Here is a 72,089-nt window from a genome sequence, read left to right on the forward strand (position 1 = left end):
TCACTTTCTCATCTGGAAGATCAACTCCCACTCGATTCAAGCGATTGTTGTACTCAGACAATCTGAGCACAAGTTCAACAATTGAGCTTTTCTCCCTTAGTTTGCAGGCTAAGAAAATCATCGGAGGTCTTATACCTCTTGACGTGGGCACGAGCCTGAAATCCCAATTTCAGCCCTCGAAACATCTCATATGTTTCGCGACGTTTCAAAAACCGTCTTCGGTGCCTCAACTCTAAACCGTTTAACTGAACTATCACGTAGTTATCAAAATGTGTATGTCAGATGTTCGCAACATCCACAGACGACATTCGGGGTTCAGCACACTGAGCGGTGCATTAAGGACATAAGACTTCTATGAAGCAATGAGGACAATCCTCAGTTTACGGACCTAGTCCGCATAATTGCTACTAACAACTTTCAACTAAATTTACTCTAGGAACATAACTAAACAGTAGAACTGAAGCGCGAGCTACGACATAATTTGCGAAGACCTTTTGACTATGTTCAGGATAATTAAGTTCATCTTATGAACTCCCACTCAGATAGACATCCCTCTAGTCATCTAAGTGATTACATGATCCGAGTCAACTAGGCCGTGTCCGATCATCACGTGAGACGGACTAGTCAACATTGGTGAACATCTTCATGTTGATCGTATCTACCATACGACTCATGCTCGACCTTTCGGTCTTCTGTGTTCCGAGGCCATGTCTGTACACATGCTAGGCTCGTCAAGTCAACCTAAGTGTTTCGCGTGTGTAAATCTGTCTTACACCCGTTGTATGTGAACGTTTAGAATCAAACACCCGATCATCACGTGGTGCTTTGAAACAACGAACTGTCGCAACAGTGCACAGTTAGGGGGAACACTTTCTTGAAATTTTAGTGAGGGATCATCTTATTTACTACCGTCGTTCTAAGCAAATAAGATGTATTAACATGATAAACATCACATGCAATCAAATAATAGTGACATGATATGGCCAATATCATATAGCTCCTTTGATCTCCATCTTGGGGCTCCATGATCATCTTGTCACCGGCATGACACCATGATCTCCATCATCATGATCTCTATCATCGTGTCTTCATGAAGTTGTCTCATCAACTATTACTTCTACTACTATAGCTAACGGTTAGCAATAAAGTAAAGTAATTACATGACGTTTATGTTGACACACAGGTCATAAATAAATTAAGACGACTCCTATGGCTCCTGCCGGTTGTCATACTCATCGACATGCAAGTCGTGATTCCTATTACAAGAACATGATCAATCTCATACATCACATATATCATTCATCACATCCTTTTGGCCATATCACATCACATAGCATACCTTGCAAAAACAAGTTAGACGTCCTCTAATTGTTATTTGCATGTTTTACGTGGCTGCTATGGGTTTCTAGCACGAACATTTCTTACCTACGCAAAAACCACAACGTGATATGCCAATTGCTATTTACCCTTCATAAGGACCCTTTTCATCGAATCTGATCCGACTAAAGTGGGAGAGACAGACACCCGCCAGCCACCTAATGCAACTAGTGCATGTCAGTCGGTGGAACCGGTCTCACGTAAGCATATGTGTAAGGTTGGTCCGGGCCGCTTCATCCCACGATGCCGCCGAATCAAGATAAGACTAGTAACGGCAAGCATATTGAACAAAATCAACGCCCACAACTACTTTGTGTTCTACTCGTGCATAGAAACTACGCATAGACCTAGCTCATGATGCCACTGTTGGGGAACGTAGCATAAATTCAAAATTTTCCTACGTGTCACCAAGATCTATCTATGGAGTCATCTAGCAACGAGGGAGGAGTGGATCTACATACCCTTGTAGATCGCGCGCGGAAGCGTTCAAGAGAACGGGGTTGATGGAGTCGTACTCGTCGTGATCCAAATCACCGATGATCCTAGCGCCGAACGGACGGCACCTCCGCGTTCAACACACGTACGGAGCAGCGACGTCTCCTCCTTCTTGATCCAGCAAGGGGGGAGGAGAGGTTGATGGAGATCCAACAACACGACGGCGTGGTGGTGGAAGTAGCGGGATTCCAACAGGGCTTCGCCAAGCGCTGCGGGAGGAGGGAGATGTGTCATGGGAGGGAGAGGGAGGCGCCAGGGCTTAGGTATGGTTGCCCTCCCTTCCCCCCACTATATATAGGGCCAAGGGAGAGGGGGAGGGCGCAGCCTTTCCCCTTCCTCCAAGGAAGGGTGCGGCCAAGGGGGGAGGAGTCCATCCTCCCCAAGGCACCTCGGAGATGCCTTCCCCCTTTAGGACTCTTCCCTCCTCTTGTCCCTTTGGCGCATGGGCCTCTAGGGGCTGGTGCCCTTGGCCCATGTAGGCCAAGGCGCACCCCCTACAGCCCATGTGGCCCCCCGGGGCAGGTGGCCCCACCCGGTGGACCCCCGGGACCCTTCCGGTGGTCCCGGTACAATACCGGTGACCCCGAAACTTGTCCCGATGGCCGAAATAGCACTTCCTATATATAATTCTTTACCTCCGGACCATTCCGGAACTCCTCGTGACATCCGGGATCTCATCCGGGACTCCGAACAACTTTCGGGTTACCGCATACTAATATCTCTATAACCCTAGCGTCACCGAACCTTAAGTGTGTAGACCCTACGGGTTCGGGAGACATGCAGACATGACTGAGATGACTCTTCGGTCAATAACCAACAGCGGGATCTGGATACCCATGTTGGCTCCCACATGTTCCACGATGATCTCATCGGATGAACCACGATGTCAAGGACTTAATCAATCCCGTATACAATTCCCTTGTCTATCGGTATGATACTTGCCCGAGATTCGATCGTCGGTATCCCGATACCTTGTTCAATCTCGTTACCGGCAAGTCTCTTTACTCGTTCCGTAACACATCATCCCGTGATCAACTCCTTGATCACATTGTGCACATTATGATGATGTCCTACCGAGTGGGCCCAGAGATACCTCTCCGTCACACGGAGTGACAAATCCCAGTCTCGATTCGTGCCAACCCAACAGACACTTTCGGAGATACCTGTAGTGTACCTTTATAGCCACCCAGTTACGTTGTGACGTTTGGCACACCCAAAGCATTCCTACGGTATCCGGGAGTTGCACAATCTCATGGTCTAAGGAAATGATACTTGACATTAGAAAAGCTTTAGCATACAAACTACACGATCTAGTGCTATGCTTAGGATTGGGTCTTGTCCATCACATCATTCTCCTAATGATGTGATCCCGTTATCAACGACATCCAATGTCCATGGTCAGGAAACCGTAACCATCTATTGATCAACGAGCTAGTCAACTAGAGGCTTACTAGGGACATGGTGTTGTCTATGTATCCACACATGTATCTGAGTTTCCTATCAATACAATTCTAGCATGGATAATAAACGATTATCATGAACAAGGAAATATAATAATAATCAATTTATTATTGCCTCTAGGGCATATTTCCAACAAGTATCCCTTTATGCTATCCAGAAATTCTATATCATTTCCAATCAGTAATATGTCATCCACATATAATATCAGAAATGCTACAGAGCTCCCACTCACTTTCTTGTAAATACAGGCTTGTCCAAAAGTCTGTATAAAACCAAATGCTTTGATCACACTATCAAAGCATTTATTCCAACTCCGAGAGGCTTGCACTAGTCCATAAATGGATCGCTGGAGCTTGCACACTTTGTTAGCTCCCTTTGGATCGACAAAACCTTCCGGTTGCATCATATACAACTCTTCTTCCAGAAATCCATTCAGGAATGCAGTTTTGACATCCATCTGCCAAATTTCATAATCATAAAATGCGGCAATTGCTAACATGATTCGGACAGACTTAAGCATCGCTACGGGTGAGAAGGTCTCATCGTAGTCAACCCCTTGAACTTGTCGAAAACCTTTTGCGACAAGTCGAGCTTTGTAGACAGTAATATTACCGTCAGCGTCAGTCTTCTTCTTGAAGATCCATTTATTCTCAATTGCTTGCCGATCATCGGGCAAGTCAACCAAAGTCCATACTTTGTTCTCATACATGGATCCCATCTCAGATTTCATGGCTTCAAGCCATTTTGCGGAATCTGGGCTCACCATCGCTTCTTCATAGTTCGTAGGTTCATCATGATCTAACAGCATGATTTCCAGAACAGGATTACTGTACCACTCTGGCGCGGTTCTCACTCTGATTGATCTACGAGGTTCAGTAGTATCTTGTCCTGAAGTTTCATGATCATTATCATTAGCTTACTCACTAATTGGTGTAGGTGTCGCAGAAACAGTTTTCTGTGATGTACTACTTTCCAATAAGGGAGCAGGTACAGTTACCTCATCAAGTTCTACTTTCCTCCCACTCACATCTTTCGAGAGAAACTCCTTCTCCAGAAAGTTTCCGAATTTAGCAACAAAAGTCTTGCCTTCGGATCTGTGATAGAAGGTGTATCCAATAGTTTCCTTTGGATATCCTATGAAGACACATTTCTCCGATTTGGGTTCGAGCTTATCAGGTTGAAGCTTTTTCACATAAGCATCGCGGCCCCAAACTTTCAGAAACGACAACTTTGGTTTCTTGCCAAACCATAGTTCATAAGGCGTCGTCTCAACGGATTCCGATGGTGCCCTATTCAACGTGAATGCGGCCGTCTCTAAAGCATAACCCCAAAACAATAGCGGTAAATCAGTAAGAGACATCATAGATCGCACCATATCTAGTAAAGTACGATTACGACGTTCGGACACACCATTACGCTGTGGTGTTCCGGGTGGCGTGAGTTGCGAAACTATTCCGCATTGCTTCAAATGTACACCAAACTCGTAACTCAAATATTCTCCTCCACGATCAGATCGTAGAAACTTTATTTTCTTGTTACGATGATTTTCAACTTCACTCTGAAATTCTTTGAACTTTTCAAATGTTTCAGACTTATGTTTCATTAAGTACATATACTCATATCTGCTTAAGTCATCTGTGAAGGTGAGAAAATAACGATATCCGCCACGAGCCTCAATATTCATCGGACCACATACATCTGTATGTGTGATTTCCAAAAAATCTGTTGCTCTCTCCATAGTACCGAAGAACGGTGTTTTAGTCATCTTGCCCATGAGGCACGATTCGCAAGTACCAAGTGATTCATAATCAAGTGGTTCCAAAAGTCCATCAGTATGGACTTTCTTCATGCGCTTTACACCGATATGACCTAAACGGCAGTGCCACAAATAAGTTGCACCATCATTATCAACTCTGCATCTTTTGGCTTCAACATTATGAATATGTGTATCACTACTATCGAGATTCAATAAGAATAGACCACTCTTCAAGGGTGCATGACCATAAAAGATATTACTCATATAAATAGAACAACCATTATTCTCTGATTTAAATGAATAACCGTCTCGCATTAAACAAGATCCAGATATAATGTTCATGCTCAACGCTGGCACCAAATAACAATTATTTAGGTCTAATACTAATCCCGAGGGTAGATGTAGAGGTAGCATGCCGACCGCGATCACATCAACTTTGGAACCGTTTCCCACGCGCATCGTCACCTCGTCCTTAGCCAATCTTCGCTTAATCCGTAGTCCCTGTTTCGAGTTGCAAATATTAGCAACAGAACCAGTATCAAATACCCAGGTGCTACTGCGAGCATTAGTAAGGTACACATCAATAACATGTATATCACATATACCTTTGTTCACCTTGCCATCCTTCTTATCCGCCAAATACTTGGGGCAGTTCCGCTTCCAGTGACCAGTCTGCTTGCAGTAGAAGCACTCAGTTTCAGGCTTAGGTCCAGACTTGGGTTTCTTCTCTTGAGCAGCAACTTGCTTGCCGTTCTTCTTGAAGTTCCCCTTCTTCTTCCCTTTGCCCTTTTTCTTGAAACTAGTGGTCTTGTTGACCATCAACACTTGATGCTCCTTTTTGATTTCTACCTCCGCAGCTTTCAGCATTGCGAAGAGCTCGGGAATAGTCTTATTCATCCCTTGCATATTATAGTTCATCACGAAGCTCTTATAGCTTGGTGGCAGTGATTGGAGAATTCTGTCAATGACGCAATCATCTGGAAGATTAACTCCCATCTGAATCAAGTGATTATTATACCCAGACATTTTGAGTATATGCTCACTGACAGAACTGTTCTCCTCCATCTTGCAGCTATAGAACTTATTGGAGACTTCATATCTCTCAATCCGGGCATTTGCTTGAAATATTAACTTCAACTCCTGGAACATCTCATATGCTCCATGACGTTCAAAACGTCGTTGAAGTCCCGATTCTAAGCCGTAAAGCATGGCACACTGAACTATCGAGTAGTCATCAGCTTTGCTCTGCCGGACGTTCATAACATCTGGTGTTGCTCCAGCAGCAGGCCTGGCACCCAGCGGTGCTTCCAGGACGTAATTCTTCTGTGCAGCAATGAGGATAATCCTCAAGTTACGGACCCAGTCCGTGTAATTGCTACCATCATCTTTCAACTTTGCTTTCTCAAGGAACGCATTAAAATTCAACGGAACAACAGCACGGGCCATCTATCTACAATCAAACATACATAAGCAAGATACTATCAGGTACTAAGTTCATGATAAATTTAAGTTCAATTAATCAAATTACTTAAAGAACTCCCACTTAGATAGACATCCCTCTAATCCTCTAAGTGATCACGTGATCCAAATCAACTTAAACCATGTCCGATCATCACGTGAGATGGAGTAGTTTCATTGGTGAACATCACCATGTTGATCATATCTACTATATGATTCACGCTCGACCTTTCGGTCTCCGTGTTCCGAGGCCATATCTGCATATGCTTGGCTCGTCAAGTATAACCTAAGTATTCCGCGTGTGCAACTGTTTTGCACCCGTTGTATTTGAACGTAGAGCCTATCACACCCGATCATCGCGTGGTGTCTCAGCACGAAGAACTTTCACAACGGTGCATACTCAGGGAGAACACTTCTTGATAATTTTAGTGAGAGATCATCTTATAATGCTACCGTCAATCAAAGCAAGATAAGATGCATAAAAGATAAACATCACATGCAATCAATATAAGTGATATGATATGGCCATCATCATCTTGTGCCTGTGATCTCCATCTCCGAAGCACTGTCATGATCACCATCATCACCGGCGCGACACCTTGATCTCCATCGTAGCATCATTGTCGTCTCGCCAATCTTATGCTTCCACGACTATCGCTACCGCTTAGTGATAAAGTAAAGCATTACAGCGCGATTGCATTGCATACAATAAAGCGACAACCATATGGCTCCTGCCAGTTGCCGATAACTTGGTTACAAAACATGATCATCTCATACAATAAAATTCAGCATCATGTCTTGACCATATCACATCACAACATGCCCTGCAAAAACAAGTTAGACGTCCTCTACTTTGTTGTTGCAAGTTTTACGTGGCTGCTACGGGCTTAAGCAAGAACCAATCTTACCCACGCATCAAAACCACAACGATAGTTTGTCAAGTTGGTGCTGTTTTAACCTTCGCAAGGACCGGGCGTAGCCACACTCAGTTCAACTAAAGTTGGAGAAACTGTCACCCGCAAGCCACCTATGTGCAAAGCACGTCGGGAGAACCGGTCTCGCGTAAGCGTACGCGTAATGTCGGTCCGGGCCGCTTCGTCCAACAATACCGCCGAACCAAAGTATGACATGCTGGTAAGCAGTATGACTTATATCGCCCACAACTCACTTGTGTTCTACTCGTGCATATAACATCAACACATAAAACCTTGGCTCGGATGCCACTATTGGGGAACGTAGTAATTTCAAAAAAAATCCTACGCACACGCAAGATCATGGTGATGCATAGCAACGAGAGGGGAGAGTGTTGTCTACGTACCCTCGTAGACCGAAGCGGAAGCGTTGACGCAACGTAGAGGAAGTAGTCGTACGTCTTCCCGGTCCAACCGATCCAAGCACCGTTACTCCGGCACCTCCGAGTTCTTGACACACGTACAACTCGATGACGCACCCCAGGCTCCGATCCAGCAAAGCTTCGGGGAGGAGTTTCGTCAGCACGACGGCGTGGTGACGATCTTGATGTTTAACCGTCGCAGGGCTTCGCCTGAGCACCGCTACAATATGATCGAGGTGTAATATCGTGGAGGGGGGCACCGCACACGGCTAAGGAATGATCACGAAGATCAACTTGTGTGTCCTAGGGTGCCCCCCTGCCCCCATATATAAAGGAGCCAAGGGGAGGGGGCGGCCGGCCAAGGAGGGGCGCGCCAGGGGGAGTCCTACTCCCACCGGGAGTAGGACTCCCTTCTTTCCTAGTTGGAGAAGGAGAAGGGGGGGAAAGAGGAGGAAGAGAGGAAGGAAAGGGGGGGCGCCGCCCCCTTCCCTTGTCCTATTCGGACTAGGAAGGGGAGGGGCGCGCGGCCACCTCCTGCCTCCTTCTCTCTTCTCCCTCAAGGCCCATGTAGGCCCAATAACCCCCCGGGGGGTTCCGGTAACCCCCCGGTACTCCGGTAAAATGCCGATTTCACCCGGAACGATTCCGATGTCCAAATATAGGCTTCCAATATATCGATCTTTATGTCTCGACCATTTCGAGACTCCTCATCATGTCCGTGATCACATACGGGACTCCGAACAACCTTCGGTACATCAAAATATATAAACTCATAATGAAACTGTCATCGTAACTTTAAGCGTGCGGACCCTACGGTTCGAGAACAATGTAGACATGACTGAGACACGTCTCCGGTCAATAACCAATAGCGGGACCTGGATGCCCATATTGGCTCCTACATATTCTACGAAGATCTTTATCGGTCAGACCGCATAACTACATACGTTGTTCCCTTTGTCATCGGTATGTTACTTGCCCGAGATTCGATCGTCGGTATCCAATACCTAGTTCAATCTCGTTACCGGCAAGTCTCTTTACTCGTTCCGTAATACATCATCTCACAACTAACACATTAGTTGCAATGCTTGCAAGGCTTATGTGATGTGTATTACCGAGAGGGCCCAGAGATACCTCTCCGTCAAACGGAGTGACAAATCCTAATCTCGAAATACGCCAACCCAACATGTACCTTTGGAGACACCTGTAGAGCTCCTTTATAATCACCCAGTTACGTTGTGACGTTTGGTAGCACACAAAGTGTTCCTCCGGTAAACGGGAGTTGCATAATCTCATAGTCATAGGAACATGTATAAGTCATGAAGAAAGCAATAGCAACATACTAAACGATCGGGTGCTAAGCTAATGGAATGGGTCATGTCAATCAGATCATTCAACTAATGATGTGATCCCGTTAATCAAATAACAATTCTTTGTCTATGGTTAGGAAACACAACCATCTTTGATTAATGAGCTAGTCAAGTAGAGGCATATTAGTGACATTTTGTTTGTCTATGTATTCACACATGTATTATGTTTCTGGTTAATACAATTCTAGCATGAATAATAAACATTTATCATGATATAAGGAAATAAATAATAACTTTATTATTGCCTCTAGGGCATATTTCCTTCACTACCACTACACCACCTAAGAGCATCTCCAACAGGCGCGCCAAACTAGCGCCGCGCCACAAAATCCCCCCTTTTAGCGCGCGCAACCGGAATAGCTGCTCCAGCGGGCGCGCGAAAACCGCGCGCGCGGCATACGTAGTCCAGCGCGCGGGCCGAAACGCAATCGCGCGCCGCTTATTTGTTGCGCCCGCTCCCGCGCGCTGGACTCTCGCGCGCTCGCTTGCACCTCCCACCCCCCCCCTCCAGCCGCCGCCGACCGCGCCGCCTAAGCCTATCTGAACAAGCAACAAAGCGCTTAACCATCTGAACATGCATGCATCGCCGGCGGCCAAAGCTGGGATAAACAACCACGCCGGAACTGGAGTTGTGAGCAACGCGCCGCCAACGCGTTATTCTCATGCATGGCCGCAGAAGCCGCAAAACAGGACCAATTTGCAGCTGCTCGTCGCCTGAGCAACTGTACGGCGGCGCCATCCTAGTCCGCCGCCGCCGTTCCGAGTCCGTCGCCGCAGCAACGGCCCTGCGCCCAATTAGTGGCTGCTCCTCGCCTGATCAGCTGTCTGCCAGCGCCATCCCCGTCCTCCGCCGCCGTCCCAATCCGTCGCTGCAGCAAAACAGCCGTGCGCTCAATTAGTGGCGCCGTCCTTTACGCCAGCGCCGCTGAGGCGATTAAAAAAACACCTCAAAACCTTCGATTTGAAGGCTTTTCCTGAAAACGCCTCCCATTCATGTCTGTTTAGTGGCAATTTGAGAAAATGCCGTGAAAGCTACGTACAATCGAAGGCATTTTCCTGAAATGCCCTCTTATATACAGGAATCTAAGGCAAATCAAAAAAGTGCCTTCTTATATACAGGGATCTGAGGCAAACCGAGAAAGTGCCTTTTTATATACAATTTGGATGCATTTTCAGACACGCCTTTATAAAAGTGCCTCCGATTGACAACCGTGGTGTAGTGAGATGATGGATCGACGAGAACTCGCCACACGATTCTCGTTGCTTGGAGGGCGAGATTAAAAAGTTTGATGTCCCTAAAACCGCATCCGCCATCATGCTTCGGACGACACATCGACCCCCATCAGACCCATGTTGTTTTCCGAAACACACTTCACTGGTTTTTTAGAACTTCTTCACTGACAACTTTTTTTTAGCAACCTTCACTGACAACTTGTTTGACAGTGGTCTGTTACCTAGATCCTTGGGCCTACAAGGCCATCTGCAAAGTTCAACTCGAGAAGCCCAAGGCCGCTCGCAACGCCCGCACGTACACTGCCTCCTCCCCTTTCGTCGACCCCCCGCCGCCAAACCTCTGCGCCGACGCCCGACGCCCGACTCCCCCTCACCAAATCCCTTTCTCATGCCTGCAGCCTAGATGACGAGGCAATCGACGCTGCGCCGCAGCCTCGCCGTCCCCCCCTGTCGCTGCGGGATCCGACGGCGACGGATCTCACGGGATGATGACGCGAGCGCGGCGCCGGCGGCTTAGCCTCCTCGCACAATGGAGGGATTGGGCCAACCTGCTTCCTCTGGACCTCGTCGAGGACATCTCCGGCCGGCTGCTCTCCATCGACGTGGCCGAGTACCTCCGCTTCCGCGCCGTGTGCAGCCCGTGGCGCGGACTCACCGCCGACCCGCGAACAGCAGGCCTCCTGCACAGCCGCTTCCGCCCCCGCAACTGGATGGTGCTCTCCATCATCCCTGACGCCGAGCCCCACCGCCGCCTCCTCAACCTGGCCACCGCGGCCTCCCTCGGCGTCGACCTCCCGGCGCTCTCCACCCACTGCCACATCTGCGACGTCGACGGCCTCCTCGTCCTCTACCACAAGCCCACCACGACCATCCGCCTCCTCGACCCACTCACCAGCGCCCTCACCGAGTTCCCGGCAATCTCGAGCATAGTTCCCGCCGTCCCCCTGGACTACCACACCGTTTTGTTCAAGAATCCCCTGGGCACTATTCCGAGGGCGATCAATGGCGCAGCTTTTGATGACTCCACCTCCCCGCCCACACTCCTGCTCTGCCTCAGAGGCGGTTTGGCCACCATCATCTTCGCCAAACCCGGCGATGCGCACTGGACGATGGTGACCCCAGGCCGGTCCACCCACCCCAGGAACTACGAACATCAACAGTTACTATTCTTCACATTGCTCTCCCTGGAAGGACACTGCTACATCAGCTCGCCGGAGGGTTCGGTCTACCTTATGGAGCTGGAGCCGCTACCTCGCCTGGTGGATGTGGTTGACGAGCGCCGCTTTGCCGAACCAGATAACATTTGGTGCGAGCACATAATGTCGTTCCTGGTGAGTGGCACCGGTGGGAGGATGCTGATGGTGCGGTACTGGAGCGGCATGGAGCGCTTCGGCGGCGTTGAGGTTTATAATCCAGGGGAGCTATTCATGGTGCGCGGCATCACCAGCCGCATTGAGGTGTTGGAGGTGGACATAGCCGGCAGGAGGCTGCTCCCCGTGAGGAGCCTTGGCCAGCATGCAGTGTTTACTGGCCTGACGCACTGCTTGCACATCTCTACCGAGACATTTCCCTCCATTTCTGCCGACACGATATACCTGGGCTGCCATCATCAGCAATTCTGTGGGTTTGGCATCTATCATATCAATAACAAGAAGAACCACCCGAGGACCGAGCCTAATGACAAGTTCGTCTTTGATATATCCCGGTATTTATATCAACCCGCTGCCAGCCCCTACAACCTTGATGAATATCTTGTATTCTATGTGGACCGTAGACACAGCTATAGCAAGGCGTGTATCAATCATACCAGCTGTCTCTTTCGCTAGAGCCCTCTCTAGTGCATATAATGTATCTTATGGCTGTCTGTTTAATTTGGCATATGTGGTCGATCACCCTTGACAGCAGCTAAAGAAAAACTTTTGCTCTATATATACTTCTGCAACCTAAATGAGGTGCCTGTTTAACATGTTCTTTTTTCATAGGGACTTGCTCTCTGATTTTGTTCTAGATGTCATTGGTCAAAATGATGAGCACATCCTTTTCTTTCCCATTCTGCTTATGCTAGAACCATTTGGTTTGGCTCTCCATTGGCTTTACAAACTGATAATTTGTAGAGTTCTTGTGCGCAAGTCCTATGCTCTCTAATTAAGCACCTTTCCTCTAGGTAAACACTGACCTTATTTTTTTACATCCTACGGCAAATATGGAAAGGTTAGAAATAGCTTCAGATTTCGAAGAAAAGATTGGACTGTCTGCTTTGTTATTTCCCAGGCGAATGCAGCAAGCCCAAAAGTTCCATTGTGAGTCATTTGATTTGGGGGACAACACTGTTAGCAAACCTGCTAGAACCCCTTTGAATAATCTCTCAACTCTTGGTTATCTTAGAACTCTTGGTTCCTCCGTGCAAATTTACGCTTATGCTAATTGTTCATTGCTCTGAGTGATGTTTCAACAGCCTGAAGATATTTTGTTATGTCATTTGTTTCGCATCAGAGAAAAGAAGGGAATTCAATAGTATTTGTTGTCGGTGGTCGGTTTAAAACATGACTATTTTTTTCATTGTGTTGTTTAGCTAAGATTTATATTTGGCAGTGGAGCATCCGCACATCACACTTTTGTAAAAGGCGATTCAATTCACATGGCTTCAATTTTGATTACGCAATGTTGCGTTTCTCCCTCTTTCTTTTGGAGAATTTTCAAGCTTGGCTTTACATATTTATTTCACTTTAATTAAGCAGCGATCTGAACAATGCATTTTTAATGATTTATGCTATCTGAGTGCATCCAAGGTTATATGGGGTTGGAGCCTTAAAACTTGACCATGTTTTTTTATAATAAGCGCAGTCTTGGTGAGATAATATATAGAGAAAATGATTTTTGTTGTTGTTGTTAACTTCTCCTCAAATACATGGGTATTTATACAGAAAACATGCAAGAGCAGTTTGTTAGACTAATGACTTTTTTGTCGTAAACTTGTGTACACCCTGTATTCCTAAATGTGTGCCAAAACATCTTACATTTAAGAACAGAGGTAGTAACGTATTGAACTTATAATTTTGTGTGCGCAACAATTGTTTAAATTTTCCTATGGTTTTTTCCTTCAGTTTTTTCTCTATATTTTGTGTCTCTGGTCTCTAAAAATATGACGCGCACGGCAATGTATCACTGTAAAGTTTTTTTAGAACATCACTGTAATCAGGCTAGATGCACATTGCAAATTTGCAATGGGCAATTTCTCTCGGCCTTATCATTTCCTAGTCTAGGTATATGTTTCAATTTGTTTATTTATCATCTCCGAAACAGGCATTAGATGTGCTTCATCTGCTCACGTTTGGTGGTGTCTGGACATGATAACTTCATCAAGTTCAGTTTCTACGGTGGTGAAGCTGGAAACTGAGGGAACGTAATGCTGCTCTTTGAAAAATGCAGGAAAGATGTGAGCATACTGATTTGCGGAAATGGACATGTATAATCCTTTGAACGTACATCTGTTGCTGAGAGAAAAATGAGGTAGCAATAGCAGTGTGTTCTGTTTATCAAACCCTTGTAGAAAAACGACCACTGTATGTAATTAAAAATGCATCCAAAGACTAATTAGTTGATTGCTTAATCAAGTGCTAATTTTGGATGCTCTTCTTCATTCTTTCTCAGCAACAACATTTAGTTGTTATCTACTCCCTCCATTCATTATTATAAAATGTTCTAACTTTTATATTCACACCAAAATTCATCATACAAAAATACATATCAACTACAGCAAACATCACTATGCAATAGCAAAAAAATTGTGTTACACACATATGTGGGGGAAAAAATCATCACAACTCAAATCATAGGACGAGCTAAATTTTATGTTCCATAACCAAATTATCTTACATCTGAGATCTAATATCCTTCTCTCACATCACTACACAATTGTCTAACAGATATATCTTAATTATATATCTACCAATATAACACCTGGCTTCCTGTATAAGCAGAGTGCTTTCCAAGGGGTACTCAAACATTTTTGCCATTTTGAAGAAAGAAAATAAATTTTGTAAGCCCAGTATGCAATTAGACTGCGATGGGCTTATAGCGCCCATCGTCATGTGTCGTCAAGTGCGGTGAGAGTATCACGTAGTTCCTTTGTCGAGCATCGATTATAAGTTGAGTGTTGTTTTGGGCATACTCCCTCCTTCCATCTATATAGGGCTTAATGTATTTTTCAAGACGGCCTTTGACTATTGACAAGATTAATAGTACATGACATGCATAATGTAAAAAATATATCATTGAAATCTCCTTTCACATACGAATTTGACGACATGCTTTGTGTAAGTTGCATGTCATATATTGTTGCTCTAACACTTAGTCAAAATTAGCCTCGAAAAACGCATTAGGCCCTATATAGATGGAAGGAGGGAGTATGTCAAGTTAGTGGCGATTCCACCAGGGAGGCTTCAATAGGCTTAAGCCTACCCTCCAAAATCCTATTTAAACTAGACAAACCACTTGACAAGTATATTCCGGTGGTTTACATGAAACAATTGCAATGCATTTGCTAATTAGACTTAGGAAATTTGTGTTTTAAGCCTACCCTCCAATGTCCTGCTAGATTCGCCACTGTCAAGTGCTACCTGTAAGACGATGGTTTTTTGAGCCGTACAAGGAACACGGGCTAGTCTGATATATATGAAGGGCCCTGTAGTTGTCATGTTTTTTCTATGGATTGTGCTCCGCTTACCCAGGTCTAAGCCGAGTGCCCGAAAAGGACACTCGGCTTATGCCCAAACAGTACCCAATGCATGTTTTCCCGAAAACTAGGCGTGGTATCAAGCATGTCTCTTTTTTTTTACAGTCAAACCCACCATTTATTCATTCAAAACGAGAGTGACATCCTTTACAATAAGAAACGAGAGTTATCTCCTTGTCAGAAGCTACCCAAGCAGCGTTTTCAACTAAAAAAAACGTCTGTTCGCAGCAAGGAAATATACTTTGGCTGTGTGCGTACTTTTTTTTTTTTGAGAAGGGCTGTGTGCGTACTCGGTAGTAAAGGTCCAGTGCAGTAGTCCATGGGCCGCATTTCTCAACTGAAGAAGCCCGCAGCCACTCGCGACGCCCGACTCCCGCCCGCATATTTGGCTCCCTCCTCTCTGTCCCCGCCGCCGCCGCCGCCAAACCTGCGCCCCGCCTCCCGAGTCCCGACCACACCAGGCCGCTACGATGACGAGGCAACGGTCGCTGCGCCGGAGCCTCGCCGTCCCTCCCGTGGCTGCGGGATCCGATGGCGACGGATCTCACGGGATGATGACACGAGCGCGGCGCCGGCGGCTTTGCCTCCTCGCAGAGTCATCCGAGCCCGAGCGATTGGCCAATCTTGGCGCGACAGATGAATCATCGGCAAGGGAGACGACGGAAGCGCGTCGTCAGGTCCACTTCGGCCCGGAGGAATGGAGGGATTGGGCCAACCTGCTTCCTCTGGACCTCGTCGAGGAGATCTCCGGCCGGCTGCTCTCCCTCGACGTGGCCGAGTACCTCCGCTTCCGCGCCGTGTGCAGCCCGTGGCGCGGACTCACCGCCGACCCGCGCACGGCAGGGATCCTCGACAGTCGCTTCCGCCCCCGCAACTGGATGGTGCTCTCCATGAACCACGAGGCCGAGCCCCACCGCCGCCTCCTCAACCTAGCCACCGCGGCCTCTCTCGGCGTCCACCTCCCGACGCTCTCCACCCACTGCCACATCGGCGCCGCCGACGGCCTCCTCGTCCTCTTCCACAAGCCCACCAAGGCCATTCACCTCCTCGACCCACTCACCAACACCGTCACCGAGTTCCCAGCCGTCTCCAACATCGTTGTCGCCGTTCCCCCCTATAGTGAACGTTACATCCCGAAGTTGTTGCAGAATCCCCTCCGCGTTGTTCCGAGGGTGATCAATGGCGCATGTTTTGACGACTCCACCTCCCCGCCCACACTCATCCTCTGCCTGAGAGCCGGTGTAGCCACCATCATCTTCGCCAAACCTGGCGATGCGCACTGGACGCTGGTCAGCCCAGGCCAGATCTCCCACCCCATGTACGACAGTCATCGCAAGGTACTATTCCGCACATTGCTGTCCCTCGGAGGACGTTGCTACATCAGCTCGCCAGAGGGTTCGGTCTACCTTCTTGAGCTGCAGCCGCTACCTCAGCTGGTGGAGGTGGTTGACCAGCGCTGCTTTGCCGAGAAAGACTACATTTGGTTCAATCACATTATCTCGCTCCTGGTCCGTGGCACCGGTGGGAGGATGCTGATGGTGCGGTACTGGAGAGGCATGGAGCGGTTCGGCGGCGTTGAGGCATACAATCGAAAGGAGCTATTCACAGTGGACGGCATCACCAGCCGCATTGAGCTGTTGGAGGTGGACATCGCCGGCAGGAGGCTGGTCCCCGTCAGGAGCCTTGGTCAGAACGCGCTGTTTGTCGGCCTGACGCACTGCTTGCACATCTCCACGGAGACATTCCCCTCCATTTCTGCCGACTCAGTATACCTGGGCTGCCGTCATCAGCAATCTTATGGGTTCAGCATCTATCATATCAACAAGAAGAAGAACCACAGGAGGGTTGCAGCCAAGCACAAGTTCGTCTACGATATGACACAGGGTTATACTCCGGATGCCAGACCCTACAACCTTGACGAGTATCTTGTACACTATGTCGACCGTAGACACAACTTCAGTAAGTCATGTATGAATCATATCAACTCTTGCTTTGTCTAGAGTACTCTTTCTAGTGCATATATATCTGTGTGGCTGCCTGTTTAATTTGGCATGTGATCAATCAACCATGTCAGCAGCTAAAGGAGAAATGTTGCTCTTGAATTGGTGTAACCTTTGCAACCTAAATCAGCTGGGGCTTTTTGTTGAGATTTCAATTGAGAATGAACTTTTGACGTCCTTCCCTTAAATATACTGCAGAGGGTATGTAGACAAAAGAACACGCGAGGGCAGTTTGTTAGACATGACTTTTGTTTCTTTTGTCGTAAACTTGTGAATACTTGTCAGACTTGGTAGTATTTTTCTCTCTATTTTGTGTAGTCGTGCTCTCAAGATTTATCGGCACAATGATATATCATTATAACCATGCTAGATGCACCATTGCAATGGACAAGTTCTCTCTGTCGGAAAAATAAAAATACAAATGGACAAGTTCTCTTGGCCTTCTTGTTTCCTAATGTATGTATGTGTCAAATCATTTATTAATCTGCCTTGAAACTAGCATTAAATATGCTTCACCTGCTCATTGTACGTACGGGTACGTTTGGTAGTATTTGGATATGATAACTTCAAGAGCAGTTGATGCAGTAATGCTAGCTGATGGAACACAATGCTGCTCTTCCAAAAATGCAGGAAACATAGACTACTATCAAATGATGTACTATTCTGATGATCTCACTTTGGTCGCATCGCCTAAAAACACCTGGGGACTCATGCCAGTCTGTGGCGTGATTTCTTTTCCTCAGCCTGTTTGGTAAACTTTGGGAAGGGGAAGAGGAGTTCGCACGAGGGAGTAGGCATGTGAAATAGAATTTCACTCTTATTCCCTTGTTTGGTATATGATCGGAATTAGTTTGGGATGAAGGTCTGCCCATGAGAAGAAATTGGTGGGAATTGACACCCTCTCAACTCCCATTCCCCTTTCCACTTAATATCTTTTACCTTTCTGCTATATTCTTCTGCAGTTGAACAATTTCACTTGTACAGATTTTCTTCAGTGTCAGAGACTTCCCGTAAAATGAACAAACGTATGTGAGTGGACCAATGTACAGAGGACATATCCTTGAGTCATAAATAACGAAGACCTGCAAAATACAATAGGCGGTTACATAATCGCAATTGTCCACAAACTCTGATCAGTGACATTCCATGTTTCCAGCCTAAACAAAACATACTCTTGCGGGCCATGAGATTGAGATCATCATTATGGTCTGTGGTGTTTGTAGTTACAGGAAGTATCTTCTAATTAAGAAATTTTAAAGACCAAGCTTATGTTGCTTATACTACAAGAAATACATGATGTGTGGATTTTACCTTGGAAGTGTTCAAGGTCTTATCGTGATAGCCTTTTGCTACGAATTTGGTAATTCCCAGGAAACAATTGAAGAAGGTAAAAACTCTCACTTGTAAAGCATAATGACATTACGAAAAACAAATCTGGACTGATTAGACATAACATACTGCTTTGTATGTACACATATTAGTTCCAAATATAAATACTCCCTCCGTTCGGAATTACTTGTCGTAGAAATTGATGTATCTAGACATTTTTTAGTTCTAGATACATTCATTTCTGCGACAAGTAATTCGGAACGGAGAGAGTATATGCTAAACTATTACTCCCTCCGTTCCTAAATATTTGTTTTTTTAGACATTTCAAATGGACTACCATATACGGATGTATATAGACATATTTTAGAGTGTAGATTCACTCATTTTGCTCCGTATGTAGTCACTTATTGAAATCTCTAGAAAGACAAATATTTAGAAACAGAAGAGGTAGTGGGTTGGATCATATAGCATATAATATCACGTTTTGAATTTGGGGGGAGCAGAAGAGCTAGATCGAAGAATTCTCATGCGGCCTCCACCAGGTGAAAACTCAACAATTTGGCCCGTTCCATCTTCGTGTATCTTCATGCATACATCCATCAACGCTTTCTAACTTGAATTGATATTGCACAATATTTTCCTCTCCAAACCGCTAGCCTGCCTTCAAAAAGAAACAAAAATCAACGTCCTAGCCCTCTCCGTACGCCTCACAAGCCCATGGTCAGTATCCTCTCCAGATCGTCTGCAGCTGCATCCTCATCACCCGGGAGAGTCCTTGAGCCGCCAGCACCCTCGAATCGGGGAGTCCTCAGACCTCCTCCCCGGATGCACCCTATCCTACCTGCAGCCGTCCGTCATGACTCTTCTTGCCTCCTCAAATGGTAGATCTGTATTCTATGTCGTCCCACATGCCGCTGGCCTACAAATTGGGGTGGAGGACGCCATGGGAGAAACCCAATGCAATGGGAGGGGGAGTTCGGGGGATGGGGGCGGAAGAGGAGTCGTCGTGAAGGAGGAGGCTAGTGTCCTCTTTCATACGTACGGAGCAATGCATCGGAACGTATGCAACCTACACTTATTGTCTTTTTTAGGAACTTGTGACTATTAAGGTGAGGATACGTGTCCAGCTACAAAAGGAAGTCCATCTTTTTTTTTTGTAACCTATAAGAAAAAGAAGTCCATCTAATATATCGTATGAGATCTCCATGCAAAAGAAACACATGAGATCTATTCTGATTTTGTAGGTTATGATATCTCCATGCAAAACAATAAATAAATCAAATGAGATCTATTTTGATTGCGTGGGTTCTTTGGAAGTGAGATTAAATCTAAGCCATTAAATCTAGACTTTAAGTTTAGGGTCCACCAAACCAATGATCGGATGTTTCTAATTTTTTGGTAATTCCTAGCATATTTATCTTTTTTTGGTTAACCCATATAAAAGGAGTATTCTATTTGTCTAGACATGTTAGAGGCTTGTATTCAAGCCTTTTTTGTCCACCAGTTTCTGGTACTCCCAGACGGCTTTATAAACTATAAAGTAGTGAGAACTATTCAGTCTTTGTGTCTGTCCTTTTGTTTTGGATATGTATCATAATTCTGGAACAGTCCTGTAGGGAACATTCTCTTCCAGAAATGAAATTGGGGAACCCCTTAATTTCGAAAGAAAAAAAAATGACTTATCATAGATAAGCTGTCACCATACTACTGCCCCATTAATTTGGGCAAGGCAGGTCGGGAATTCGCAGGTAGGAAAATGTGATATAGTTCAGACAAAGAAACAAATGACATGCTTAGTTTGTTGAAGCAGTGTCAAAGGAACGATCCATAAAAAACACGTGGATTGGTTGATAACAATGAAATCAGTTGGTTTGAACTTCCCCGTCTGTATATGGGATCGCGGTACCAGGCACCAGCCACATTCTATCCCTACACCCTCTCCCGCGCACGCACTTCAACAGCATGAGTTTAGCACGAATGAGCAGCCAGCCCAAATATGTGAACAAGATCATCGTGAACAACTTTCTACCAATGGTAACTGTGCCAATAGCCCTAGCCGTTGTCGTTGTAACTAGTACAGAATAGTTCTTCAGTGAAGGGCGCCTAAACCCCCTCCAGCTGGATGCCCGTCAATGGTGACAAAAGAACATCACTGATGAGCTCTCAGCACCCATCAGTGGTGATACAAGAGAAGAACTAAAAGAAGCCCAGGGACACCAGCTCGGGCTCGCAACCACATGGTCCTTCTAGCAAGAGTTCCCGTTATCAGAAATATCGAATATCAGTCAAGGGGAAAAAAGTCCCAAGTACCATGTTACACGTTATCAGAATGGATTGGGTATCTTAATGTCTGTTTGGGCTATTTGGAACAATATGTTTAGTTCGGTGATCTATAAAAAAACATGTGATTGCTTAATGCTACACCGTGTTAATGGATACATTTCATTTGCACAATTAGTTGGTAGTTGGTAGCAATAAAACCAGCTGTTATATGTAAGACAAGTCTATCTTCACATTCACAACACTCACACGCACACAGATAGAACCACATGTTTGCGCTTTGGCAGCATGAGTTCATCAGGAATTTGGAAGAACCTCAAATTTCTCTTCAAGCTCGTAGTAGACAACTTCCTATCCATGGTGACCGTGCCAATAGCGGCAGCCACTATTGTTGTGGTAGCAAGGCTCGGGCACGATGAGATCCTGGGTCGGCTCAGAGCCCTTACACCTGCATACCTCTTCTTGTCATGCTTCCTCCCAGCCTCTGCAGTTACCATGTATCTATTATCACAACCACGGAAGGTGTACCTCGTCGACTACGCCTGCTTCCATGGCACTCATCTTAACCGCGTCCCATTTGCCGCATTCCTGGAGTGCGCGCGCCAATCGTCTACACTCAACGAACGGAGCATCCGTTTCATGTCGCGGCTTCTCGAGAGCTCAGGGCTCAGCGAGGAGACCTGCTTGCCCACACCAGTCCACTATATCCCATGGAAGAAGTACTTAACATTAGAGGCGGCCCGCGAAGAGGCTGAGCTCGTGGTCTTCTCAGCCATTGACGAATTGTTTTCCAAGACAAGCGTATGTCCTGACACTATCGACATACTAGTCGTCAACTGCAGCGGCTTCAACCCAACACCGTCCTTCATCGACATGATAATAAACAAGTACAAGCTACGAGGCGACATCCGCAGTGTGCACCTATCTGGAATGGGGTGCAGCGCTGGGCTGATATCAGTAGAGGCTGCGAGGAACCTTCTACAGACCGCGCGCCGAGGCGCACGAGCGTTGGTGGTATCTACAGAAACTCTATCCCCCCTTCTTTATGATGGGAATGAGCGAGCTATGCTTCTGCCATTTTGCCTGTTCCGCATGGGCGGAGCAGCCGTGCTACTGTCCACATCCGCCGCCAAAGCCCGACTCCGGCTCATGTCGGTTGTGCGTACGCTTACCGCGGCGGATGATAACTCATATAGATGCATACATCGAGAGGAGGATGACAAGGGGCACACTGGTGTCAATCTCTCCAAGGACCTTATCGCTGCTGCCGGCCGCACTCTCAAAGCCAACATCGTCACCCTTGCACCCATCGTCCTCCCAATCTCGGAACAAGTTTTGTTTGCAATGTCCTTTGTGGCACAAAAGCTGACCAACGGGCGTTTCAAAGTGTACGTGCCTAACTTCCTCACAGCATTTGAGCATTTCTGCATACACGCTGGTGGGACTGCGGTCATCGATGAGGTTCAACGCAGCCTCAGCTTGTCCGACGAGCATGTTGAGCCATCGAGGATGACCCTGCACCGCTTCGGAAACACATCCAGCAGCTCAACTTGGTATGAGCTAGCATATATAGAGGCCAAGGACCGTATGCATCGTGGTGATCGCGTATGGATGATCGGCTTTGGCTCAGGATTCAAATGCAACAGCGCGGTGTGGAAGTGCATCATTCCATCCCCCGACACGAATGGGCCATGGGCAGGGTGCATCCACCGCTATCCAGTGAAGATCAAGTCCCCCAAAACAAGTACCAACAACACACGCATGCCAGGTCACAATAATAAGCAGTTCAAAGACACTTGAAACGGGCTAACAAAAGGATGCTTTGTTTCTTCTTTTTTACCCGCTTTGATTTCTAAAATAAATAGGGAGTACAAGGGAAGGCAAAGCCTCACTATTATAATGTATCATCTCCATTATTGTACCTGTACACCGCAGAAAATATTGTACTCAATCTTTTCTTACCTTGTAATGTTATTTGTATATCCTTGGTTGTGTTTCTCTCAAAAATGTTATACACTAATGTGGTTGCTGATATGATTGTTGGTCTGGTTGTTTAATAAACTAGTGTAACAAAGATAGTGGTGGGCACAGGCCCATGCCTAAAATTAGAAGGCTTAAAAAGTACTACATCGAGTGATCTAAAAAGTCTTATATTAGTTTACAGTGCTTCCTTGGTTCACAAATATAAGATGTTCTAACTTTTTTGTGAATCCATGTTTTAGTGTGTTTGTTCCGTATGTAGTCCATATTAAAATATTTAAAACATCTTATATTTGTCAAGGGAGGGAGTAGGTCACATTCAAACTACACTAAAAACAGATATGCACAAGTGACATATCACGAGATGTCTTCTATAGAATCGGATCGCTGATCTCGCCACCCCATTCACCCTCATTTTCTAAGACGACACGACGGCTGCTACGAACACCTGTCGGCACCGGCAGAGCCATCTCCATAGGGCCTGGTTCAACGGGTTTCCATGGTGGACACGTGACCCGGGTCGTGACAGCGTGCGGCTTGCCCAAGGACGCCGGGGTCCATGGATCCGGGGCCAGTGCTCGTACAATAGTGTGCTGGTCGTCCTTGCTGGGGGTGTCCCATGTCCGGAGGCAGTGACAACTTTTACCACCTATTACCACCAGGAGGGTCGCCTCCGTCGACTCGGGCTCCTCCATGGAGAGTGGGACGTTGCATGCGGCGTGTTGACTACCAGCTTCACACGTTGTAGACACGGATGTTCTTCATCGCGGCATGCCCCCGTCCTAGCGGAATCGATGCTATCTGCCATAGGAAACGATAAAGAGGCATGCCTGGTACGGCCGACGACGGACTCATGTAGTGTGGTGGAGTTAGCGCATCTCCAGCCACGCCCCCAACAGGCCCTTCTCAGACGATTTTGCCGCACCGACGTTAAAAAAACGGCCCAGTCGCGTCCCCAAAAGCCCGTTTTTCACCGGCTCGGCCAAAACTGATGCCGGCGGACCCAGGCCAAACCCGGCGCCCTGAAAGACGCTTGGGGAGCCGGCACAAGCGAAAAAGGCGCGTGGGCCCGCCCTGGCGGCGACCCGAGGGCCTTTTCCCGCCGCTTCTTGACGCTTTTCCCTCGCATCTCTTCCGCTCGCTCGCCTTCCTCCCGCCATTCCCTCCCTTTCTCCCGCCAAACCCCCTCCAGCTCGCCTTCCAGTCGCCGCCATGCCGCCGAAGAAATACGCCATGCCGCGCGCGGCGGCAACCACGACTGGCACCGTGGCCCAGCCGAAGCAGAGGAAGCCGAGGGCGCCGCCATCGAAGCCATCGGGCATGTCGAACGCCGAGTGGAGGGTGGAAGTTCAGCGACGCGACGCAGTCACCACCGACCGGCGGAACAGGGCCATTGTTAAGAAGGCCCGCGACAACGCGGCGCGCGCGGCGGCGTCTTCCTCATCGGTCGACCACGCGGGGATGATGAATTCACCCGTCGTCAGCCACGCCCAGTACGCGGGGACAGCAAGGCGCCGGATCTCCATGGGGATCGTCGTCGCCCGGCTACGCCGACGGTGACGCGCACGGGGGGTTCAACCCAAACGTGACCTTCCCCATGGCCACCCCGTGACGCGCACACCCTCGCTCGCCTTCGTCGGCGTGCAGTACCCTTCATACAACTACTCGCTGCCCGCCGCCTACGCGTCCACACCGACGCCCCATCTCCGCCGTGGACCGCTGCCCTTCTCGCACCTCGGCGACACGGACGACACAGGAGCTGACATGGACGACATCATCGCGACAGGATCGACCGCGGCCGCCGCGTCTCCCGGGTTCGCCACCCAGGACGAGGTAGTGGATCTCAGCGGCGACATGGAGGCCGAGCTTGGCTACGTCTACGGCGAGGACGCGCATGAAGCGCAGGAACCCGAGGAGGAGGAGGAGGAGGAGGACGAGGACGAGGAGGAGGAGGAGCCGGCTCCTGTTCCGACGAAGGGGCGCCAGAAGAAGAAGAAGGGGGCGGCTAGGTCAGGCGAACCGCGTATCAAGTGGACGTCCAAGGAGGAGGAATGCCTCGCCGAAGCATGGAAAGCCGTCTACCTCGACCCGACCACCGGCGCGAACCAGAGCTTGGAGACGTACTGGGACCGCATCAAGGCCGAGTTCGACGAGCAAAAGCTCGTCGACCCGTACTTCAAAGGCGTTTACATGCAGCGCGGCTCCAAGACGATGGCGAACCATTGGGGGCGTATCCAGTTGGCGTGCAACAAATGGCATGGAATCATCGAGGAGGTCGCGGCTCGCCCGGAGAGCGGCGCCAGCGTTGAGGATCAGGTACGCACGCCGTTCGCCCGCATCTCTTCGTCGTCAACGCCCGCCGCCCGCCAACTGTTTGTTCCTCCGTGCAGCTGTTGCGTATGTTCACCATGTATCGGCGCGACAACCAAGACGCCGACTTCAAGCACCTCCACGTCTACAAGCGCATTGACAAGTGCGAGAAGTGGGCGGAAGTCCGACGTACCCTCGACAAGGCCAAGGAGACATACAAGCCGGACGCGACGACTCCGGGCGCGTCAGAGGGGCGGCCGGACGACCACAAATTGGCAAAGAAGGGGAAAAACGCTGACGCGGCAACCGCGCGAGTGCAGGAGTCCATCGAGCATTGCCCCGCCGACGCCCAGGCTCGGGCCGTCCTACGTGAAGAGAAGACCGAGGCGCGGTGGTCGTCGTTGATGAAGAACAGCGCCATCAAGCTCGACCTGCTCCGGACGAACGTCGCCGCGAAAAAGAGGAACACCGACATGGCTTTTCTGATGGGCGGGGCGGACATGCTCCAAAGCAACGACGAGCAGCTCAGGGCGTGGTACATGGTGGAGCGCGGCCTCATCCTGAACCAGATGCAGACGGCAACGCCGACGACGCAAGCTCCCGCACCCACGACTACACCGACGCCAAGCCCGAACGACGCATCTACATTGCCGCCCAGCAGTGCCGAAACCGGCCGACACAACCCAGCACCGAAGCAGCTCCGACACCGCCGAGTCCGCACACGCCGACTCCGCCAACGCCTGGAGCCGACCCCGCCGAGTGAATCATTGCGCACGCGAACTTGCGGCGTGCGGCGCTCTGTTTTTTGTAACGCCAGACTACGTCCGATCGCTGAATTTGTGGCATCTTTTGATAGCGGGAATGACCAAGTTTAAATTTCCCGCATCTCGGGGCCGGCGCTTGGGGGCGTGACTGGAAGTTAGGTCGCCCCAAAGGGCCGAACTAACGCCAGCATGCCCCCAGCCCGCTCTATTTAGGCGCTCTGAGGGGCCGAACGGCTGGCGGGGCTCTATCGCATTGATCCAGCTCGACGTCATTGGCTCTGGGTTGAAGATGGGAAGTACGATGCATTTGGAGGTTGTGCTGAAGGCGTGTGCATGCAGCGCGGGGGTTGATCCATGCCGGCGCGGGGAGTATCTACTCGGAGTCACTGCGGTGAATCTTGGCTGTTATGGGCCTTCAGCATGAGCCCACTTTAGGCGGTGCTTTTGGAAGCTATGCTGATAGCGAGCACGTGCAGCGCAGTGGTTGCTTTGTGGCGGCACGAAAGGCTTCTTCTAGGAGCGTCAAACCAACATTTGGGTCCGAGCAGGCCTACAACATATGGGCACAATTAGGCGGCGTATCGGCCGCGTTTGGTGGTGAAGCCGCGGGTTGGAAAGGTCCGATATCTCGAGCTTGAGGACGCAAACTTGGCGAGTGGCTGGCACCGCATGGATCAATGACTTACGGCCCCTCTCAATATTCTTCAGGGGTCTTAGAATATCTTCAGCCGCGTCCTTAACAAGGCCTCCAGGCGATATTTCGACCGCCAGCGTTGAAAAATCGGTTCAGTCGCGTCTTTAAAGGTCTTTTTTTCGCTGGTTCGGACCGAAATTGGCGCCGGCGGACCCAAACCGAACCCGGCGTGCTGGGGGCGCTTGGGGGCGCCGGCCGAATCGTTTTTGGCGCGAAAGTTGGCAGGCCCTCCTTGGCAGCGACTCGGCTCTTCTCGCCGCTTCGTCGTCCTCATCGCCTCAGTTCCCGCGGCGAATCAATGCCAAAGCTGTCGCGGCGGTCAGCCTCCTTCATTGATGCCTCATGGGCAGCGCAGTGAAGACCGGACGACGCACGTCCCTCGCCCGCCACGCGTAACACGGCGGCCGCGCAGCACCTCCGCCTATATAAGCCATCCCCAGCGCGCCGGTGACGCACAGACTCTCCACCGCCGATGCCCCGTTCCTCCCCGTCCCTCCCTCTCCTCTCGCTGTTCCAGTTCAACCATGGCCGAACACTTCCCAGGTGATGGCGCGGCGGCGAACGGCTTCAGCCGCCGCCACCTCCACGAGGACGAAGCTCGGCTCCTCTATGAAGCCGAGTACCCGGTCCCGCCAGACATGCGGGTGCCCGGGGCGTGGAGGATCAGCGCCGGGGGGTCCCGGTGCCACCACCGCCCACCGGAGCAGCGCGGCATGCGGAGATCACGCGTATCCGCGGCTCTCTGCCGCATGCGGCGAGGGAAGGCGCACGGTACATCCCCGACAGCCCGCTGTGGGAGCCCTACTTCCGCCACCGCCACGTCGAGCAGCTCGAGGCCACCAATGGCGTCGTACCCTTCGAAAGGCTCAACTCCGAAGGCCGTCGCCGATGGTGGGGCGTGCCCGGCTGCACGCTGGATGCCGTCCTTGAGTACATCGAGGGCGGCAACACGCCCAGGCTGGAGTACCCCGCTCCCCCGTCCTTCTCCCGCGTCGGCGTGGGAGCTCATGGACGCCGAGGCGCATGGACCCGGGGCGTCCTCCTCCTCGTCCGGCCGCTCGACCGGCTCTCCCTGCCTCCGTCCCGTCAAGCCGGAGCCCCAGGACACGCCGGTCAGCCACCGCACCCGCAGCTCCGGCGTCCGCATCGCTGACTCCTCCCCCACCTCTGGCCGCCTCGTCCTCGTCAGGCCGAAGACGGAGCCCGGCCTCCCCGCGGAGTATGAGGCCATAGTCCGGCGCGGCTTCTCCGACGAGGAGGCCCTAAAGTGGGCGCGGGACGACTACCTCCACAACGAGATGGTCCGGCAGCGCCGAGCCCTGGAGGAGATAGCCGCCCGCAAGCGTGGGCGCGAGGACGAGCACAGCGTGGTGATCCTCGACAGCGACGAGGACGAGGACGCCCTCGGACCGTCCAACCCGCCGCGCCAACCTAAGGAGAAATGCAGTAGGGACGGCGGTCGCGGAGAAGGCGACAACGACGACGACAACTACAGGCAGTTCTACAGGCTCCTCGGCCTGTAGAGCTTCAAGGGCGGCAGGCGGCGAGGAGCGGCGAGGGCGACAACGGGCCTAATAGCGTTTTTTTTAATATTTTAAATATGTATGAACTTGCCGAAGTTTGGATGAATTTGCGCCTAGTTTATGATTTTCAAATAAATCATGGACGCCGCGACTGGGGGCATCACGCCCCAGCACGCGGTTTTCACCGGTACACCCCCAAGGGCCGATTTTTAGCGCCTCCTGGGGGGCCAACGGCTGGAGATGCTCTAATCTATCTATCTATATATATCATAATTTCTTCTGCAAGTTATTATAGTCATGTATGCCCGTCCTTTCACATTCTTTTGGACTATTACACCGGCCCATATATGTTTCCAGCCAACCAGCCCACGTTTTCTTAGTTCGTTGATCCATTAAGAGGACGTAGTGTGTACGGCACCACCGTCGCTGTCGCCGTGTATGTTTTGGACATAATATCATCATACGAGAACTATTCCAATACGAAGTCATGAGTGTCCCGACCCGGATTTCACACAGAATTTCATCTAGTATCACTATAAAAGAAAGAGAAAAGCAGATCCAAACAATCAGGTGCATCCGTCGACAAGATCTGATGGCCTGTAATCATTCCGTGTTTAACCCAACAAGCCACGCAATTAAGCCACCTGCAGTCCATCGATCGCTAAAAGAAATCGTTCGCACGACCTCTTGCTCGCCCACACAACCTCACGCCCCCGCGCGGTTCCTCCCGCACGACCTTGCGCCCCCGCGTCGTTCGTCCCGCAGCCGGGAGCAGGTCGTCGAGCCGCCCGAGCCGCGCCCCGCAGGTCCCCCAGCCGCCATTCGCCGCGGCCCGCAGGTCGCCGAGCCGCCGCCCCGGAGCCGCCCGAGCCGCGCCCCGCGGGTCCTCCAGCCGCCGTCGGAGCCACCCTTCGCCGCAGGTCGCCGCCGCCGGAGCCGTCCTTCTCCGCAGGTCTCCTTCCTTCTGGCCGCCCTGCCCTCCACCGCTCTTATCTCCTCATCAACGTGCAGGGGTTGGCATCACACTCACCACGGAGAAGATCGCCAAGTACTTCGTATAGATCCACTGTAAACGATCACCGTGTTGCGCCAAGAAGTGCCGCCACCGCCTGGGTTCGCTAGCCGCCACGTGGAGTCGCCCTGGCCGCCGTCTCGACTCACCTCCATCGCCGCCGCGAGTCATCTCCGCCGCCGCCAGGAATCCCGTCGCCGGCAAGGTATATGTTCTCGGTCCTCTCGCCCTGCTTGCTACGTGTGGGTGTGTGTGTGTGTGTTGTCTGGGTGCTTGATGTCGCTGGGTGCTTGTCGCTGATGGCCTGCTGCTGCTTTGCGCTTGTATCTTGTAATATGCTGCTATGCTTTGTTGTATACCGACGTTGTTTCTTGCTGCAAATGACCTGATGATGTTGTTGCTGTGTTGGCCAGGGTGTGAGTCCAGTGACACATAACATTCAATTATGAGGATTGAGGAAATTATGATTATTCAGTCATTGAGGATATGAAAAGAGGCATAAGGCAACATGTTCTATCAAAAAGTTTCGTTTGCAAAGTAGATAAGCTTTATTTTGAGTCTCCACCAATTTATTGTTCTCCTTGTGTTGCTCGGACAAAACGAAGTGCATCATACTATACTGCTGCTGCTACTGAGATTTGCCACAATTTATGTATCCTGTGTTAGAATGAGGCTCGCAGTTGCACGATTCAGGTGGAAAGGTAATCAATTTCCTAAGGCTAACCTTCATACTTGAATTCTCTAAACTCTTTTTGTTCATGCTAATTTGTTCAAATTGATTGGCTCTAAGGTGGGTTATGTGTGACAAATGTGAACGCTGGAAGCATCAAATTTGTGCCCTTTTTAATTTCAAAAGGGCCGATTATAAAGAAGCAAAATGTACTTGCCCTTAAGTGTTGTTCTTGGGGCTAAAGATCTGCCAAGGGCCGTGCTTAGCAATCATATACAAGAACAACTCTTTAAACCGTTCAGGGAAGAGAGACACGAACATGCCGTTCATCATGGGAAAAGCTTTGATGAGGTTAGTGTTGCCTCATCAATTCACAGAATCTTACGTTTATGGATCCTATGTTTTCTTTTTCTTGGTTATGTCTTGGTTCCTCTTTCCTGAATATGAAATTTGTAGCTCGTGTACTTCTTAGAAACAGAGATTTGCTGCTCCATCTACTTATTTTTATTCTGTTTGAAGAATTTGACAGTATTTATATGTTTGTTTTGCTACATCCTTGTTTCATGCACGTGCACCTTTTTCCGAATCAGGAGCTTTTCATTACTGAATAAGTACATAGTTATAGTCATATACCGAAGGCTGAAAACGAAGCTAGGATTCATTATTTATCCTGGCACACCTTTGTTGCTGAGGCAAAGCATTTTTTGCACGCAGGTCAGCAGCAACATTAGCTGGTCTATGCACAAACTTAAATTGAAAACTATAAAATCCACTTAGCTCGGTCACTTCCTTCAGGATGGGGGTGTTCAGTCTTCACCATCACTGGACCAAAATATATTGTTGCTTGATGTATTGTTTTAATGAGGGTTTTGTTTACGAGTGTGTGCAGTATGTATAAGACTAGGAGTATTGGATGGTTGTCAGTCGGCTGTGTGTATTTTGAACGAAGTTTGTAGTATGTATAGGGTTGTAGTTAAATTACCATGGGGTGATAAGTTTGTAGTTTGTTAGTAACATCTCCATATTATTGAGTCTGAAAAACTATTGTAGCATCTTTATTATACTGGATTTATTTCATTTTGGTGGGCTGTGAGAATACCTTGAAAAAGAATACCTTGAAGTAGAGAGAATACCTTGAAAAAGAATTTAAATCCCACTAGGCTAAGAAAACTGCGGCGAAATCATCCTCCCATCTCTGGGTCGGTTCAGCGTGTCCCTTTTAAATATGCAACAAACAGAACGGAAATAGGTTAATGCATGTACTTCATCTTACCTTATATAGTTTTTCTTTAATCTAACCATGTCATCTCATAATATTTTGGTCGATATTTTACCATGTGCAACATATATGCAAATGTAAACACACGGCAAAAGGTCAGTCAATTCGCAGGGACTAACCTTGTACTGCAGCTATTTGTCCCAAACATCTAATACTCATAACTAACTTCGTTGCCTCCATTGTTAGGCTAAAATCTGGAGCCGATAATGGAGTAATTAGTTAATTACTAACCATCAATTCGGAGAAACGCAATCTGACGAATAGTTACAGAGTAGATACTGATATGCCATGACCATTTGATAAGAAGAAAGCAGAGTATCTAAAGAAGCAAAACATATCCCGCTAGCAAGAGAAAGTTGCGGCGGCCAGTGAGAATATCGATGGATCTAGCTCAAGACCCCACAATTTTCTTTCTCTGTATATATTTTGCCTTCTAAAGATTAGTTATTGACAATTGAGATTTAATAGAATGCCCAGAAGCATGAGTATTCAATATCTGTCTTTGTTCTGATCTATAGAAGCAGTGGAAATAGAACTTGATTTATCATTCAGTGAGAAATCATAAATTTTCCAGTAAATCTCATATCTTCAGCAATTTGCTGGCGGGGAGAGTGATGATTGTGGCAGCAAGCACGCTAGCGATGGAGGGAACGTGAATGGGATTGGGCGGTTCTATAGTGAGTGTGTTAGTTTCGGTCAGGCTGCCCACCATGTTTGTGTTTCAGCTGAAACACCATAAAGCTATTTAATTATTCATGTTTATTTGTCTTTCATTTCATCAAATTAAAATGTCTAATCAAAATTTTGTAATCACGTAGGTGGATTATATTGGTATTTATGGATGTTAAACTTCTGGATAGGAATGTTTCATTTGACTATTTGGAGCATGTATATTTCACTCGGAATCCCCACCATTGTTCTTGGTGGACTAATTCTAATTAATACTTGGCAAAAGCATATTAGACTATTCTTTTATAATTAATTCCGATTACTATATTTTGGGTAATTCTGATTACTACTATGTATTTGGTAGGAGCATAGGACACACTTTAGAACAAAATTATCTACCATTTTAGTGGACTCAGAATTGAATGATGATATGGTGAGAAGTAGAAGAAACTATGAAAGTGATGAACACAACGGTGAACTCTTATATCCTATGATTTTGGACAACATATTATACTATTCTTATATAATTAATTCTGATTACTATATTAATTTGATTCTTATAATGCTGGTCTTGCTAGCTTTCAAAGTAGGCTTCTTATGCGTTTTCTTACAACAAATGCTCATGGAGCTGATATATATAGTAGTGCTCTTTGTGTTCATATTGTAGCATGCCTCATGGATTGAGCTCTAGCCTGACTCCAGCGAGCTTTCTTTTAGTTGGTTGTGCTACAGTTTTTAATTTGGTTTCAGATTTTTCAACTTGACATATATGTATTTAGCCCTCCTCACTTACGCATTCTCTGATCCTTTGGTTAATTTTATAAGTTCTAATAGTTTAATTTATTAGCAGCACGGTGTCGATGATGTCCTACGACTAGCAGAAAAATTCTAATACACCTTTTATTTTCTTACATAGTGTTCTCTACGCTCCCGCAAAAAAAAGTGTTTCCTACGCGCAAACTCCGCTTTAGTGCTTATGTGTGTAGACTATTAACTCGATGTAAATTGATTTCTTTACATTTCTTTGTGCTTGTTACTGCATATTGCTTGTTTTGGACCATTGTACAAAATTGCATCTAAATTGAGACTGATACCTACTTTTCAAATTGTCAGAGATGACGAGATCCACTTTCTTTTGAAAAGGAGAAGGGAGGACAGAGAGAATCAAATCAAAGGAATGTAACCATCAACTTATTACATTTTTTCTTTAAGAACTAACATTGTTGCTGGAACACACAAAACCTATATCGTTTTAGTAGAACATCCATTCTTATTGTCAGCCTCTGACCTGCAGCAGTACATACAAATAAATTCCTACCAGTAGGCAAAAACCATGTGAAGCCCCTAATCCTTCGCTGATATTTTTCCTAGGCAACTTCACATGGAACTAGGATCGGTTAATAAGTTTCTGGTGTATTTTCAAATTTTCTTGCTTTATGCATGAACATATCATCAAGATTTCAATCTCTTATATGTGCTTTTGCTGCTGTAGATTTGTTGGTGTTGATTTGCAGTAAGAGGAGATGTACTATTGTTCTCATCAATTTCTTTCATACCATGTGTATGGTTAGTTCTTAATATTCTTCATTATTCAAAATACCTGAACCCACTAGGATTCATTTATTATTATTTACCTCCAAGCACTATATATTACTGTTGTTTATTGTCCACCTTGATCCTTTGCTGATGTTTTTCCTAGGAAACTTCACATGGAGTTAGGATCGCTTAATAAGATTCTGGTATATTCTGCAAATTTTCTTGCTTTATGCATGAACCTATCATCAATATTTGGATCTCTTATATGTGCATGTGCTGTTGTATATTGGTCGGTGTTGATTTGCAGTAAGAGGAAATGTACTATTGTTCTCATCAATTTTCTTTCATACCATGTTATAGAAATATGTTGTTTAAATATGAAGAGGCGGATAAGTTTCTGGCATTAATTACTGACTATCCAGATCCGGCTTGCTTCTCAGCCATGGCCTACATTTAGAAGAAATATGTTGTTGAAATATGAAGAGGTGGATAAGTTTCTGGCTTTAGTTACTGAATATATCCGGATCCGGCTTGCTTCTCAGCCATGGCCTACATTTAGAAGATATATGTTGTTGAAATATGAAGAGGTGGATAAGTTTCTGGCTTGAGTTACTGAATATCCGGTTCCGGTTTGCTTCTCAACCATGGCCTACATTTAGAGAAGACATGTTCATTGTAAGAGATTTTAGGTCAATGATCTCCCCCTGTTGTAATGCTCATCATCTTAATTCCGACATTGCTATATGTTTGCACCATGGTTCATGACTGTACTTTTTTCACACGTCTTTACAAAGTTTGTCAGTATTATTATGCAGAGATAACCTATCATGGTTCTGCGTTGATGTGTTTTTTCATTTGTCAATTTCTTTTGCTTTGAAACAATGTTGATTGGCTGAAGAATGGTTTCGCGTGTCTTACACGCTTATACCTACTTGAATGTTAAATTTTATTAGCAAATCCATAGATAACAATGTCAACATTTTACGTCTTGCTACATGAAGCTATGTACTGCACGGCACAACAGTGTTAACATTTCCGGTGCTCATTACATTAAGATTGAAGATGTATTTTCTTGATTGGAAATATTATACCTCAAATTTAATTCAATTGTGGATACAGTGACAACTTTATGCACTGAATAACAAAGTGATTATGTGAGTGTAGGAACTAGGACCGGTGACAACAACATTTTGAGCGGCACAACAAGTGGTGCTGTGGGGGTACCGAAGCAAGGGCAGTTAGGCAAATCCAACGGCGTGAACGTCCCAATGTATAGCTTGGGAGGGGTCCCATCGCTGACTGCGATCGCCCTATTTGAAGAAGGGGCACGTTGGTTCATGAAACAATCAACACGTCTTTATGACTCGGAATTAGGAATTCCACGCACTTTGCATCAAATTTGAATTCCCAAAAGAGTTATTCATGTTATGATAGAAATATTTATGTTTCATAGTCGAGACGTGTGTTGCACGTACATGTTTACTACTCCCTCCGTTCGTAAATATTTGTCTTTCTAGAGATTTCAACAAGTGACTATATACGGAGCAAAATGAGTGAATCTACACATTAAAATATGTCTATATATATCCGTGTGTGGTAGCCATTTGAAATCTCTAAAAAGACAAATATTTAAGAACGGAGGGAGTAGTTGTTAGAAGATGAAAGGCTCGACATGAAATCCAGCTAAATTGCGCCTCTCGCCGGACCCGCTGTCCCACGCACAGTCATAAGCACTCCCTCCACGCGTTCCATGAGCCACGCACCAAGCGCCATCGTGGACGACTCGAGCGACCGGCCACCGACCCCCGCGTTCAATCTGCAGCCCAACCCGCCACCAAACGCACGCCACCGTTCCGATCTCCTCCGTCGCCTCTCTTCCCCGACGCCACGAGCTCGACACGCAAATGCCATGGCGGCCGCTGCCTACCTTCGCTCGCCCGCGCGTTGCGGACGAAGACCATGCATGGCAGGCACCATGAACCAAGTCGGCCTGCCGCCGGGACTAAAGCCCGCGAAGGGAGCCAGCATGTTTGTTACGGAGCACGATGGCGCCACGCCGGGGAACGATGGAGCTCGGGTTGGAGATCCAGGTGGTAGAAGTCGGAGAGGACCAGCCATGGTCGCCAATGACAAGGAGCTTTCCGCGTCGGCGAAGGGGCGCGATCGGGGAAGCCCACCGCCCAGATCACTAGGCCATGCCATCGCCGTAGGCTATCTCCACAACGAAACCACCCCGCCTTGATTCCCAGCTTGCAGGCATGTGCGGATGTGCCCAGCCACCGGCAGAACAATCACGCGACAGCACAATGAACTCCCCATGTAGCCGAGCCATCCACACCGCGTCATCTTCCTTGGCGCCGATTATACTGGCTTCTCGGTTTCTTTTGTACGTGTCCATCATAACCGTGTGCAGTTTTGTATGTGGCTCATGTACGTGCGTGCACGTGCTAAGTTGCTAATATGCTCGGCGGCATTCCGCAGAGACCGCAGGCCATCTACATGGCGGCCGTCATCTCGCCAGAGCAGCGGCGGCTGCTCTCCTTGCCGTTCATCTATGATGGCGATGCTGTCTCTACCTTCTCCAGTCTTGCAGTACGAGGAAGCACCCAGGTACCGTGGTACGTGTGTGACTGTGCTAATAGCTATATCTATATCAAATTCATGTATTATACAGGAGAACTCCAGTTCCTTTGTCTCTTTTCTTTAATTTTTCTGTAGTTTATTTTGTATTTCTGGACATCAATGAAAAAAGTTCAACGACTCCATCTATAAACTCCTGACAAACCGACCCCTTAATTTATTTTTTCTCAGTTAATTTTTTTTCATCAACTTAGCAATGGTTTCACCCAAATCCTTCCAAGAAAGCAGTCTGTTTAATTTCATTCTAATTTTTTTATTCTTCTTTAGGTCAACAAAGGAGTCTCCTGCAAAAAAGAAAAAAAAAGGAGTCCACACAAAAAAAAACCAAGGAAAAAAATTGTGTCCACACAAATTTCACTTGGAAACCGTGTAAGCTTCCATTAATTAGTTCATAGCTCAGTTTTCCTGAGTTTGTTATGAACTTCTTTTATTTGCTGAGTTTGTTATAAACCATGTAAATGACTAGATTCTGGTGGGCAGGGACAGGATAAAGGCCACATTGCAGAAGTTGCACCATGATCGATATGCTCAGTTCCAGGCTTAAATTTAGCTTTTATGTAGCATGGTAAATTATGGTCACTATATATATGTCTATATCCTCAAAATTGTGATATTTCTTCCGCTTTTCAAAATTGTATGGACTAGGATTATATTCTGGTACTATTGGAAGTGGAAAGATATAAACCAAGTATAAGAAATCTGAAGTAAAGAGAGATCCAACGAATTAAAAGATATTGGAGTTAATGGCGATTATTGTGTATTGGTACATAACGATCTATTCAGACAATCTTCGGCCCAGTAACCGGATCCTTGGTACCACAGCTCTCCACGCAAATGGATACGTCAGGTAATTCTTTCCAGTAACATTCTTCTATTAAAGGGAGGGATGCCTTTTCTCAATAGTGATTGAAACAGTCCCTGAAGTTAAAAGAAATTGCTCACCATACCATCGATAAGTAGGAAAAAAAACATCGATCCTCCCATACGCCACTTGGCATGCCGCTGCCCGAGGTAGCTTATTGTTTTTGTACTTACAAAAAGTATTTTGAGTCATAAATAATTTTGTATCCGTTGCAACGCACGGGCCCTTTTGCTAGTTATGTATAAGTATGTGTGTACATACAAGACAAAAGAAGACCACAAAATGCATGCGTGTATAAGACAGAAGGCATTCTAGAATCTTCTATCTAGAGGTGTTTGATATGTGGAACCAGGGCGCATATGAAAGATCACACGAGTCTAGGACTCTAGGTTCATCGAGAATAAGGAAGACAATTCCTTGTCATACGATGGCTGGATGTCGACCTGGTTTCTACTACTTGGATCCCACAATAAGGGACGCCTATACAAAGGACTAGAAGGCCCAACATAAAGATAATGTTGATATTAACAACAACACCATCATGTAGTTTGAAGCTATGTACATCGACATTGCACCGAGAATCCTAGATTGCTTGCAAGATTTAAGAACACTAGGGTTTAGCTCTTGTTAGCCACCACAAACACATGTAATATATCTTACATTGAGATAGTTAGAGATCCAGAAAAGCAAGACGGTGGGATGTTAGTAACCTCGGGGTCCTAAACCTAGTTACATTGTGTGTTCCCAACTTCTAATTTCTTGCCAGTTCTGTTGATGAGATCCTTGTGTCACACCTGAACTTACAAAATCCACTTTGTGTACCTTCATATACACGATATAGATAATTTGTGCATCGATAGCTAGTGCACACAGGGGGCACGTACACCGATATAGGATAAATGATCCCATGTACCAATACTTTGCAGTACATGCCTTCTACATGATACTCCCTCCCTTTTTCTTTAGTTTGCGCATAAGGCCAGGCCCGCATACCAAGAAGAGGCTCGCTGGTTTTTTCCTTGACTGTTTTGCCCATGCGCCTGTACAGATCAGAAGCTGGCCGCTATTAACGCGCATGCAACCGATTGGGCCTTCTCAACCGTCTCCTTATTTTATTCCTTGCATGCGTGCACTGAACCTATCACTCTGCATGCGAGTAATTATGAACCGTTGCATGTGAAGCGGAAAGCAGGGGCACGATTGGAAACTCTCGCTGAATCACTGGAACGCGCAGAGTATTGAGGGGAAAAACGAAAAAAGTTATACGCAGACTAATTAGGATCGGAGGGAGTACTTTGACGGGGGATTCCACGACAACCTTAGCCTCTTATCGGAGAACTTGGATCATCGCCCTGACTAAGAGATTGAGGATCATGATGATGTCAATATTTCAACTTGAAATTGATGAATTTATTCTCCATCAACAATTTCATGATACTCATCACCGGGAGTGAGTAATTCCTCTGTAGCCTTGCTGAACGGTGATGGAGATGGATGAGATTTCTTATGTAATCGTGTCAATTTGTTAGGGATTGATCCCTAGTATCCACTATGTTGAGATTGATGTTGCCACCGGAAGTGAGTAAGTCCCCAAGTACATGGATGGCAGGTCACAACAATAAGCAGTTCAGAGACACTTGAAATGGGCTAACAAAAGGATCTTTTTTTCTACCCGCTTTGATTTCTAAAATAAATACAAGCGAAGGCAAAGTTTCACTGTTATAATTTATCATCTCCATTTGTACCTGTACACCACAGAAAATATTGTACTCAATCTTTTCTTACCTTGTAATGTTATTTGTATATCCTTGGTTGTGTTTGGGTGTTTCTCTCAAAGATGTTATATACTAATGTGGTTTTCTGATAAGATTATTGGTCTGTTTGTTTAATAAATTATTTTAACAAATATAGTGATGGGCACACGCCCATGCATAAAATTAGGAGGATTAAAAAGTACTCCCTTGGCTCACAAATATAAGATATTCTAACTTTTTTGTGAACCGGATGTATGTAGATACATTTTAGTTTGTTTGATCACTCATTTCAATCCGTTTGTAGTCCATACTGACATATTCAAAACATCATATTTGTGAATGGAGGGAGTAGGTGATAGAGGGATGATCAGAAATAGGATAGATAACGAGCCACATTCAAACTACATTAAAAGCAAATACGCAGAAGTGATATATCATGAGATGGTTTCGAAAGAAATGGATGGCTTATCTCTCCACCCCATTAGACGACGCGGCGGCTGCTATGAACACCTGCTGCCACCGCGACAGCCATCTCCATAGGGCCTGGTTTTACGTGTAGTCATGGTGGACACATATCCCCGGTCGTGACATCATGTGGCTTGTCGGAGGACGCCGGGATCCATGGATCCGGGGCCGGTGCTCGTACAATAGTGCACTAGTCGTGCTCGTTGGGGATGATCGTGTCCAGTAGTAGCGACCGCTTGGACCACCTATTACCACCAGGAGGGTTGTTTCCTCCGACTCAGGCTCCTCCATGGAGAGTAGGATGTTGCATGCGGTGTGTTGACAGATTTAGGGTTTTCACACCGGGAAATAAGACTGGGTACTCGAGAAGCACCACCAAATCAAAGTCATCATGCATTGTCGCCACTACTTTTTGCAATCCCAACAGCTATGTGTGTGAATGGTTTTGACGTGAGAAGCCACGCAAACACAACAAGATTCAGTCATCATGGACGTTTTTTGACGTGAGAAGCCACAAAAACACAACAAGATTCAGTCGCCACCAAAGGCTCCAAATGGTGAAGGTCGTCATCACACACATAACAAAGATTGACAAGGAAGGGAAGTCACCGATCCCATCCCAAGATGGGATGCGCCGGCAGTCCCGCATCATCCTGGCGAGTGACAATCGGTGTGGTAGATCTGCAGATGACGACACCACCGTGACCAACTCTTGTTTCGTCGTCTTCGACTATGGCGATAGAATCGGCCGACAAACATACCAAGGAGGAACACCGTTGTTGCCAAATCTAAAGGTCCAAGACCCTCTGACCCATCGGTGAAAATCGTCGTTTGGCCGCTATCACGACAAATGGGGCAGCTCTAGCCAACTAGAGCGGCTATTGACGATGCCATATGCGTGCCAGAGCGGAGGACCGCCTTGTGGGGACGCAAATGATCATCGAAGATGAATCGCCACTATTGCCCACAAACCTGTTGTAGGGATCGCGGCCACAAATGCAGGACCGACCTTATGTATAGTCTGGGACCTCCCATTCAGTGGCGACCAGCCAAGCTCGGAAAGATATCAACACTAGTGCGCAGCTATACCCACCTTCTCTTGCCGCAACCCGTAAATCACATCTCCTCATTTAAGGCAAACGGAGCAGACACTTCCCCAGCGCCGCCTTCATCGGCCGGTGTCGAGGTTTTGTCTGACCCTAATCTCAAAGTAGCGGCAAAAATAAGAAAAGGAAGAGGTTGGCGGGCAGACATAGGGCTAGGGCAGCGGCGGGCTTTGATAAGGCTGGTCATAGTGGGAGTAACTTAGCAAGTAACATAGCGCATTCCAAGACAAGTTTGCTTATATGGCATCTAGTTAATGAGGAGAGATGTGTTTGGAGTAACATAATATGTTACTGTAACATAACGCAAACCAAAACAAAATGAGTCTATAATGTAATAAATGCAATCATCTATGATACTACTTGTATGCTATTTTGCACTATGAAGGTAGTAACAAAGACTAGTGTCTATGCATGACACTAGTCTAAGTTACTCCCCACTATGAGCAGCCTAAGGGAGGAAGAAGTCACTCCCAAACTCCCGTGTCATCAGGACATGCTATTAAGATGTTTCAGTTCAGTTTTGTACGCTGTTTACACACATTTCCTTTTCAAGAGTACTCTCTCTGTAAATAAATACAAGATCGTAAGAGTACATGATAACCAGCTTTCTCTCAATCAAACTCGTGTAAGGACCAGCTACTTACGACATGGTTTGCACGTATACATGCGAAGAACAAAAGGAAAAAGTAAGTTATTGTATCGACATATGCACCATCACTCACTTTTGCTGTTGTGATGATATTTTCTGATCACGTGTATGGTATGGCAGGGTGGTTGCAGCAGCAATCACTCCCCCTAACACTCCCCAACCATCTGTACCAAACTCCTGTAGTGATGTCCTCAACTTAAAGCTAAATCAGGTTGAGCGGTGCTAACATTCCAATCCCAATACTATTCCGAGAAAGGCACAACCAAAGATAGTGGTAATATTTAATTGCATCCAATGTGTGTGCACCTATAGGGTAAGTTATTCGGGGCCTTAGTGCACACCCAATATCTTTGCTTCTTCCAGGTAGCTTTGCAATGGAGGGTAATGTCGGACCAGTGGTGCGCCGGCTCTACCTCTCTGTCTATAATTGGGCTGCGTTCTTCGGATGGTCAGTGTTCCAGCCATTGTTTTTAAGTTCTAGACAGATCTGGCCGTTTGTTTTTTGGTAGAGGATGAAGTTTATCAACTCAAAATTAAGCATTATGAGGAGATATATAAAAACACAATAAACACACCCGATCTCTACATAATTAGGCTACACGCAGTCAACATTAACATATGCACATAAAGAATCACATCGGTAGAAAACAAAGTCATACAAGACCAAAGCTATGCCTTGACGGATGAAAAAGAGGTCATTTGTTACTTTGTTTGATTGAGCACTTAAATTCCGATCATGCAGGGCACAGGTGTTGTGCCATGCAACATTAGCATTGTTGGTGAGGAAGCCTGAGGCTATCTACACCGCTATCGAGCAGCCGCTACTGGTCACGCGGACTGCCGCTTTAATGGAGGTCTGGTATTCTTCTTCATGTCAGTTGCGCACTATGGTTCTTACCTTTTATCTTCGTAAAGTAATAATTATTTGCATAGGTGCATGATTTGTTCAACAAATTAAGTTTAAACTAGATGGTACGGTACGCTTCGATGCGCCCACTATAGTCACACTTTCATATATACTCCTATCTCAGATAGCTTGGGCAACTTAGTGTTGGTAATGTCCTCTTGTCGGTGTGTATTTCTCTTATTTGTCATTTTACTAGGAGACTGGTCGTGTGAACCGACAGGGTAGATGGTACATCAATCATGCACTACCCTCGCCGGTGCAGAATGTTTCTTCATTTTTTTGGGTGAGTATACTGACATGTGGGCCTGTTGCAGGCTTAGAAAATTATATGCCATACAAATCGCATGTGCCTCTCGTTGTTTTAGCCTTCGCCCGCTCGTGGAAAAAATCTCCATGGGCCTGTGATTCTCAAAAGCTACTTTTTTGTGATTCTCAAAACATGGTATAAATAAAAAACATGAACAGTTTTTAAAAAGGGGGGATAACCCCCATCTCCGCATCATCGTGATGCACACAAACATTTTATTAAAAAACTATTCAACATAAATAAGACGCATGATAACAGTAAAGATAAAAATAGAAATAAATAACAAGACCACAGCCGATCGATAATGGGGTTAAATGACTCAGAGAAATATTCTATTACTAGCACGCCAATCAAATTGGTTGAATAATCATCGTGCAACCGTCTCTATACAGTTGCACCAAAAGGCCATATGCCCCTGAGCATTCACACACAGAAGTAATGAGTAATGACCATGTATGAATCGACGTGGTAGCTTTGAAGATAACCTGCCAAAAAAATTGGTATAGATGATCTGTTAAACATGCAATCATTCCAACAATTCTTAATTGCCCAAAGAAGGGTACAAACTCCAACTCAGAGGTCTGCCTTGAGTTTTGGATGACAACATGGGACGCATGCTAACCAGAATGTTAAAAAGTACTTTGATGATTCTTGTGGCACTTTTCTTCCATGGGTGAAATTTGTGTTAAACTCTTAATGGTATCGTTTACTTCAAATTTATAGGTTTTTATTCTTTGAACATGATGAATGTGAGTTGCTAACCATTTTGGTGTTGCATGGTGACGGCGTTGCTTTTAACATAGATTGTCCATTCACTTGTAGGTAAGGATTCTTCATTATGTTCTAGTTATACAGTATCATGTTCCTTCTTAATCACTCTTTTGAATACTGAATTCATGAAAGGGCTTGTGAAGTCTCCTGTCTCCGCAACAATTCTACAACTTTGAAAGGGCATTTCCCTACTTTATGTTTTGGATGATGATGAGAACCCTTTGTGGTCTAATCGTGTGCTATATGTTTCAGGTTCTCGATGCTTAGGCTTACATCGGATTGCTATTGCCTCTCGAAGGAAAAGATCGAAGACGTGTCCTCTACGCTTTTATTTTCTTTGGTCGTAGAGTACCCGTACTATCAAGAGGGAATCCTCATTAGGAAGCTCTGGGGGAATCAGTTCACGTACACTTTTCTCACCCTCTCTTTTCCTTCCTCAGGTGTGTGTGAGAGAGAGAGTTTTCCTTGCCTTTTCCCCACTTTCCTGCTCACTGTTCCTGCCCAGCGGTTGTACCGCTCTCTGGAGCGGTTGTACCGCTGAGTCTTGACGCTCACCAGCTTTGCTCGAGCGGTTGTACCGCTGCCTCCGGGCGGTGGTACCGCCACCATGCTCTGCAACAGCTGGGGCGGTGGTTCCGTCCATGCACCGCTCAAGTACCGCTCTCGCTTCTGGTTTGATGCGGTTCTTGGGCGGTAGTGGCCCGGTTGGTCCGGTCGTCCCACGATGACCGGTACCACCGGTGGTCCGAGCGGTTCTTCCGCTCAGAACTTAGCCGCCCAAGAGCTCAAGGCCATGCGGTTGTTCCGGCCAGGCACCGCCCAAGTACCGGTCACGCTCCTGTTTCGATGCGGTGATTGTGCGGTAGCCAGGCGGTTAGTCCGGTTGTTTCTCTTAGCCGGTACTACCGCCCGCCTGTCCGGTTGTACCGCTTGGTAGGGTTCTGCAGTTACACCATGAGTCCCGGTTGTACCGGGACGAGGACCGGTTGTACCGCTGCAGTACAAAAACGCGCAGTAACGGTTGGAAATGTGGGTGACTATTTAAGGGAGCTTCTCCCACCTACCACTCCCACCTTTGACCTCTCTCACTCCACCATTAATGCCCTTCAAACTCTCTTGCCCGATCTCTCTCTCTAGCCACTCAAACTTGTTGATTTGCTAGGGATTGAAGGAGGAGACCTAGATCTACACTTCCACCAAAGGATATTTGCTTCCCCCATACTTTCTTGTGTGGATTTTGTTACTCTTGGGTGTTTGAGCACCCTAGACAGTTGAGGTCACCTCGGAGCCATATTCCATTATGGTGAAGCTTCGTGGTTTTTGTTGGGAGCCTCCAATTAAGTTGTGGAGAGAGCCCCAACCTTGTTTGTAAAGGTTCGGTCGCCGCCTTCAAGGGCACCAATAGTGGAATCACGGCATCTCGCATTGTGTGAGGGCGTGAGAAGAATACGGTGGCCCTAGTGGTTTCTTGGGGAGCATTGTGCCTCCACACCGTTCCAACAGAGACGTACTTCCCCTCAAAAGGAAGGAACTTCGGTAACACATCCTCGTCTCCACCGGTTCCACTCTTGGTTATCTCTTACCTTTACTTGTGCAAGCTCTTTATTGTTACTACCCTTGCTTGCTTGTATGCTTGTTGTTATTGCATCATATAGGTTGCTCACCTAGTTGCACATCTAGACAACCTACTTTGATGCAAAGTTTAATTTGGTAAAGAAAAGCTAAAAATTGGTAGTTGCCTATTCACCCCCCCCCCCTCTAGTCAACCATATCGATCCTTTCAAACTTATTGGAAGGATGTTTGTTACATGGGGTGTCTTGTGGAGCTTTCCCGAGGTATCAATTTGAATAACGCATCACTAAGCAAGTCTGGAGCTATAGATAGAAAAACATCATTTCCCCTTTGTGATGTACAAAACAAGCTCTTGATTTAAAAGCATTTGGTAAATGATAAATTTTAGATGCAAACTTTTATTGCAACTCTTAAAAGTAGACACGCATCACATTTTATTTCTGATCATCAAATAGTCCATGGTAATACTTTTCATAAAGAATAAAACAATGGCAAGAATTGCGTTATAAATTCAAAAGTGGAGCCTCTGTAAGCATATTTATGTTTTGTGAAGTAGTATCAAGTAATGTTGTTGATGCTGGTAATTTCCTTACTATGGTCGAACCTAGAAATATTTAACACACAGATATTCTACACTTACAATTAATGGGAATATGAGCTAATGATTATTTGGTTTCTCAACAATATTTCCCGATCATTAAGTACACTTTTCTTTCAGACACGCCCTCATATTCTTGTTACTTCCTTGATCCTAGCATGGTCCATCGCTGAGGTATATGTTTTTTCCACAAATATTTTTAAATTAGTCAAGTGAAACATGATCAATTTAGAAAGCAGAATCAACATAAGACACTGAAAAGCGACGCTTGGTTCTTCATGTGAGAATAACGCTTGAAGATCACTAATTTAAGACCCGCAGTTACGACGTTTCTTATGTGAACCTAATCAATCCAAGATTTTGAAATTCTCTTTATTTGATCATAATCTTATGGTAAAATTGCTATTGATTTGCAGGTCATCAGATATCCTTACTATGGTATGAAGGAGACATTTGGATTTGCTCATTTCTGGCTATTATGGCTTAGGTTGGTATTGGATCTAAAGAAATCTCACATCTTAGATGTATTACTATTTTAGTATATTTACGTTAAAAGCGGCTAGCTTCATTGTTTTTGTACCGATTGTTTGCAGGTACAACATGTTCCTCATACTCTATCCTATTGGTATGTTAAGTGAAGTTGGCCTCATATACGTCACACTGCCTTACATGAAGGTAATCCAAATAACCGAATACATGAAGAGCTCCATGTGAGTCACTTCAATGGGTGTTTTTCTTAACAGTTCTATATATTGTGGGTGACTACTGGCAGGCCTCCAATAAATACTGCCTTCAAATGCCCAATAAATGGAATTTCTCCTTCAACTACCACTATGCATCTGTTCTTCTAATGGGTATCTATTTTCCAGGTACACTTTCTTTACAATTATTGACCAAAGGTATACATATGTAGGATTTGATAAGACACCTCTTCGTTTCATCTGGATGATTGCAGGATTTCCACACTTGTTCCATTATATGCTCGTTAGGAGGAAGGTGGTCTTATCAAAGGCAAAAGCCGCATAATACGGCTCACAAGCTTTCTAGAGTATATGTCAAAGTCTGACTTCTTAATGTGCGAGCAGTGTGCTTCCAACCACATGATACTTCCCACTAGAGTATATCTACTATTTGTGTGACATTGTTCCCATGTTTGCTACCATGTCTGGATCAATAAAGTTGGGGTGGTGGGTGTTCCCCACCTAAGTACCATTACTCAATCGGCTTCTTTAAGCTGATAAGCCGAGAGCGTCATGTCACTAACTATAGTTTTAACGATGATTGTGACATGCTCATTGATATCCCTGAAACTTTTTGCATTCCTAGCCGCCAAAATTTTCCATACAACGAGGATGATAGCTTCAGTCCAAAACTCCAAATCGAGAAATTGAGTATGTTGGTTGTGTTAGGGTTCTGCACGTCACTAAAGGACACCGGGAGTGATGCCGATCTTATGGATGCCAAACTGGTAGCACAGAGGCAGATGCATCCGAGTTTCGGTGTGATCTTGGCGGTGCAGGCTGAGGTCATCATTCAGGGTTTTATGCCAAGGCTTTTCCATTTGATGTTTAGTTTGTCTCTCGTAAGGAGCATTTGGCAATGAAAGTTGAAGTTCATAGAATGAGGAATATCATAATAAAGCTCTTCTCATGATGCATTAATGGTGTTCTGCCATTTGTTATCTCCTCTGATATGGGTACATGAAGATCTGTTAGAAATAGATACCTAAAGTTTGCCTAGTTTTCAGTATGTGGTGTGACTATTCTAGCAAGTGTAAATATATTTAGTTATTATTCCCTCCAATTCATATCATGTGTCACTGATTTAGTATGAAGTTAGTATAACTTTATACTAAACCAGCGACAAGTAGTAGGTTTAGTACAAAGTTGTATTAACTTTGTACACTAACCAGTGACAAGTAATATGGATTGGAGAGAGTAGTTAATTGTACCGACAGTCTGTGAAGTTGTCCAGACCACTCATGATGTAGTATCCGCGTTTTTTTTTCTTCAAAACAGAATATTTTGTGCATCAAGTTAGGCTCCTGGAGCTACAGAATAGCCCACACCAAACGAATTTTGCCAGCCTAGCAAACTTTGCAAAAGAACTCCAGCCCTGACGAGATGACGCAGTTCCAAACCAGTGAAAGAAGCCAGCATATAAAAGTGTAGTAGAAATGCGTATGTGTATGTGTACACGGTGGAGTGGTGGTTGTAGTGACTAGTGACCGTCCCCTGGGGTGCGTGCTGCTGGTGGCTGAATCGTGAGTTCCACCAGCGGCGTCCTCCAGATCCTGGCGGAGTAGCTGCGCTCGTTTTTCTTTTTTCCAAAATGGAGGCAAAAGTATTGCCTCATCTATTAATTAAATAGAAAAGAATTGTCTAGTTAATTAGTGAAAAGCTGGGCGACAACCGATACAACAAGGGCCAAGCCCACTCCTACACAATCAAGCACACATGACTAAGCCCACTCTTGCTGACAACATGTCGAACACACAACTTCCGCCGCTGCCGGAAAGAAGAATCCAAAACTACTATGAGAGGAGCAGCCACGGGGCCCTCCCGCAGAAATGAAGAGCATGCACTCCACATGGCCCGCGTCCCTGATATGACAACAAGCAACATCGAAGGCAACCTCGCCGCCCAGACGACACGAAGCTGAAGCTCTCAATGCTGCAAAGTCTCGGAGCCGCCGTCCCGACATCCACTGCTCCGTTGCACCCTGTGCGGTCCATCGACACCACCTTCCGGGCCGCTGCCCCGACATACCACCGCTCACCCTCGAGCTACAACGCCGCACGACGCAGCCATCCGCAACCCACGCTGCACAGGGTGACTGTCCGCAGACCACGGCTGTCGTACCACTTCCGGGGCCGCTGCCTCGACATATCGTCCAACCGTCCACTCTTGAACGCGTCGACCGAGCCGACGACCCTGCCGCCCTCGCCACTCAAGATCGTCACCCAAACCATGCTGAGCAGCAACCCTACCTCATGGAGTTATCACCGCATTGGTTTCCGAGATCGCCGTCTTGGTGCACAAATTCAGTGCCGCTGCCCCAACATTCACTAACCTTGGTCGTGAAGAGATCGCTCGCAACAGTCTCTCCCATGCGACGCCTTCAAAGAGGTTACGACGTAGACGCCGCTGTCGCCCGTTTCGGAAGACCGAAGCAAAGATTTTCATCCGGAGAGCCAAATCCGTCATGATGTCGACGGCTGCACTCGTTTTTCACCGTCAAAATGGCGTCCTTTCGCGCTCGTGGCTGACCTCGCCGCCACGCCCGTGTGCCCCATGTATACGTATATGCAGGAGGACGTGTCAGCACTCGTGCAGAGTCTTGACTATATCTTTGTATTAACACGTTTACTAAAACAGAGAGTGATTTAGGCTGTGTTTGCTAGCAAAGTATTATATAAACTAAAGTATCAAAAACTACAGTAATCTTGCTTTTGGTGTGAGATATCATAGTTTTATCAAAACAAAGTATTTTACAGTATTCACAATACATAGAATATGTTTGGCTGCTGCCGCATAACGCTGTAAATTTTGTTGTTTAACCGTTGTGTTTAAGCACTCAGCAGCTCTGTTTTAAAAAAAAAAAGGTTTGAGGTTTTTTTTATGCAGAGAAAAAACTGCAGTTTGCCCAATACTACAATATTAAAAGTACAATTGTTAGAGGCAATCAAGCAGCTCATTGTAAACAAAAGTGTGATAATCTAAAAAACTGTAGTATTCTCAAAATACTTAGAAAATACTTTTATCAAACAGGGCCTTACTAGCTTATTTTCAACAATATAACAGTCGCAGACGCCGTGGACGCATCCACCTGCATCGCCAGCCATGTAGGGAGACGGCATTCGCTGTCTTTTTTTATTGAGGGGCGACTAAATTAATTGACGCTCGTTCAATTACTTTTTATGTTTTTTAGGGGTCGCTCGTTCAACTAATGCACTCTACACTTGAACCAGGCAAATGTGCTAGCACATTATGGCGAGCTCATTTTGAGCGGTTTTTCTTTGTTCTTTTTTTCCTTCGGTGTTCGTGAGAAATAGATTGTTGGTTATTTTACTGAGCTAAATAATATTAAGTTTAGAAAAATATATTGAAAAAAAAATCTTTATTATGTGTTTAAAATAGTTCAATCCGTATTAAAAAAGTTCATTGTATGTTAAAATAATGTTCACCATATATGAGAAAATTCTGTCTGAATATTAAAAATGTTGATCGCGTGTTAAAAAAGTTTACTGTATATAAACTAAATGTTGAATGTGCATTTGAGAAAAATGTTCACCGTATATTAACCAATATTTACCATACAAAAAGTATAAAAATAATAAGTGCAAAAAATCAAGAAAATAAGAGAAAGAAACAGAAAAATTAAGCAAAATAAATTAAAAAAAGAAAAACATAAAACATAAAGGGAGACGCTACGCGCCCGCCGGCTGATCCGTATGAAATATCCGCCACCTCGACGGCCGTTTGATGTACACGCGTGTAGCCGTCCGATCTAGTTCTGGCATACGGCCCGGTCGCCTCCCCTGACCCATTAATTCCTGAAACAACAGCCGAGTTGCAGAAACAAGCGCTTTGTTGCAGAATAACTTTGCAACATAGATGAGGTTGCAGAAACCTTTGCAGTAGAGTTTATGTTGTAGAAAAACTTTTGCAATAAAGAGCATGTTGCAGAATATTTTCGAAAATAAAGATTATGTTACATAATTTTTTTTGCAACAAAAGAGCATGTTACGCACAAACTTCTGCAACATAGGTGTTGTTGCAGAAGGAATTTTTGCAACATAGATGATTTTGCAAAAAAAATCCGCCTTTACTTTTCTGCCACATGGGTGGCGTGGTCTGGCACGGGCAAACTTCCACTGGTGAAGTTGCAAAAAAAATTGTTCGTTTTCATTTTTGTACTAACATGGATGTTGTTGTGGAAGAAATTTTTATGATGTTGTAGAAAACAGGGGTCGCACAAAACCATGAGAAGTAGTACTGGAGGAACCCATGCAGGACACGTGTCGTAAAGAGGAGGAGGCGGACGCACGAGAGATCCACCTATTGAAAACCAAGCATTGTCGTTAAACTAGCTATGCCCAAGGGACCACGCACGTGAAGAAAAAACATATCACGTGCCGTAGCATTACTGAATCACGCGCCCGATCGGACGGTGCATCAGGCGGCAGACGCGTGCGTTATAATCAGCCGGATGAATTGAAGACTTTTCCAAACATAAAACCAAAAATATGAAACACAAATACCCCAAAAAAGAACGAAAAAAGAAACAGTGAACGAAAACAGAAAAGCGAGCACAAGTAAGCCCGTAACTAGGCTGGTCATTGCCCCTCGCTCGTGGGTGTACTCTCCTAGACGTACTAAATGGAGTTCGAGAGCCTGACGCCAAAAGATGGATTTTCTCATTAATGAAACAACTTCCACACGACAACTTCATTCAAGTTCTTCTCACTCTTTGGGCCATATGGGATGCACGTCGGCAAGCTCTACATGAGCAAATATTTCAAAGCCCTCATGCCACTCATAGTTTCATAACGAAATATATTAAGGAGCTGGAGGATTGCAAACCTAGAAAGAAACAGATATCAGCTATCCTTGTGACAAGACAACATCGAGCAAGATGGATCCCGGCAGTGCAAGGTTTCGCCAAGATTCGAGTGGATGACGTAGTGCCGCGTGAAGCAAATGAGGGAGCTATTAGTGCAGTTTGCAGAGATTCATCGGGTGTCTATCTAGGCGCCTTGGCCATAAGGATCTCCGGAATTACAAATCCAACGTCTCTTGAATCACTAGCTTGTCGAGAGGCTATGGCTCTAGCTCTTAACTCATCTATGATATTAAGCACAGAAAATTGGAGGAACACATCCTAGCATCATCAGGGAGATAATGGCTACTTCGAATCAGTTCCAACAGTGCTCTTTCATCTTTGAAGGGCATGATACCAATTTCGAGACATTTAGCCTTGCTAGACATGCTTTCGTTCTCAAGATAAGGCGTCATCTCTGGCTCTTGAACCCTCCCGATCTCTCTTGTATTACCAGAAACATTATTGAGTAATAAATAAAGTGTGTTTAGATTAATAAAAACTACATATTTCGTCCAGCAAATCCGACTGGGCTATATCTCGCCCATACCGATTCCTAATAAGAATCGCCTACGATGAGCAAATCAGGCCGGCCCATTAGCTCGCCTCTAATAAGTTGGTGTGATTAGCTCGCCCGTACGCTATTCCTATAAAAAAATCAGTACAAATAATATATAACACCCGCGCCTAATTGGCGCCATCTGAGATAACAAGCACTCACGCGCAGGAGCATATGAACTGGCCCAGCCGCATTTTGTTTAAAATCGGTTAGCAAGTGGACCTGCGATCGGTGACCGTTAACCGGTAACCATGAAGAATTGACAGATGGCTTTTTCAAAAGAAAGAGAAAAGGCTCACAAAAATCATAAGAAAATCCTACATTAAAAAAAGTTCAGTAAATAATAAAAATTTCATGGAAAACAGTTCACAAATTTTTAAAAAATCACAAATTTCAAAAACTGTTCAACACTTGGAAAAGTATGCAAAAATAAAAAAATATATGAATTAGAAAAACGATTCAAAAAAAGCTCGTAAGTTGATTTTTTAAACGAATTTAAAAAGAAATCATGTATTTGAAAAAGGTTCATAAAACTTTTAATGTTTTTACAAAATGTGTCTAAAATTAACGAATTTGATAAAAACCAAAAAAAGAAGAAGGAAAACGAAAAAAACTAACAAATCAAACGAAAATGTAAAATATATATGTGACGACCAGGAAAACTCATGATTCGGTGAAATCAAAAGAAAAAACTCTCAGAAAAACCGGCAAAACTATCATGGGGGGCTCAAAAAATAATAATAATAATAATATAGAAAGAACTAATTCGGCTGGCCCATTTAGATACACAATATTACTAACGCTTGAGGCGGCTAATAGTAGTTGGGTGTTCTACTCCAGCTTTAGCTCGGAACGATAGGCGCGGCTATATGCTGCCTACTGTGATGCCTAAGCACGACTCTCCTGCAGGAGCCGAACCTCTGTGCCCTGTGTGCTGATTTCATGTTGAACTCATGCGCCTTTCCTCTTTTTTCTTCACACTTTTATTTCCTTTTTCTTTATTATACTTATTTATATTACAAAGCAATTTTAAATATATCAAATACAGAATTAAATCCAATAGTAGTATAAAAAACATTATTATTGCATTTAAAAATGGTAAACATGTGTAGGAAATGTTTCTGATGTATATGACAAATGTAGAAATATAAATGTAAAATCTAGAAAATGTTAGTCATATTTATGATACATGTTTGTGACCATTAAAAAATGCACACATATCAAATAATTTTACGTGACTTTTAGAAAAAATGTTCATGTAATTCAAATGTATGTCATATTTAAATAAATGTTACAAATGTTTTTAAAAATGTTAATATTTCTCCTTAAATTTTCTAAACGTCTATAGGAACATATTTAGGATGTATACAAAAAAATTATAAATATAAATATAAAACATAGCAAAATTTTAACTATGTATACGAAAATGTTAATCATATATATGATAAATGTTCATGATGGTCAAAAAAATGTGGCACATTTCAAAAAGATGTCACATATTTCAAAAAACTTGTACATCAGAACTGAAAAAATAGTTTGATGTTTCAAAATATGTTCGTGTCACTTTCTACAAATATTTTGCATTTATACTAAACCTGTACTATCTGTATGAAAAGGTAAAAATGTATCAAAAATAAAAAGACAACAAGGAAACAAATAGAAGACAAAGATATGAAAAAAAATCAGAACCACAAGAAAGAAACAAAGAAAACCAAAGTATAAATATAAAAACAAAAAAACATTAAAAAAACCTAAGAAAAACTAAAAGCTAACAAAGATAACAAAAAATAAAATGAAAAAACAAAACAAAACTAGAGCAAGGACGAGCTGAAGAACCGGTAAAAACAAGAGCAAAAATAACAAAAAAGGACAAATAAAAAACATAAATAAAACCCGGACTTAAGAGATCGAACGGGCAAGGACGAGCGAAGGAAGCAAGCACTCCAACTTATGGACCGGCCCGTAGTTGTCCACCGTAGGCTATTCCTACTTAGAATCAATACCGGCGAGGCATAGCCATCACATGGATTGCTTGTCAACTCTTTTTCATATGTTTCTCTGTCAATTTCTGGCTTCCTAATCGGTTGATTGTATCTATTTTTTTTTCTTTTCACTTCTCTTTTTTACATTTTATTTTTCTAATTCGCAAACTTTTTCCACTTTATGAGTATTTTTAAATTCATGAACATTTTCATTTGGAATTTTTATTTTGAATTGACCAGAATTTTTTGATTCGTGAATTATATTTCAATTACTATAAATTTATTGTATATGCGAACATTTTTTAATCTTGCAAACATTTCTGGAATTCACCGTAAACATATTCAGAATTAATACAAAATTGAAATCCCCGAACAGTTTTTCAGTCATGCACATTTTTCAGATACAAGAACATTTTTTGAAGTCGCCTTTTTTAATAAATATAAAAAATTGAATACATGAATATTTTTTTCAATGCATGGACATTTTATGAATTGTCCACAAATATAATATGGAATCACGAAGATCTTTTGAATCTGCAGATATTTTTGGAATATGAAAACATTTTTTAATTCATGATTTGGAATTCATGAACATGCCTTGAATTTGTGAACAATTGGAATTCATAAGCAGCTTTTTGAACTAACAATTTTCTTTAATGCATGAACAGCTTTGAATATTTAGACTTTTGAAATTAGTGAATATGTTTTATTACAATAAAACTATTGAGAAAGAAAGTGGAAATAATTGATAAAAAATCACTAGCTCTCATTGGGAGCGTCAAACGTTTTGTTTTTGACAGGCAACTTCCTGCATGTCTCAAACAGTCTAGTACCCGGTCGCCACAAGGCCGAGTGAGCGTTAGCACGAGAGCTATATCTTGATTGTGGCAAAATGGAAGGAGCTCTCGGCTGAAGGATTTTATTTCCTAGCGTACCCAATGTGTCAACCTGGTTTGATGTATTTTTATTCGCTCACATGCTTCAGAAATGGCTCTCGCTCGCTTGGTATAAGTTTCATTTTTTTCACCTGTTTATTGGTTGGACTGGTTTTTATTTGTCCCTTTCTTTCTTTTCTGTGTTTTTCTTTATTGTTTTCTTCGGGTTTCACTGGTTTTTAATTTATTTTCTTTGCCATCATTGGTTTTCTTTGTTTTTTTGTTACTTTCTCGTTTTTCGCTGTTTTTATTTTTCAAATTAATTTTGTGTGGATTCTTTTCTTCAGTTTTCTTTGTTTCGTATACGGGTTTTAATGGGTTTTTTGTTAGTCTTTGTTTCTGTGTTGGTTTCCCTGTTTCCACTCTTTTGCATTGCTTTTCCTCATTGGTTTTTTGTTTCCTTCTTAACTTTCTTTGTTTTTCTTTGTTTATTTGTCGATTTTCATCGAGTTATTTTATTTTATCTTGTCGTATAGAACATGAAATTTTTTGTACACATTTAGTATTTTGCAAATAAGTGAAACATTTTTCGTGTACATCTGAAACACATTCTTCGGACACATTGAACAATTTTGAAATACATGATTAACATTTTTGTCAAATATATCATTTTGACGTCTACCTTTATATATACATTGTACATCTTTTGTATACATAAGGAACACTGTACACATGTTTCACATTTTATTAATACATGATTAACCTTTTTATCATATATATGTTTTTATGCCTATTCTCATACAAATTGTATGTTATCTTTACACATGGCTAATAGTTTTCAAAGACATGCATAATATTTTTTTAAATTATATATCTTTGAAGTATAATTTTTCCATACACATTGTATATTTTAAGTATACATCATAAATATTTTTGGACACATGCTTAACATTTTTAAAACAAACTATTAACATTTTTTCATACATACATTTTTTATGTCTACTTTTTTTAATACACATTATTATTATTGGAATACATCAGAAACATTTTTCTATATGCGTTTAACACTTTTCAAAGACAATATAAATTTCAAATACATGTTTTCCAATGTTTTACTACACATTATACAATTTTTGCATACATCCGACACATTATTACTATACATGTTTTGACGTCTATTATTTTCATGCACATAGTATACTAGTTGTATACATCTATAACATTACTTTGTACACATTTAACCTTTTTTAATACATGAGTAACATTTTTTTCAAATACATATTTGATGTCCAGTTTTTTAATACACACTGTATATTTCTGTATACATCTGAAACATGATTTATACATTTAATATTTTAAAAGTACATGATTTTTAAATACACGTTAAACATTTTGTTAATACACGATGAACATATTTTAATACATGAGTGGACATTTTTTTTAACACGGTCAACATTTTTATATAACTAGTAAAAATAAAAATAAACTACATATATACTTAACAGGAAAAAAAAGGGAAGGCACTAGCGCCTGCAGAATTCAACACTGCGCCGCCGCGGTCAAACATGGCCGCTCCAGCCACTGCGATGTGTGTGTGTGTGTGTGGTGTGTGTGTGTGTGTGTGTGTGTGTGTGTGTGTGTGTGTGTGTGTGTGTGTGTGTGTGTGTGTGTGTGTTTTAGACATTCTCACGATGCTTTATTCAAACTGTCACACCATTTACAGGGATAAAATTCAAATCTTCAGGTTGGCCTAACCAAACATGGCAACCGAACCCAAGTGAAAGAGCATGTCTAGCGAGATTGTGAGCCTCAAAATTCGAGCTCCTAAATTCGTGGATAATGTTACAAGCGATAAAAAGATGCGAACAATTTGTGATTTCATGTTTACCAGCTGCATGCTCCGCCGATGATCCCCGCTTGATATCATCACAACCATCTTGCAATCAGACGCCACTTGAATTTTTTGTAAATATAAATCTTCCACAATTGCTAGCGCCTCACGTACCGCCAAAGCTTCAAGAGTAACAGGGTTATGAATATATTTAAAAGTGATTCTCGACGCACACAAAAAGACTCCGTTGATGTCCCTGCACACCGCCGCCGCTGCACCAATATTCTCATTCGAAACCGCTACATCCACATTCAGCTCCGCATGTTCAGGTGGCGGTGGTAGCCATTATGATGGCCTGCTCAGCAAACTCTTAACTGGCGATTGCTTTGGAGTTGATACAATCTGGATGTACCTCATAGAAGCATTGACGAAGTGATGGATTTGCAACGGGCTGTCATATATACACGGCCGAAAGAAACGGCGCAACAAACCCCTGCACCAGGACAGCGTAGCTGTCTACAATCAAAAACCAAACTATTTAATACTTCTCCTAGTACAACATTAACATCAATACCCCTAAAAAAACAACATTAACATAAATTTTGTACCATATAAATCATTTCAAAAAGTAAAAACGTAAAAATGAAAAATAAAACCATATATTTGTAATAAAAGTTCCATTTTAACAAACATTCTTGGAATTCGAAAAAAAATCGTCAAATTTTGAAAGGAATACAAATTTGAAAAAGGTTAATCGATTTTGAAAATAGTTCACAATTTTGAAAAAATAGTTCACCAATTCTGAAAATAGTTCACAATTTTGAAAAAAGTTCATCGAATTTGAAAAAAATAGTTCACCAAATCTGAAAATAGTTCACAAATTTGAAAAAAGTACATCAATTTTCAAATAAAAGTTCATCGAATTTGGAAAACTTCATCGGATTTGAAAACTAGTTCATCGAATTTTAAAACTAGTTCATCGAATTTGAAAAAAAGTTCATCAAATTTGAATAAAAGTTCATAGAATTTGAAAAAAAAAGTCCATCAAATTTGGAAAAAGTTCATCAAAAAATGAAAAAAATAATCAAATCCAAATAAGAGTTCATCAAATTGAAAAAAAAAGCATGTATTTTGAAAAGGAAATAAGTTCATCTGTTTGAAGGAAACTTCACGAATTACAAAAAGGAAAAAAGGACAGAGGAAAAAGAAAAAAGAAATGAAAGGAAAAAAAGAGGCGGAAGAAGAAAATAGGAGAAACATCTACCTAATCACGTCAAGGTGTGGTGGCCGGATTGTTATCGCGTCACAGAGGATACTCGGAGGTCGCCGGATCGAATCCCAGTTTGATTCCCACTTGCGTATTTGTAGAGATGTATTGTAACGGGCGCCCACCGCGCTAAATAGGAAATGCCACACATATCACGACCTGTACACAACAGCGGGAAAAAAATGTTTTGCACGTACATGTATAGCACATATTCAGCTGGGCACCCATAAATATTTTTTGTGTGTCATACTTGGGCTGGTAGAGATATAATGTCAAGTAAGATTAATTCTATAACCATGCAATTGAAGTGTCAAATATATATGTTTTTATTGTTCCGATCTTCTTGGTGCAAATATAAATTATCTAACACAATATTGAATTAAAAAAATTCAGAATACAATAGGAAATGGAAATGTTTCGGAAATGTTTAGGAAATTATCTAACACATGAACAAAATTTCTGAAAATTATAATTGATGCAGAAATTGGTTGCTTCGATGCCATAAAAGAACACATAAAACCACTTAAAATGTTGGTTCTTAATTTTATGCATCATTATTAACAATTTTTTATATGCTACTAATTAAGTGTTTTGTTTTTGTAGGCAACCGAGATCTAATGTCGTATTTTTCTGGTCCCGTGGGTATTTTATTCATAACTTTGAGGCCTTTGGTACTTTATTTTTCAAGTGAGATATTTTATTGGTAAGAATTTTCACTGTCGCGCTTGAATATAATCATGTTTGATTACAAAACTTGTTAGCGTTATACATATACATGGGACACAGATTTTTGTCCTAGATCCGCCCCTAGAGCCCAATAAACTGAAAATGAGTGACTAGTATCAACTCGTTTGGTGAGACGAATGGAGTAGCTATCTATTGGTGGTACAGAAGACTTGTGCACCCAATCAATGGATTGTGCACGTTTTCTTCCGATTTTCCTCTAATTAATTAGGAAATTATCTTCTTCTTAATTAACAAAAAAATGGAAAGTATTACCTTTGTCTTAGAAAAAGGAGTATGAGGCCTAGTGTTGGGAGCATGGTTTTCCCTTCTCTCACAAGGTTTGAATTCTAGGATTGACACATCATATGTTAGATTGGATAGGATGTTCCTACATCTAGGGAGAGCATGGTGTCTCTTATTTTATTTTTATTGTGTGTAGTGGGCACACATGTGTAAATGTTGTACGGAGTTGTGCATTTTACCATATAGACATATAAATGAACAAAACCTCTCAAAACTCACAAGGACAACACTGAAAGAGGGGTTGTACCATAGTCTTAAATTGTAGAAAATATCTTAGAAATTAATAACAAGATTCCTGATAACAATACAAACTCATTTGGTGAGATGAATGAACTAATCTACTGACGGCACAAATACTAAATAGGAAAAGCTTTCATTAGTGTTTAATATTGTGCTGCCCAAAAATTGAAAGGCTCATGAGCATACCTCGATAGCCATGAGAAGGAAGTGAAGCATAGGAGGGGCTATATAGTTGTGAAGCAGAGACATGTATGGGGATCAACCACTGAGTGGAACATATAATGTAGATAGACCTGTAGTTTGTGCAGTCAGTGGATATGATATTATGCTCCAAACAATTGTCATATTGATTTTTCGGAGTGAGAGGGATCGGGATTCTGCATCCTCTTTGTGAGTGCAAAGATCACCCGGGTGTCTAGTAGTTCGGTGCACGTACTTGATGCACTTTTGGCTAACAAAAGAGCATATGTCTAGGAATATCGCCACAATTCCTCCTTGCACCATGGTTGACTACAACACAACATATCTCTATCGCGAGAGTAGGTAGTTCTTGGTCGGCAATTGATGTTGTGACTCCCCATATTTACAATTGCCTGACCGATGCCATGTCATGGTCAGACGATATACCGTGTGTTTTATGCTTGCAAGAAGATACTTGTAGAGAGATGATGAGGATCAGCCGAGCTACAAAAGCCGTTTGCCAAGCCACAGATATGCATGTCGTCCCCATGCCGCCTCCACTTGGCAGCAGCTCCCGCAGCCAAGCGATTCCTCCTGCGGTCATTTTCTGTTGTGAGGCTGGACGAGCTTTTCTCCCAACACTTTCGGGCTTCAGCGCCTATCTTCCCTAGCGGTAGAAGCAACCACCACTGCCAGCAGGTAGTAGTGGGGGACAGTGGTGGGATGCGATAAAGAAATATCCTCGTTAGATAGTGGCTTTTGTAAACTGTGTGGAAGATAATATGGACACATCTAAGTTTTTCTTAATCGTTAGTATATTGCAAAAATGAGGAAGAACAATATGGATTTTAATCCCCTAATTTTTTCTTTCGGATAATTGGTTATATATTAGTGTCCTGTAAATACATTTACCAAGAATAATTGGTGATGCCAATCATAACTCCCATCGTTGTTACAATTTACTTACATTATAACAGAAGGTCTTCTCCGGTATGGATTGGTAAATATGAGTCATCCATCAGGTTTGATCTATAGGTTTAGATCTAATCAATACTAGGAGTCAATAGCAGTTGTATAACTTGGTCAAGGGACAAAGTTGGCAAAATAATATCACACGTCCCTCAAAAACTATCGCATGTCCATAAGCATATTCTGTAGAGGAATATTTTTACGAGTACCAAGTGTAGTAGCAAAATGTAATTTGGAACCTGAGCTCACATGCTCTTAAGTTCCCAGCTTAACAGATGCCATGGGATGCGTGTTGGGCCTCGTATTTCTATTGTGTAGTATTACATATGTATTTGGCGCTGAGGACATCACAGATTTCAGACCCATTAGTCTCATCCATGCCGTGGCCAAACTTATTGCCAAAATCCTTGCCACTCGATTGCCTCCACACATGAACAATATTGTGTCTATTGCGCAAAGTGCATTCATCAAGAGAAGAAGCATTCACGACAACTTCATGTATGTGCGAAATATGGCTAGAAGATTCCACCGCATCAAAAGGCCAATGCTCCTCTTCAAGCTCGACATCAAGAAGGCATTTGATTCTGTTAGGTGGGATTATTTGATGGACATGCTCAATCATCATGGCCTCCCTGCCCGCTTCCGAGGATGGATCTCGACCCTCCTCTCCTCGGCATCTTCTTAGGTCATGCTTAACGGGATTGCCGGAGACCCGATAAAGCATGGTTGTGGCCTCCGTCAGGGTGACCCGTTGTCCCCTTTGCTTTTCGTGCTCGCCATCGACCCGCTGCACCATATTCTAAGCAAGGCCGCTGATCAAGGGAAGCTTCACCCTCTTGGTGGTCGACACACGGGCATTCGAGCTTCACTCTACACCGATGATGCAGCGGTTTTCTATGCCCCTATAAAGGAGGATGTTCAATTCCTCACCACTACACTTGCCTGCTTTGGTGAGTCTACCGGCTTGGTCACAAACTGCGCTAAGAGCCTTGTTGCGCCTATCCGATGTGAGAGCATTGACCGTGATGACATCCTGCAGTCCTTCCCAGCTTGTCGTTCATCCTTCCCCATCCGATACCTAGGTCTGCCACTCGCGATCAAAAGGTTAAGGAGGGTCCACCTGCAACATTTAGAAGATAAAGCCGCCGGGAAGCTTGCACCATGGAGAGGGAGAAATGTGGCCGCATGACCCTAGTCAAGGCAATCCTCACGGCGGTGGCAATTTATCAACTTACACCGCTTGACCTCCCGGTGGAGGTGCTTATGAAGATTGATCGCGAGGCGAGCCTATCTTTGGGCTGTCTCTGACAAGGTGTCCGGTGGTAAATGCAAAATCAATTGGGAGCAAGTGTGCAAACCCAAGGAGTTTGGGGGACTATGAATTCTTAACCTTGCGAAGTTTGCTACTGCGCTCCGTTTGCGATGGCTTTGGCTTGGATGGGATGCCACTCCAAGAGCTTGGTGCGGCATGGAGACGCCATGCAACAAGGACGACATGGACCTCTTCGCAGCAGCTACTAAGGTTACTATTGGTGATGGGACAATTGCAAAATTCTAGGAGTCATCTTGGTTAGAGGGGTTGAGGCCCAAAGATATTGCACCAAAAATCTTTGAGATTTCAAGGAAAAAAAGGGGCCATAGTGAGCAAGGTGATTGGGGATAATGTTTGGGCCACTCACATTGACACCCAATAGGGGATGACGCTTGAACACATTCAACAATTCACCACGCTGTGGGGAATGATAGCCAATGTCACCATCCAACCGGCAGTCAATGATTCTATTATGTGGAAGCTCACTAATGGAGGGACCAATACTACATCTTCGGCTTACATAGCCCAGCTCGCTGGTCTCGTTCGCTCCAATATGCAGGCCATGGTTTGGAAGGTGTGGGCGCCCCCAAAATATAAATTCTTCGCTTGGCTGGTCATTCAAAACAGAATTTGGACGTCATATAGGGTTCAACGTAGGGGATGGCCCAATTGCGACCGGTGCCCTCTCTGCAACCAAGTGCAGGAAACGGCGGCTCACCTCCTCTTCAAGTGTCGGTTCTCTACGCGAGTCTGGAACGATATATTCACTTGGCTAGATCTCTATGTCAACCCGGCGCCCTGGCATAGCTTCCACACGGTCAAGGCATGGTGGGAAGGGGTCATCGGCCATGCGCATCAAAAGAAGGCTTTGTCCTCCCTGCTGCATCTTGTTGGATGGGAGATATGGAAATAAAGAAATGCGCGTGTCTTTAGGAATAAAGCGGCGCCAGTGGTGGTGGTAGTTCGTGGTATAAAGGAAGAAGCATCACTGGCTATTGCGGGTGCCAAGCATTTGGGTAATGTAATGCCGCAAGAGTAATTCGTTTGTGTTGTGCCGGTGTGGCGGTGTGTGTCTTACAAACTCTTCTTCTTAATCAATCAAATGACAAATATTTTGCCTTGTTTCAAAAAATATATTTTTATTTCTAGTCGTTAGAATATTATGCCACATGCGACTGCACTGAACCACGGACAATGGTTGGGCCACAGCCATCATGGCGATGTCTGTATGCATGGTGTTTCGGTCTCAAACTGCAAGCTAGACACAATGACTAGAAGATGAACATTTAAAGGGAAACTTGTAACCAAACAACACCATTAGCCCCCCGTTAGTATGGTGAATGCAGGTGCTAACACATAGCTGATGGGAGGATTAGCCCGAGTTGACATTTGTTTTTCAGACTATCCCTGTGATTAACCGAAGAGTGAATTCCGCCTTTTACCCCCTATTTTGACATTTTTGACTCTAATTACCCCATTTAGCGAATTTCATCTGTTTTACTCCATTTAACAAAAAATTTGACACAATTTAACATGTTTAAAGTTTTGTGCACATTCTAACCGGTCGGTCATAATTGTTAGGTCCAACTAGCATGCCACGTCAGTGGTTTTTCATGGCTATTTTTCTCACTGTTGAGCCAGGCCGCGCAGCTTCTCCCGACCGCCTCCGCCCGATGGCGGTCGCTCGCGTCACATCCAACGCACAACGTCCAAGTCGCCCGTGTGCCACGTTCCCCTTCGATGGCTTCTCATTTGCGTTGCTCGCCCCCAATCAAACATGCAAACTGATTTCCGTATAAGCGTCGAATTCATATAGCATGTTCATCATGCCCCCATCATTTGTTAACTCAACCATGCAGTTCCCGTTGGCCACCTTCTTCTGATAATAAACGGTGTCCCAAGGGTTGGAAGCCAACTCCTCGATCTTCTCCTTTATATCAAAATAACTAATGAAGTCCCTCTCAATCATCTCTGGCTTTGGATTCTTTTATCCACGGACATGTAAAATATGCCTAACACTCCACATCTTGGTTGACATCCTCTTTGTGCAAGAAAAAAATGTATTAGTGGCTGCAATCATCATAAATCATAATCTACTCTAATAAGGTAAATACACATGTTTCAGCATGCATTGTAAGATACAAATATCCAAAATTCCTTTACAGATAGCAAGTAGCAACAAATGCTATCACTTGTGCATGTATTAACACTCTACCGGTCAACATATTTGCTACCTAGATATTTAGATATGTAGGTGTATCAGAGTTAGTAAAGTAGTATATTTACACAACTTTAATCTAATCCATAGAACCATGCATACTTAGGGTCGTATATGATAACCAAAGAAAAACATACATGATTTCAAATTATAACAGTAACAATTTCTCCGATAATTTATTCAATGGTAATATGCCATGCTGATCAAGTATAGTCGTCCCATCAGAATACTTCAAACTGGAAACAAGTTGAGTAGGGAGAAAAATAGGCAGGACAAAACTGTGGACGTGGCATGGCAGCTGGTCAGAACACACAAAATTTAGAACGGGGTAAATTGTGGCAACACTTTTGCTAAATGAGGTAAAACAGATGAAATCCCGCTAAATGGGGTAATTAGTGCCAAAAATGTCAAAATGTGGGGTAAAAACCGGAATTCACTCTTAACCGAACATTCTTTCGTCAGATACCATTCAGAGCAAAAACAAGATGAAGATCGAGAGATTAGCAATTACCAATTACAAGATCTGGAACAAATCTTTAACAAACACCAAGCACATGAGGCATCCATGGGAAAACTCCTCACTATCGACGTCCTTATTAGACTGGCGGCCGCCGTGTGTGCTCCAGTTCCACCGAGCGGCAACCTACAAGGCCTCGCCCATCACACGGACGAAGAGCGTTGGGATAGATGTCGCGATAGTGGGAAATTTCGGATCCAAGCATTGTGGTCGCCGGGTTCTGGGGAGACGTCGGATCCTCACACACTATGTTCGCCACCGTTGAGAGACGGATACGAGCACTTTCTGAGCCACATCGATGCACACAAACAACCGCCTACCTGTGGTTCCCCGCTTCATTAATACCATCATATCTTGTTGGTGCTCGCCTGACGTAGTTGCCTTGCTGGTAAACATCACTCGTCGCATGTGAGTGATCGAGAGAAATCAGAAATGTGAGATGAGGGAGAACTCCAGCGGAGAAAATTGGAAAATAGAAAGCCGAAAGACATTATTGGGACATGCATTTACTTCGCCTGGTCCCAGCAGACCTGCATGATTTGACCAAGAACATTCTATTTCTTGTGTATATCGAAAAAGGCTTGCAGACCTGCATGATTTGACCGCGAACCTTCTATTCCTTGTGTATACCGAAAAAGGCTTTACGACCCGTTTTATAAAGGAAGAAACTAACGCCCACACGTGTGACATCTTGCACATCGCCCACACGCCTTTTTTACCACTCATTTTGCCACATGTGAACAGATGACATCAGCAGAAATCTTTTTGGTTTTCGGCTTAAAAATGTTTTATCTCCTAATTAAAAAATTAAATTAAAAATCCGTTTTCACCATTAAATCCGTCTCAACGAGATCTTCAAAACTAGACCCCATATTGATATGTTTTGACGATTTTTTTGCCCAAAAATTGCCATGATGTTTACACTGTAGTTGCCATAGTGTTTAAAATAAAGTTGCCATGTGGCAATTTCAGTTTGTAGAGCACGGTAATTTTAGTATTTTGATGATGTCAACTCCGGTACTTTGATCATGAAAATTATTTTTTGTATGAACCATGGCAATTTTAAGTGCATGTATCATGACAAGTTTAGTTTATGGTTCATGGCAAGTCTAGTTTTTTAATTCCCCGTTTTATAAATATCAAAATTTACTTTTAAATATAGAAGAAAATAGCTGAAACATATCATGGCAACTTCAGTGTAAACACCATGGCAATTCGTGTGCAATGGACATGGCAACTTTTAACCCAAAAAAATTTCGTCGAAATATATTGATATGAGATCTAGTTTCAAAGATCTCGTCGCGAGGGATTTAATGGTGAAAATGGATTTTCAATCGGATTTTTTATTTAAGAGATAAAACATTTTAAAAACTAAAAATCCAAAAAGATTCACACATGCATGCATGCGGTGACGTGGCGCGATCTGTGTGTTATAGGGTGTGTGGGCGAGTTTCGCTCTCACCACACGTGTGGGCGTTAGCGTTGTCCTTTATAAATAAAGCATCCGCTAGAATCAGCACAAGTCACAATCAGTCGCAAAGAGAAAAACAAAAGAGTACAGAGCATGAACACAAGGTGCAGAAGGTCATGCTAAGGGCATAGCTCTTCCATATACTCATGAGCACTTATGTTGTAATTAATTTTGCAGGGCGTGGATAAAAAAAGACAAGAATAAAAAATGTAGGAAATATCTATCAACCACAAGATTTTTTTTGCATCTTTCCCTTTCTGTCGTCTTTAACAAGCTCTGCTCCAATGTACTCCCTCTATAAACTTTTATAAGGTCGTTTCGATCACTACTTTAAACGATGTCCCTAACAAGTAAACAAAAGCAGCAACATGGTAGGTGTTTCTTGCACCGCGCGCGAAGATAGGAGGGCACCTAAGCGGGCTCCGGCTATGGCGGAGGACGAGGTGGCGCCAGGCGAAGCACCAACGAGCAGAGACCTGGCACGGGCGAGTCGATGTCGGCGCGATACGAAGCGCGGCTAAGCGGCTTCCACAGCTACAAGAAACCACACAATTTGTAGATGGCGTCAAAAGATTGGCGTAACCGAGCATGCTCAATCACAAGTTTGTTGTGTATATGATCCATGCTTCCAGCAAAATAGAAAAGGAAATGCAAATTCCAAGGAATCCAAACGGTCCAGATAACAGTAGCATTTGCGCTCGGGAGCTAAACTGCTGCCCTCATAGTGTAGTAGTTGCTATATATCTATGCCCCCTACTCATCGGCGCAGGAAGACGGTGCCTCTACCACAGTGGCAGCGCATCGCAGAGCTGTTCTAGATGCCTCCTGGTGGTCTCCATTCGCATTGTGTCTCGAAGTTTAGTCAATGCTCATTTGTTGTTTTCATAACTACAAGATGACACGAAAAACATCCAATGGGTCTTGGGTATACACCCGTATTGGAAAAATAATTCTATGGGGTCTTAGCACGACAACTTCTCGCCTGTCTACTACAACAAGGTTTGCCCGGCTCCGGTGAGGGAGGGGTGATGTTGGTGGCGCATCTTCGGCTCGCTCCAGTACTTGTAGTCGTCGCTAGGTGGTCCACGGACCCGGTTTTAATTTGTATTATCTCTCGTGCCGTGTACTACCATGATTGAGAATGAATAGATTGGAAGTTTATCGCAAAAAAATAATTGCCAAAATAGAGGAGTAAATGGAAATGTTTCAAAAGGAGCACCTCAATACATGATGAGAATGTTGGCATGTGGCATGAACAAAATTTCTGAAAATTACCAGTGATTTAGCAATTGACTGCTTTGAGGCCATAAAAGAACGCAAAACCCCACTTAAGATATATGGTTCTTTAATTTTATGCATCATTATAAACATATTAATTTGATAGCTACTAATTAAGTTATTTATTTTTATAGGGAACCCAGATGAATGTAGTATTTTTCAGTCCTGAGGGTATTTTATTCATAGCTTGAAGCCTTTGGCAATTTATTATTCAATTGTCAATGATATTTCAAGTGAGACATTTTATTTGGTAAGAATTTTCGTTGTCGCACCTGAATATATTCATGGTTGATTGCAATCTCTTGCGTAAATGTATCGTTCACCTACTCCTCACATGCCTTAAAATCCACATTCCAGGAAAAGCAAGAAACTTTGTCCAAAGTAGTTAACGTTATACATATTATTACTTGAAATTAATACATATAGTGTACATGGGACACCAGGACATTTTTACCCTAGTTCCTCCCCTGGGTCCCAATAAACCGGAAAGGAGGGAGTAGTACCGACTCGTTTGGTGAGACTGATGGAATAACTATCTATTGGCGGTACAAATACTAGACAAGAAAAAGATCTAGTATTCAATATTGTACTGACTAAAAATTGAAAGGCTACTGAGCATACCTCAATAGCCGCGAGAAGGAAGTGAAGCATAGGCGAGGCTATATAAGGCTCTTCCCAGTGCTCCACCATGGACAAGTGCTAAGCATGCCACATAAGCAAAAAAATGACATAGCACAACATTTAAGAAGGGAAGAGAGTACTTTGGTGACCCCAAGAAGAACCAATGCCAAGCACGAGAACCTAGGCAAACCACTTAAATGAAACAATTTGGCCAATGCATGAAAGACTTTAGGTGCTAACTCATTAAATAAAGTGTGCTTAGCAACAACAAGTTAAGCACCTATGCATTGAGGAGTTGAGTTGCTAAGGTATTTAATGCACTTAGCACCTCATCTAAGCACCTTTGCATTGGAAGAGGTCTAATTGTGGAGCATAAACATGTATGTATGTCAATCATTGAGTGGAACAAATGATGTAGATAGACCTGCAGTTTGTGCGGTTAGTGGATATTATATGCTCCAAACAATGGTCATCGGGTTTTGGGAGTGGGAGGGATCGGGATTCTGCGCCCTCTTTATGAGTGTAAACATCACCCTGCGATCTCATTGTTGGCTGCACATAACTGTTGCACTTTCGGCAAACAAAAGAGCTTGTGCCAAGGAATATCAACGCAATTCCTCCTTCCACCATGGTTAACTACAACATAACATATTTCTGCTATGGCACTAGCTAGTTCTTGGGCGGAGCTTGCTGGTCGAGCTCCTCGTGCTTACAACAGCCTAACCAATACCATATCATTGTCAACGAGATGTCGTCTGTTATCTGCTCTGAAAAAGATGGTTGCAGAGGGATGGTCAAAATCAGCAGACTCTTGATACGTCTCCAACGTATCTATAATTTTTGATTGCTCCATGCTATATTATCTACTGTTTTAGCCAATAATGGGCTTTATTATCCAATTTTATATTATTTTTGGGACTAACCTATTAACCGGAGGCCCAGCCCAGATTTGCTGTTTTATGCCTATTTCAGTGTTTTGAATAAAAGGAATATCAGACGGAGTCAAAACGGAACGAAATCAACTGGAGAAGTTATTTTTGGAGGAAACACACCTGATGGACTTGGACCCCACGTCAGAAGATACAGGAGCTGCCCACGAGGGTGGGGGGCGCGCCCACCCCCCTAGGGCGCTCCTCCCTGTCTCGTGGGGCCCTCGTGGCTCCCCTGACGTACCTCCTGCACCCATATATACCTACGTGACCTAAAACTTCCAGAACGGAACATAGATCGGGAATTCCGCCACCAGAAGCCCCCGTAGACACCAAAAGTCAATCGGGACCCTGTTCTGGCACCCTACCGGAGGGGGCAATCCTTCTCCGGTGGCCATCTTCATCATCCCGGCGCTCTCCATGACGAGGAGGGAGTAGTTCTCCCTCGGGGCTGAGGGTATGTACCAGTAGCTATGTGTTTGATCTTTCTCTCTCTCTCGTGTTCTTGAGATGATACGATCTTGATGTATCGTGAGCTTTGCTATTATATTTGGATCCTATGATGTTTATTCCCCCCTCTTCTCTCTTGTAATGAATTGAGTTTCCCCTTTGAAGTAATCTTATCGGATTGAGTCTTTATAGATTTGAGAACACTTGATGTATGTCTTGCGTGGGATAACCGTGGTGACAATGGGTTATTCTATTGATCCACTTGATGTATGTTTTGGTGATCAACTTGCGGGTTTTGTGACATTGGGAACCTATGCATAGGGGTTGGCACATGTTTTCATCGTGATTCTCCGGTAGAAATTTTGGGGCACTCTTTGAGGTCCTTTGTGTTGGTTGAATAGATGAATCTGAGATTGTGTGACGCATATCGTATAATCATACCCACAGATACTTGAGGTGACATTGGAGTATCTAGGTGACATTAGGGTTTTGGTTGATTTGTGTCTTAAGGTGTTATTCTAGTACGAACTCTAGGGCTGTTTGTGACACTTATAGGAATAGCCCAACGGATTGATTGGAAAGAATAACTTTGAGGTGGTTTCATACCCTAGCATAATCTTTTCGTTCGTTCTCCGCTATTAGTGACTTTAGAGTGACTCTTTGTTGCATGTTGAGGGATAGTTATGTGATCCAATTATGTTATCATTGTTGAGGGAACTTACACTAGCGAAAGTATGAACCCTAGGCCTTGTTTCCACGCATTGCAATACCGTTTATGCTCACTTTTATCACTTGCTACCTTGCTGTTTTTATTATTTCAGATTACAAATACCTTTATCTACTTTCCATATACCACTTGTTTCACTATCTCTTCGCCGAACTAGTGCACCTATACAATTTACCATTGTATTGAGTGTGTTGGGGACACAAGAGACTCTTTGTTATTTGGTTGCAGGGTTGCTTGAGAGAGACCATCTTCATCCTACGCCTCCTACGGATTGATAAACCTTAGGTCATCCCCTTGAGGGAAATTTGCTACTGTCCTACAAACCTCTGCACTTGGAGGCCCAACAACGTCTACAAGAAGAAGGTTATGTAGTAGACATCAAGCTCTTTTCTGGCGCCGTTGCCGGGGAGGTGAGTGCTTGAAGGTATATCTTTAGATCTTGCAATCGAGTCTTTTAGTTTCTTGTTTTATCACTAGTTTATTTTATAAAAGAAAACTATAAAAAATGGAATTGAGTTTGTCTCATACGCTTCACCTTTTTAATATCTTTCGTGAGTATGATGGAAAGGATAACTGTGCTCAAGTGCTAGAAGAAGAAATCTATAAAATATTTGGCTCTAAATATTTGATTGATGAGCATGATTGCAATGTTGTCAGTATGAATTCCTTGAATATCTATGATGCTAATGATATGCAAAGCCACAAGCTTGGGGAAGCTATGTTTGATGAAGATGATATTTTTTGCCCCCCCCCAGGTTTTGATGAGAAAATTTATTATGATGATAGCATGCCTCCTACTTATGATGATTATTGTGATGACACGTATGCTTTAAAGAAGAATAATAACAATGAAACTTTTCATCTTGATTTCAATTTTCAATCCCATGATAGTTACTTTGTTGAGTTTGCTCCCACTACTATTAATGAGAAGAATTTTGCTTATGTGGAGAGTAGTAAATTTTCTATGCTTGTAGATCATGAAAAGAATGCTTTAGGTGCTGGTTATATTGTTGAATTCATTCATGATGCTACTAAAAATTATTATGAGGGAGGAACATATGCTTGTAGGAATTGCAATAATATCAAGTTTCCTCTCTATGTGCTTAAAATTTTGAAGTTATGCTTGTTTTACCTTCCTATGCAAGTTGATTCTTGTCCCCACAAATTTTTTGCTCACAAAATCCCTATGCATAGGAAGCATGTTAGACTTAAATGTGCTAGTCATATTCTTCATGATGCTCTCTTTATGTTTCAATTCTTATCTTTTATGTGAGCATCATTGAAATCATCATGCCTAGCTAGGGGCGTTAAACGATAGCGCTTGTTGGGAGGCAACCCAACTTTATTTTTGTTACTTGATTTTTGATCCTGTTTAGTAATAAATAATTCATCTAGCCTCTTTTTAGATGTGGTTTTATGCTTTTAATTAGTGTTTGTGCCAAGTAGAACCTTTGGGAAGACTTGGGGAAAGTCTTGTTGATCATGCTGTAAAAAACAGAAACTTTAGCGCTCACGAGAATTGCTGCCATTTTTATTTGGAAAGTGCTATTTAGTTAATTATTTTTGCATATTATTAATAGATAAATTACTCAGGTCCAGCAATTTATTTGAGAATTTTATGAGTTCCATAAGTATACGTTTGATCCAGATTACTACAGACTGTTCTGTTTTTGACAGATTCTGTTTTTCATGTGTTGTTTACTTATTTTGATGAATCTATGGCTAGTAAAATAGTTTATAAACCATAGAGAAGTTGGAATACAGTAGGTTTAACACCAATATAAATAAATAATGAGTTCATTATAGTACCTTGAAGTGGTGATTTATTTTCTTATACTAACGGAGCTTACGAGTTTTCTGTTAAGTTTTGTGTTGTGAAGTTTTCAAGTTTTGGGTAAAGATTCGATGGACTATGGAATAAGGAGTGGCAAGAGCCTAAGCTTGGGGATTCCCAAGGCACCCCAAGGTAATATTCAAGGACAACCAAGAGCCTAAGCTTGGGGATGCCCCGGAAGGCATCCCCTCTTTCGTCTTCGTTCATCGGTAACTTTACTTGGAGCTATATTTTTATTTACCACATGATATGCGTTTTTCTTGGAGCATCAATTTATTTTGTTAGGATTTGATTGGTGTTATTTAGAACAATGTTTTGCATCTTTTATTTTAATAAAAGTGTCATTGATAGCCTTTACTATGCCTATGTTACAAGTATACATGTTGCTGTTTGAAAACAAAAAGTTTACCGCTGTTGCAATAATTCCCTAGAAAAGTCAGAATGTGATAAAATGTTGAAACCTTTTTCATATTAAGCTCTGATAAATTTACTACAGTGGGAATTTTAGTTCATAATTTTTGGAGCTAGGGAAGTATGGATGTTGCAGCATTCTTTACAGACTATCCTGTTTAGGCAGATTGCTGTTATGTTTGCATTGTTTGCATATGTTTGCTTCTTTAATGATTCTATTTGAGGATAGTACTATTAAATATGCAGAGGCATTTAGTATTCAATGTTTAATAATAATTTTAGGGATTTGCTACAGTATAGTATGATAAGGTTTTGGCAATGGTTTATACTAACTTATCTCACGAGTCCTTGTTGAGTTTTGTGTGGATGAAGCTTTTGAGATTTAAGGAGACCGTGATATGAGAGGAATTAAGGAGACACAAAAGCTCAAGCTTGGGGATGCCCAAGGCACCTCAAGATAATATTTCAAGAAGTCTCAAGCGTCTAAGCTTGGGGATGCCCCGGTTGGCATCCCACCTTTCTTCTTCAACAACTATCGGTTAGTACCGGTTGATCCTAAGTTTTTACTTCTTCACATGATGTTTGCTATTCTTAGAATGCCATTTTATTTTGCTTTGCTTTCTGTTTGAATAAAATACCAAGATCTGAAATTATTAAATGTTAGAGAGTCTTCACATAGTTGCATAATTATTCGACTACTCATTGATCTTCACTTATATCTTTTGGAGTAGTTTGTCATTTGCTCTAGTGCTTCACTTATATCTTTTAGAGCATGGTCGTAGTTTTATTTTGAATAAATAGATGAACTCTCATGCTTCACTTATATTATTTTGAGAGTCTTAAATAGCATGGTAATGTGCTTAAAAATCCCAATATGCTAGGTATTCAAGAATAA

The 72,089-nt window shown here is 43.9% G+C and overlaps 4 protein-coding genes and 1 long non-coding RNA gene across 6 annotated transcripts; all 5 read left to right on the forward strand.

Moving 5' to 3' along the window:
* The first annotated feature begins 10,965 nt into the window (after window positions 1-10,965).
* On the forward strand, window positions 10,966-12,306 carry LOC147966282 (uncharacterized). Its single transcript, XM_087530773.1, has one exon. The coding sequence runs from the start codon at window positions 10,966-10,968 to the stop codon at window positions 12,304-12,306; it is 1,341 nt and encodes a 446-aa protein (XP_087386899.1).
* Window positions 12,307-15,766: 3,460 nt separating this feature from the next.
* On the forward strand, window positions 15,767-17,215 carry LOC147966283 (uncharacterized). Its single transcript, XM_087530774.1, has 2 exons — window positions 15,767-15,807; window positions 15,910-17,215. The coding sequence occupies exons 1-2, from the start codon at window positions 15,767-15,769 to the stop codon at window positions 17,213-17,215; spliced, it is 1,347 nt and encodes a 448-aa protein (XP_087386900.1).
* Window positions 17,216-21,078: 3,863 nt separating this feature from the next.
* LOC125531472 (3-ketoacyl-CoA synthase 5) lies at window positions 21,079-22,856 on the forward strand. The gene has a single exon (XM_048695864.2). It carries the CDS (start codon window positions 21,113-21,115, stop codon window positions 22,622-22,624), a length of 1,512 nt encoding a protein of 503 aa, XP_048551821.1. The 5' UTR covers window positions 21,079-21,112; the 3' UTR covers window positions 22,625-22,856.
* A 5,925-nt stretch (window positions 22,857-28,781) lies between these two features.
* LOC125531473 (uncharacterized) lies at window positions 28,782-34,624 on the forward strand. Its single transcript, XR_015607721.1, has 5 exons — window positions 28,782-29,015; window positions 29,107-29,312; window positions 29,521-29,808; window positions 29,898-30,128; window positions 32,839-34,624. It is a non-coding gene; the product is annotated as an uncharacterized LOC125531473 (long non-coding RNA).
* Window positions 34,625-41,111: 6,487 nt separating this feature from the next.
* LOC147966284 (very-long-chain (3R)-3-hydroxyacyl-CoA dehydratase PASTICCINO 2B-like) lies at window positions 41,112-45,919 on the forward strand. Of its 2 annotated transcripts, none has more exons than XM_087527191.1 (10): window positions 41,112-41,185; window positions 41,480-41,591; window positions 42,755-42,773; window positions 42,855-42,896; window positions 44,512-44,558; window positions 45,014-45,067; window positions 45,310-45,380; window positions 45,487-45,568; window positions 45,666-45,762; window positions 45,849-45,919. In XM_087527191.1, the coding sequence occupies exons 1-10, from the start codon at window positions 41,112-41,114 to the stop codon at window positions 45,917-45,919; spliced, it is 669 nt and encodes a 222-aa protein (XP_087383317.1). The 2 variants fall into 2 exon arrangements, with proteins under 2 accessions (XP_087383317.1, XP_087383318.1); XM_087527192.1 differs by having other exon boundaries at window positions 42,855-42,890; window positions 44,506-44,558.
* The last annotated feature ends 26,170 nt before the right edge of the window (window positions 45,920-72,089 follow it).

This window comes from Triticum urartu, chromosome 6A (assembly GCF_056163025.1).
Source record: "Triticum urartu cultivar PI428250 chromosome 6A, HENAU_Tu73, whole genome shotgun sequence".
Lineage (NCBI taxonomy): Eukaryota > Viridiplantae > Streptophyta > Magnoliopsida > Poales > Poaceae > Triticum > Triticum urartu.

Excerpts from the sequence above, each read along its gene's own strand:
- LOC147966282 (XM_087530773.1), top strand. The coding sequence starts at position 10,966 with ATGATGACGCGAGCGCGGCGCCGGCGGCTTAGCCTCCTCGCACAATGG.
- LOC147966283 (XM_087530774.1), top strand. The coding sequence starts at position 15,767 with ATGATGACACGAGCGCGGCGCCGGCGGCTTTGCCTCCTCGC. Across the intron at positions 15,808-15,909 it reads CGGCGGCTTTGCCTCCTCGC|GGAATGGAGGGATTGGGCCA; the intron begins AGAGTCATCCGA and ends CTTCGGCCCGGA.
- LOC125531472 (XM_048695864.2), top strand. The coding sequence starts at position 21,113 with ATGAGTTCATCAGGAATTTGGAAGAACCTCAAATTTCTCTTCAAGCTC.
- LOC147966284 (XM_087527191.1), top strand. The coding sequence starts at position 41,112 with ATGGAGGGTAATGTCGGACCAGTGGTGCGCCGGCTCTACCTCTCTGTC. Across the intron at positions 41,186-41,479 it reads TGGGCTGCGTTCTTCGGATG|GGCACAGGTGTTGTGCCATG; the intron begins GTCAGTGTTCCA and ends CCGATCATGCAG. Across the intron at positions 45,569-45,665 it reads TCACACTGCCTTACATGAAG|GCCTCCAATAAATACTGCCT; the intron begins GTAATCCAAATA and ends GACTACTGGCAG.